Genomic DNA, 72,089 nt, shown 5'->3' on the forward strand with positions numbered 1-72,089 from the left:
AACCCCTAAGAGGCGGCCGAAGCGCCGACAAACATTGAAACAGCAGAGGGGGACCTGCTGGGAACCCCTAAGAGGCGGCCGTAGCGCCGACAAACAATGAAACAGCAGAGGGGGACCTGCTGGGAACCCCTAAGAGGCGGCCGAAGCGCCGACCCACATTGAATCAGCAGAGGGGGACCTGCTGGGAACCCCTAAGAGGCGGCCGAAGCGCCGACCCACATTGAATCAGCAGAGGGGGACCTGCTGGGAACCCCTAAGAGGCGGCCGTAGCGCCGACAAACATTGAAACAGCAGAGGGGGACCTGCTGAGAACCCCTAAGAGGCGGCCGTAGCGCCGACAAACATTGAAACAGCAGAGGGGGACCTGCTGAGAACCCCTAAGAGGCGGCCGAAGCGCCGACAAACATTGAAACAGCAGAGGGGGACCTGCTGAGAACCCCTAAGAGGCGGCCGTAGCGCCGACAAACATTGAAACAGCAGAGGGGGACCTGCTGAGAACCCCTAAGAGGCGGCCGAAGCGCCGACAAACATTGAAACAGCAGAGGGGGACCTGCTGAGAACCCCTAAGAGGCGGCCGAAGCGCCGACAAACATTGAAACAGCAGAGGGGGACCTGCTGAGAACCCCTAAGAGGCGGCCGAAGCGCCGACAAACATTGAAACAGCAGAGGGGGACCTGCTGAGAACCCCTAAGAGGCGGCCGAAGCGCCGACAAACATTGAAACAGCAGAGGGGGACCTGCTGAGAACCCCTAAGAGGCGGCCGTAGCGCCGACAAACATTGAAACAGCAGAGGGGGACCTGCTGAGAACCCCTAAGAGGCGGCCGAAGCGCCGACAAACATTGAAACAGCAGAGGGGGACCTGCTGAGAACCCCTAAGAGGCGGCCGAAGCGCCGACAAACATTGAAACAGCAGAGGGGGACCTGCTGAGAACCCCTAAGAGGCGGCCGAAGCGCCGACAAACATTGAAACAGCAGAGGGGGACCTGCTGAGAACCCCTAAGAGGCGGCCGTAGCGCCGACAAACATTGAAACAGCAGAGGGGGACCTGCTGAGAACCCCTAAGAGGCGGCCGTAGCGCCGACAAACATTGAAACAGCAGAGGGGGACCTGCTGAGAACCCCTAAGAGGCGGCCGAAGCGCCGACAAACATTGAAACAGCAGAGGGGGACCTGCTGAGAACCCCTAAGAGGCGGCCGAAGCGCCGACAAACATTGAAACAGCAGAGGGGGACCTGCTGAGAACCCCTAAGAGGCGGCCGAAGCGCCGACAAACATTGAAACAGCAGAGGGGGACCTGCTGAGAACCCCTAAGAGGCGGCCGAAGCGCCGACTAACATTGAAACAGCAGAGGGGGACCTGCTGAGAACCCCTAAGAGGCGGCCGAAGCGCCGACTAACATTGAAACAGCAGAGGGGGACCTGCTGAGAACCCCTAAGAGGCGGCCGAAGTGCCGACAAACATTGAAACAGCAGAGGGGGACCTGCTGAGAACCCCTAAGAGGCGGCCGAAGCGCCGACAAACATTGAAACAGCAGAGGGGGACCTGCTGGGAACCCCTAAGAGGCGGCCGTAGCGCCGACAAACAATGAAACAGCAGAGGGGGACCTGCTGGGAACCCCTAAGAGGCGGCCGAAGCGCCGACCCACATTGAATCAGCAGAGGGGGACCTGCTGGGAACCCCTAAGAGGCGGCCGAAGCGCCGACCCACATTGAATCAGCAGAGGGGGACCTGCTGGGAACCCCTAAGAGGCGGCCGAAGCACCGACCCACATTGAAACAGCAGAGGGGGACCTGCTGGGAACCCCTAAGAGGCGGCCGAAGCGCCGACACACATTGAAACAGCAGACCTGCTGAGAATAGAGGCCAAAATATGATAATTCTGTCAATGTCCCAATATTTATGCACCTGACTGTATATTACAAAATTCTCCGGTGTACATCCCTTTGTCCCAATTTAAGATGATTACCAGCTGTATAACTTCATTTATTTGGGGAAATAATGCTCAACGTATAGCTTATAAGACACTGTCGACCTCGAGGGGAAGGTGGACTAGCGTTGCCTGATTTATATCTTTACTACCTAGCAGCTCAGATGTCCCAGATGAGGGAGTGGGTTACTCCGGTGGATCGGGGAGATCTTCCCTTGGCTCTCCTTGCAAAAGCAGGCCTGAAGCTTTCCCCCTTACAATTTTTGTTGGCTTGTACACCTCTCTCACGGTGTCCACCATTGCTGCAACAGGCTCGTAGAGTGTGGCTGGCCGGGAGAAGCTATTGGGGGAGACTCCAATTGATCTATGTTCCCCACTTTGGGATAATCTCTCTATTTCTGAGGTCAGGGGATTACAGGGTAGAGAGGCTTCGAGGTCATATGAAGTGGTAGCTATTGGGCAGCTGTACCAAGATGGGGTTCTTTATTCATTTACGTATTTGTCCTCCAAATATGGTCTCCCAGCTCACTTCTTTTATAGATACCTCCAGATTCAACATGCTCTCTGTGCAGTGGAGGGATGCAGTTCCTAACTTTAGTGAAGCCCCAAAGCGCCTATTGGTGCGTACTCTGCCCTCTAGTAGAACAGTTTCGGTAGGCTATTCCTTACTTTTGTCTTCTGGGGGAGGAGGGAGTTTGGCTGGCCTTAGAGCCCGTTGGGACAATGATCTGGGTACTGTCTGATGATGACTGGAAGATTGTTATCGGGTCTCCTCAGGTGGCTACGGCATATACAATATTTCAGCAGATACAATTGTATATTCTGCAAAGGGTTCATTGGACCCCACTTACACTTTTTGAGTTTGGAGGTTCTGCCGTGGACTCCTGTCCCAAGCGCCTTGCTCCGTCTGCTGATTTCTGGCATCTCCTCTGGTCATGCCCCTGTATTGCTTTGTTTTGGACTAGTGTGGTTACTGGTGTGCGAGATACGGGTATTCATGTACCTCTATTAAATCCACGTATCTGTTTATTTGGCCTGGACTTGGAGGATTCACTCTCTGGTTCCCATAAATTATATGTCAATAACCTTTTAATTGTGGCAAGGGTTTGTATTCCCCTCATGTGGATGGCCCCTGATCCGCCCACCTTTGCATCCTGGGTCGCCTTGGTTAATTTTACAACATCCCATGAACGCTATTTGTATCAGAAACGTGGCTGTCCGAGTAAATTTAATAAAGTCTGGTCTTTGTGGCAGAGATCCCGTCACGCCCTCTCTAATTAATAGTGATTATGATTTATTAGTTTTTGTGTTTGGAGTGCCTCGTCAGCCGTTTATTTATAAGTGCTTTTCACACAGTATTTTTGTAAGTCATACATGCAAGAGTGATAATGTAAAAATTGAGTGATTGTAATTGTTCACCCTCTGCTTTAAAGTATGTACTATAGAAATATTATTTAGATGTTTGCCGGAATGTCAGATACTCTGCTACTGTACTGATTTGTATGTAATGCTGTACAATACTGATCGTTTATTTCTTTATTATATGTACTTTGTTTTTCTTTTCTATTGATAAAAGAAAATTTATTAAAAATATTTGTTTAAAAAAAAAAGCACATTGAGGCAAGAAAATCCCTCAAGTATTTCCCAGAAGGTACAAAAACTTGTACCTTCTCACTGAACCATCCCTGCAACTGTGTTTATTTTATTAAAGACAGATGCATGCATCATGGATCTCCCCGTGTCTATTTTTTTTTTAACAAATGACGCAGCTCGAACGCATGATGCACCGCATACTGAAAAGCACAGCACGATCAGCATACGACGGAAATATGGGCTGCACATCTGATCATACGATACATTTTAAGAGTAGCGGGAGCGCGCATCGCATCGTATCCTACCTTAAAAAGTACACGATTTCCACACGATTCATCGTACGACGTGTCGCATATCGGCCAATCGGCTTGAAATCGCACTAGAGTATGGCCAGCTTTACATTAAGGATGACCTATGAGTAATCTCCTGTACACACAGTACGATAACATGTCAGATTTCAATGATAACGATCCTATCGTTATTGTTAAAATCTGACAGTTTCTGGGCCCTGCTAACGACCATACGATGGACGATGCGCGTCCACATATGTTAGTTGACGACGAACTACCGTCGTCTGTGCAAGCAGGCAGACCTGGCCGATATCGACCAGGTAAGCCTGTTTACTATAGGGACCAGTGATTGTTGATCGGGGGTCATTATAGTAGTGGAGGGTCTGCTGCATGTGCTGGATGCCCGACCCAGCACATGCAGAACATTCAGACGATCGTCTGATCGTTATCTGATCGTTGCTGTCGTACCGTGTGTACGCGGCATAGCAATTAGAATGTAACACAATGTAACATTGTATATCCTCAAAATCTAAACATATAGGCCCTCATTCAGAGGCGGTCGGAGGATGCAAGCGGTCGTTCAGAAACTGGATGGCCACTTGCATCCTGACCGGCCGCCTGTTTCGGTCGTTAGGCTGTGGGTTTACACCCACAGCTCTAATGACCGCTAGGGTAATGACCATCGGGGCTTACGACGAGACCCTAGGGTAGGGTCTCACTTGTCATAAGCCCCGGAGAGCTTCTGGCTCTGTCAGAGCCGGAAGCTCTCCACTGACATCACTAGTAGACCGTACGGCCGCCTCTGAATGAAGCCCATAATCTCTGCCAGTATATAAAATATTCAGTTTAAAGGCATTTGGTGTATTCTTTCATCAGGACAATATATGCCCACGAACTGTGTTATGCACTACATAAGGAAAAGAAAAACAATTATTATAGTTCATGCTACCAGACTCTTACAAGCTGAATAGGCTACCTATTACAATAGGTTTATTCCTATTAGTGTGTACTAAGTGCAGGGGCGGATTGGAAAACTAAAGTGACCCTGGAAAATTTTCATAAAGTGGCACACGTTGGCTAACAGTGATAGCAACCAGCACTATTCACTACTTGCATGGACGGGCCTACACCAAGTAGAGCCAGGGGGTGAAATGTCTGAAGGAAAAAAAATTAACTATTTTTTGTGTGTACTAAATAAAAATACACCTTAATTGTATTGTGGTTTCTCTGCAACGGGGGAACCTCTGAAGAATAGATCCTTCTTGGACTGGCAGTGTCGGTATTCACTATCCATGCAGGTGTTCAAATGGTGCGGAAGCCGCCCGATTGCCTAGGAATAAAGCCAACATCATCATCATGCAATAGCGATTCAACCAGATAATCCCACAATAACAGAAGTTTTGGGGCAGGGCAAAATGTGAGTTTCTCTGATCTAACAATTTTATATTAATAAAATATATTTGCTAATTTGGTGCCATTTGTATATATGGTTTTAAGAATTGATGTTTTAATGAAGATTATTGACCCGCCGGCCTTTTTTTCTAATCCTACCAGCGGTCCGGGATGCGGTCATAATACCGACTGTGGGTATTCCGCTGGTCAGAATGCCGGCGCCGGAATCCCAACACCTGACAGAATCTCGGCGCTGGAATCCCAAAGGTAAGTAGTGGCATTGGGGGAGGGTTAGGGGTTGGTTTAGGCGCTAGGGGGAGGGTTAGGTTTAGGGTGCGGGGGTGGGAGGGGGAGGTATAGGGGTAGGGAAAGGGGGGGTTAGGATACAGACCAACCGATGTCGGTATCCTAACCCTGTCGGGATGCCGGCGTTGGGATTTTGTCCGCCGGGATCCGTGCCCAACCAAGTGGTCCTAATGATCGGGTGGGGCGGAGAGAGAGAGTGATATATGGGAGGGACACTGGGCTAGAAGAAGGGACAGTGAGATGGGGGTGCACCTGTCTAGACGGGAATGAAGGGCAGTGAGATTGGGGGTGGGAAGGGGGAACACTGGACTCAATGGGGTGGGCACTGTTACTGGGCTGGCTGGGTTTTTTTAAGAGGTGGAGCAGTGATTGGGGAGATGGTTGTGGAGGGAAAGGGGAGACAATGGGATTGGGGACGGTGAAGGGGTCAGTGAGATGGTGGGGGTTTGAGAGACACTTGGCTGAAGGGGGGTGGAGACACAGGGAAGGGAGTACTTACCTGGGTTGTTGAGCATGCCTGGTCCCCGCAAACTCACTGGAGCAGCATCCGTAGCCACAGCAGCCTCCAGAGCACCTCAGCTGGGATTTGGGAGGCAGGAGCTGAGGTCCAGGAGCAGAGTTGAGAGTGGAGTGGCATGGCATGGTGTGGCGGTCAGGAGAGCCGCACCGGGCCATGGGGAAGGGGTGTGGCCTAACTGCGGGAGGCATGGCCACACCCCCTTAGAGAAAAAAACAACACAGTTTTGCAGCGCCACGGAGGTGGGCTTTGTGAGACCCGGCACATAGCCAGTGGAGGGGGGTGCAATCAGTATGATTGCTCTCCCCACAGGCACTGGAGACTGCTGTGGCTGCTGCTTTAATGTAAGAGGGAGGGGGAGGCAGCACCGGGCCCCTCCATCAAGGCAGGGGTCGGGTAATTAGTACCCGCTCCCCCCCCTCTCGGGAGCACTGGTGGCATTGTGGCCCGGTGGGGTGGGACTGCCGAGCCGTCAGTCTAAGGCAGCTGTCTGAACAGAGGCTGCTGAATTCATTGGAGGCAGGCCTCTCTCCAGCTAAGGAACATGATATGAGGGCGGGCCTCCTCCCGATCAGTGCTGACCGAAACACTGGACCTCAATCAGAGCCGCTCGCAAAATGCGAGTGTTCGCTCTGAATGAGGGAGGCCGCTACTTTTTTATGAGCCGGCCTCCTGGCCGCTCGCTGGGCTGTGGGTGACCACCACAGCTCTAGCGAGCAACCAGGTTGATGGTCGCGATGATCAAGACCCTACCTTGTATACAGCCTGGCTACACCCCTTCATCATACCCTCCCAGCCTAGAGTCACCTTGTATACAGCCTGGCTACACCCCTTCATCCTACCCTCCCAGCATAGAGTCACCTTGTATACAGCCTGGCTACACACCTTCACCATACCCTCCCAGCATAGTCACCTTGTATACAGCCTGGCTACACCCGCTTGAGAGATATGGTAAGAACTTACCCTTGTTATCTCTCTTTCTTCGAAGTCCACAGGGTTGACCTTTAGGTATAGCTGGATCTGGATCCACGGGCACCACACAGTTAAAAGTTTTAGCTCTCAGGATGCACTTGGTCCATCCTCCTTTTTACCCCGCCCCCGAGCCACAGGCACCTCAGTTGATAAGTAGCCAAGGCCGGCGGAGGAACAACAGAAAGAAGGAAGACTGGAACACACAAGAACCATACTCACAGAAAGTGAGATGGAAAACCAGTGACCAGTAACACAGCCCATATGAAGCCAGGTGCGTCAAGGCGGGTGCCCTGTGGACCCTATGGACTTCGAAGAAAGAGAGATAACAAGGGTAAGTGCTTACCATATCTCTCATTTTCTTTTTCAGGGTCCATAGGGGGTCCACAGGGTTGACCTTGGGGATGTCCCAAAGCAGTCCAATTAAGGATGGAGACGCTCCTGCGCTGAGAGTAGAATCCAGTGCCCAAAGGAAGCATCCTGAGAGGCGAAGGTGTCAAAAGCATAGAACCTCAGGAAGGTCTGGATGGAAGACCACATAGCCGCCTTACACAGCTGACAGCCGAGGCACCACGGCGAGCTGCCCACGAGGAGCCCACAGACCGAGTAGAATGAGCCTTAACAGAAACTGGAACAGGCAGGCCCGTCTGTGTATAAGCCTCAGAGATAGCCAAACGAAGCCATCTAGCCAAAGTGTGTTTGTTTTCTGGCCATTCCCTCTTGTGAAATCCAAAGAGTACGAATAAGGAATCAGATTTCCGAAGGGAACCGGTCCGGTCCCATACATTTTGAGAGCACGGACCACATCCAAGGAGGCCTCACCAGCTGTGAGGTCTGGTGACTGAAAGGCCGGTACAACAATTTCCTGATTAATATGGAAATTAGAAACAACTTTAGGTAGAAAACCAAGATGAGTGTGAAGCACCGCCCTGTCCTGGTGAAATATCAGAAAGGGAGGACGACAGGAAAGCGCCCCCAATTCTTATACCCTCCTGGCCAAAGCAATTGCTAGGAGAAAGAGTCTTATGGAGCGTACACACGGTCAGATTTGTCAGACTTGTCAGATTTGTCAGATGAACGACTGAACGATTAAACGATTTGAACGATTTGGACGATTTGACCAAAGTTTTGAACGATTTGAACGATTGAACGATTTTTGACTGCATTAAAATGAATGGAATCGTCCAAGTCTGACTGCAAACCAATCAGATGTCAGATATCGTTATCTGACAAACGGGAACGCGCATCGTTGATCGTCCATCGTTCAGGCATGTCAGATATGAACGATTTTCCTTCAGATATGAACGACTGAACGATTTTTAAATCGTTATCGTCCATATCTGAAGAAAAAATCTGATCGTGTGTATGCACCATTAGTCGTCAACCACTTGAATTCCACCGACTCTAGTGGTTCAAATGGAGGGCCCAAAGAACTACTGCAAAATCCCAAGGAGCCACTGGGGGGACAAAGGGAGGTTGAATCCATAAGACACCTTGGAGGAAGGTGTGGATATCCGTTAGCGGAGCAAGTCTACGTTGGAACCATACTGACAGAGCAGAGACAAGCACTTTCAATGAGACCAGGGTCCAATCCAGCTTGAAGGAAGGCCAGGACTCTGGAAATCCAAAACACCTGGAGGTCGTAACCTCTGGGACGAAACCATTGGAAATACCTATGCCACACTCTGTGATAGATCTTAGCAGAAGCTGGCTTACGTGCTCTAAGCATCGTGTTGATGACAGAGCTAGAGAATCCTTTGGACCTTAGGAGGGATGTCCCAAGAGCCATGCTGTCAAAGACAGACGACCCAGGTCCGGGTAAAGGCAAGGACCTTGAGACAGCAGGTCCGGTCGTTGAGGCAGCAGGAACTGTGTTGATGGAGAGACTCCAAAGATATGAGTACCAATGACGCCTGGGTCAAGCTGGAGCCACTAGCCGGACAGTGCCTCCGTCTTGTCTGAAATTGCGAAGAACTTGAGGAAGAAGAGAGACTGGAGGGAATAGGTACGCAAACTGGAAGGTCCACTTCACTGATAATGCGTCTACAAAGGTTGCCTCGGCATCTCTTGTTCTGGACCCGTACACTGGCAGTTTGTGACTGTGCCGGGAGGCTATGAGGTCCACCTTTGGGAGGCCCCATCTGTTCACTAGGAGTTGAAATGCCACTTGGTGAAGAGACCATTCCCCGGAATACACGTCGTGACGGCTGAGGAAGTCTGCTTTCCAATTGAGAACTCCCGGAAGAAACCCAGCAGAGATGGCTGGAAGGTGACCCTCAGCCCACGTTTGAATGTGTGACACTCCTGTCATTGCTGCCCGACTTTGAGTGCCTCCTTGTGAGTGATGTAAGCCACTGTTGTGGCATTGTCGGACTGAACCTGTACAGGTTTTCCGTGAAGTATGTGCTGGGCTAGTTTGAGGGCCCAGTAGACACCTCGAAGTTCCAATATGTTGATTGGCAGGGTTGATTGGACTGATGTCCAACGGCCCTGAAAGGAATGCGGACTGGTCACTGCGCCCCAGCCCCGGAGACTAGAGTCCGTTGTTAGGATTACCCAGTCCGGGATCCAAAAGGGGCGAACCCTTGATTAGAATAGATGTCTGTAGTCACCAAGATAGAGACAGAAGCACCTCCGGAGAGAGCACCATCGTTTGAGCTTTGATCCGATGTCTTAACCTGTTCCATCTGGAGAGAACTAGCCTCTGCAAAGGCCTGTAATGGAACTGAGCATATTCCACCATGTCGAAGGTGGACAACATGGATCCCAGAACTTGCATTGCTGAGTAGATCGACACTCGGTGATTGTGAAGACATCTGTGCACTCGTACTCGAAGTGTGGAGATCTTGTCTGATTTCAGAAAGATTCTCTGATCCTGAGAATCCAGCAGGGCCTCCAGATGAATCATTCTATGTGAGGGATTCAGGGAGGCCCTTATTTCCAGATGATTAACCAACTGTGCTTGTGAAGGAAAGCAATGATTAGCTATAGATGGCTTTTTAAGCCCCTCTGGGGATTCTGCTAATAGCAGGAAGTCGCCCAGATATGGTAGCAGTCGGACACCCTGACCATGCAGGTGGGCTGCTATGACAGCCATAATTTTTGGAAACACCTATGGAGCTGTGGACAGTTCAAAGGGCAGAAAACTGGAGATATCGGTAATGAGAGGGCGCTATAGGTACATGTATGTACTCGTCCTGAATATCCAGCGATACCATAAAGTCTCCCAGCTCCATAGCTAGGATGATGGAGCATATGGTTTCCACCCTGAACCTTAGCACCCTTAGGGATTTGTTCAGGGATTTGAGGATAAGCCGATGAGACCTATTCGGCTTCTGAACCAAAAAGAGTAGAATTATATTCAGTCCCTCGCTGAGATAGCAGGACTGGCACAATTACCCCTGCTTGCAGCAAGTACTGTATGGCCTTCTGGATTTGTATAAAAACTGGTGGGGAGGCAGTCTGAGAAAGTAGAGGGCATACCCATGAGAGACCACTTCTCTCATGGTCTCCAAGCATCCGTGGTGGTTTGACACCAATACTGGGCGAACTGAAGAAGTCGGCCTCCTTCTCTGGGAACCCCTAGAGGGAGGCCCGTCCCACCAGGCTAAGGGGTTTATCCTCGGGTTTTGAAGCAGGGCGTCTGCTTGGTTCTGGTTTTGGGGAGCCCTCGTGGAAGCCAAATGCCTAGAAAAAGATTTCCTTTAGGCTTTCCTTGAAGAGGAAAGGACTTAAAAAGATTTAGAGCCTGATTCAGACCCGCTCGCGAGCGCATAGCACTCACAAGCGGGTCGATGTTTGGCCCCTGCGCATGACGGGTGCTCCGTCGCTACGGGTCTGGTACCAATACAGGTCGGCTGTTGATTATAATTGACAGCTCGCCCTGTTTTGGAGGTGGGCAGGGGGGGTTGGCTTGACAAACGGAGGCGTTCCAAAGGGAACACCTGCCGTTTGTAGGCAGCCCTACTGACATCACCAGTGATGTCAGTAGGTGGACTTCCTGCTCTATTAGAGCAGGAAGTCCACTGGGACTTGCGATGGACGAGACCCTACCTCAAGGGTCTCGTCACAAGCCCGATGGTCGCGACCATCACCTGGCCGCTCGCAAAAGCTGTGGGTGGTCACCCACAGCTATACGAGCGGCCAGGAGGCCAACACACACAAATAAAAGAAAAAGGCCCTGATTCAGAGCGAGCACTCTGAAAGAGCGTCCGGCTCTGAATCAGGGCCATAGTCCGAGGCCTTGTAGTAGAGGTAGCTGAAGGCAGAAATGCCGCTTTTGATACTACCAACGTGGTTACGATATTTGTCAATGGGTCAAACAAGATCTCCCCATTATAGGGTAATCCTTCAAGGCCTTTCCTGGAATCCACATCTGCCTTCCATGATCACAGCCACAGGGTACGGCAGGCAGACAAAGAGGCGGCCGAAACTGTGGAGGTTAGGAGACTGGCATCTAAGGTTGCTTCACCAATATAGGAAGCTGCATCTCGAATGTGAGCAACAAAAGACATCTGATTCCTAGAAGCTTCTGAGGGAAAAGTGTTTTCAAGTGCGTCAGCCCAGCTCTCTATAGGTTTAGCTACCCATGTGATAGCCATGGGTGGGCGGGCAACAGTCCCTTAAAGAGAGCATATCGATTTCAGGCAATCTTCCACCTTCCTATGTAGTTCAAGGAAGTAATTGTAGGAATAGGCAACGTATTTTAATTAAACACGTAACATGGGAATCCACAGGGGGTGTTTCTGACTTTGCACAATGAGCCACAGAAAAAGGGTAACATGAAGTTAGCTATTTTTGTGGTTGAAACCTCTTACCAGACCGATTGCCAGGCTGCAGCCATGTGTTCAGCTAGCTGATCCGATATAGGGAAATCTGCTGAAGTCCCTTTCTGCCATTTAAACAGCGGGTGCTTGGATTTAGGGGCTGGCTCGTCATCTTCTATTAATAAGATGGATCTGACAGCTCGCACCAAAGCAGGAATATTATTTTTGACCGACTCTCATTCTCCTCCAGAAGGGAGTCAGGTTTAAAGAGATCAGCATCTTTTACCTCATCGGATGATACCTCAGAATCTGAAAGTTGCGTGGACTGTGACGATACCACAGGACGCTTAAAGGGGTTACTGGGAAGGGGCTTCTTACCCTGCAACATGGACTGAAAGCCATTAGATGTAGCCACCAGACTCTGCACCGAGTTAGAAAGTACATCTACCCATGGTGGCAGTACAGGGGGCTTGTATCGCCTGAACCTGTTGAGGCAACCCCAAAGGGGACATTACTGCCTGCTGTGATAACCCCATAGGGGGAATTACAGCCAGATCCGCTATGCGGTCCGCAATAGTGGCTAGTACCTTGGAGAAAATTAAGCTCAGGAGGGCCCTAGCACCGGCTCTGTCTGATGGGCCAGGTGGAGTATAATACTTACTACATAGCCCATCTTGTATGAAATCCTCCTCACTTAAGCCTGCAGCACATAACTTGCAAGATAGCAGTATGTGAGCAGATGCCTGTTGTTACTCTTGCCTTTGCTAAACATAGCTGCAGAGTAAATTGCACACAATATGGCACTGGGTATAATGCAACCTCTGTGTTATTGTAGGATACTAGTAGCAATGCAAAATACTGGTCTTGTCTTATGCTTGGCTAAGCAGCATGAGCCCACAGCCCAAATATGGCACAGTGCAACGAACTCCTGTATGTGACAAACCTCACAAATACTTAGTTCTATAGAAGTGAGGCATTGGAAACCCCCTGAATACACCTGTATGTTAGGGTAATAGTCAGAGAAAAGATAAGGATAAATTCCATCCCATCATGGTACCATAATAATCTATGGTATTTAGTGTTCCCTCTAGCTCCGGCGGCAGGCAGGGCGCCGGAGCTAGAGAGGGCAATGTTGTGCGCGCGACGAAGGCGCGCGCGTCCGAAAAGGGGGCGTGGTTACGAAAAGGGGGCGTGTCTATAAGACGCGTCCCCTTTTCGTCATACTTGGGGGCGTGCCCGGCGCTTACGGACATGCCGGGCAGTCCCCAAGCGCTGCAGAAAGGGAGAATAGACGTCGGGCGCATGCGCCCGGCGTCTATTCTCCGGCGGTGACCGGGTCACCGCATGTTTGTCCACCCGCGGGACACTGCGTCCCGCGGGTGAGAACGGCTCCCGCAGGCTGTTAGGGCAGGGTGCTTTTTGCCCTCCTCCTGGAGGGCAGGGTGCTTTTTGCCCTCCAGAAGGAGGGCAGGGCGCCGCGCCCCGCTAAAACAGCCTAGCGGGAACGCTAGGTATTCTAATGGTGCATACACACGGTCAGATGTGTCAAATGAACAATTAAACGATTTTACCAATGATTTGAACGATTTCTGACTGCATTAAAATGAATGGAATCGTCCAAATCTGACTGCAAAGACATCAGATGTCAGATATCGTTATCTGACAAGCGGGAACGCGCATCGTTCATCTGACCAACATGTCAGATATGTCAGATTTTCCTTCAGATATGAACGATTTTTAAAATCGTTATTGTACAGATCTGAAGGAAGATCTGACTGTGTGTATGCACCTTAACCCTATATTAGTCTTCTTTTGCATCCTGAAGATAGTGCATTAAAGCACTGAAACGAACTGTGAGTGGAGTGGTTCTTTATGGATGAGTGCTGCACCTATGACATACTTATTGGATTTTATGTGAAGGCACCGTCTGCAGTTAAAGGTTTGGTATTTGAAGCGCCAGACCACGATATATATAAAGATACAGTCAAATCCTGCATACTCAATAATCAAATGAATGATGGGTGCTCAGTCATAGGTGATAAATGAAAAAGTCCGGTATGCACTAAAAACAAGTAGTGTGTGTTATTGTTTAACTGTGATTTGCCCCGTGATGAATATGCCAGTGGCCACCGAAGCAGCCGTCGGGCTATCTATATATCATGATCAATTGCTGTTGTATCGGCTCCAGGCAGATGAAGTCCGTTAAGTATTAACTGCTATTTTCTGCATGTAGCACTTTGATTTGTGACTGAAGAATTATACTGGAGGCTGTTTTATGAGCATGCATTATATATAAATTACATTTTGGCATAGTTATTTGAAGTGCTGTTTTTTTTCAGTGCATACCGGCACTCTCTCTAATTCTATACTTCACCCCGCTGCTCTCATTATGTCATGTCTCCAACATGAGGATGTATGCAGGTATTGACTGCGGCACTCAGGGTTTCTCAAAAGAATAAAACAGCAGCCTTTGGTATGTCAACGTTTCAATGTTTAAACCAACATTTTCATCAGAAATAAAGAATAAGTGTGTATTCACCATTTATATGTGCTCCCCTTCACCATGCTCAGCCTCCTGCCGGGGGTCCTGTCAATAGGATAGAGCAGCCATAAAGAAAAATATAATATCAAAAAGTATAGTATGTAGTATACACCATATGAGGAAAGCAACACATATTCATGTCACTATCATTGATGTCAATGAGGGAATAGTCCCAGAAGAAACATATTGGCCAGAAGTATGTATGGGGACCGAACCAGGAGACTGCATCCATAGGCACCTCTCTCTGGTCTGCAACCCAGCCGTCCAAGCCAGTCTAACTGTCACAGAAAACATGAGTACGAAATACTTACATTTAGGCCCCAAGGAGCGACAACATCGAGTTTAAAATTCACTGTGCCTCCCGTCTAAGCAGCATCTTGCCCAGATCACCCCTATGTTTAAGTGGAGGGATGTGGTCTATCATTCTGTATTTTAGCGATGTAAGGGGATGATTATATTCTAGAAAGTGGCTTGCCACCGGTTGTTCACTAACACCAGTGCTGCCCGGATGGCTGATCTGTGGACCGCCATCCTTTCCTTTAATTTTCCTGTCCGGTCATAAAATAATAATAATAATAATAATAAAATACATAAAATACATAAAATAGAAATATAAAATTATTATTAACATAACATTGTGCTTAGCTGCCATCCTTTAGATGAATGAAGTGGTGCTGTACACACCTGTATTTCTATGGTCTGCACCACTTCTGATGGCAGACACCAGCCATGGGGAGGTGGAATATGCACACATGATGAGGTAGCAGAGGTACTAGATGGGGAAAGAAGCATAGGGACAAATGGAGATGGTTGCAGAGGTACAGATGACAAAGGGGGCAGAGACATAGCAGGGGGAAGTATCAGAGGCACAGATAGAGGAGGACAGAAGGAAAATGTGGCAAAGGATGGGAAACAGGAATGAGGCATACCTGGAAGGGGAGGGGCAGAGGCACAGCATATAACGGTGGCAGAGGCACACATTGGTGGCGGTTTAGGGGAACACGTGGGGTGGGTAGGTGGAGAGGCACAGGTGAGGAACGTCTGAGTGCCTCTATTTAGCCCAGCGAGGGGAAGCAGGGGGCGGAGGAGAAAGGAGGAGCTGTGGGGGACCTTGGGGTGGGGCATCATGCAGAGTAGTCGGGAGAGGAAAGTGAAACTCAGCCGGACAGTGAGACTAAAGTTCCCTGCAAGAGTGGGGGAGGAGAGCACACACCACCAATGCCCCCATCTAAAATCTGGCTGGGTCTAATGATCAAAACTGAGGGGCCACTGGTGCTAACGATCCCAGCCCAAGCGGCTTCTGACTCACAGACAGAGACATGTGGCTGTGAGCGAGAGGCAGGCTGCAGCTGCGATCATCAGCACCAGCAGCCCATCTGTCAGATCTGTGCCCTGGCGCTTCCTTTACGGGAGTGTTTAGATCCCCTTCAATATATGTACTTGGAAGTAGCGTTCCCGCTAGGCTGTTTTAGCGGGGCGCGGCGCCCTGCCCTCCTTCTGGAAGGCAAAAAGCGCCCTGCCCTCCAGAAGGAGGGCAAAAAGCGCCCTGCCCTAACAGCCTGCCGGAGCCGTCTTCACCCGCGGGTCGCAGTGTCCCGCGGGTGAAGAAATTTGCGGTGACCCGGTCACCGCCGGAGAATAGACGCCGGGCGTATGCGCCCAGCATCTATTCTCTCTGTCTGCAGGGCTTGGGGGCTGCCCGGCGTGTCCGTAAGTGCCGGGCACGCCCCCAAGAGTGACGAAAAGGGGACGCATCTTATAGACACGCCCCCTTTTTGATGACCACGCCCCCTTCTCGCTCCGGCCCTGCGTCACGCCGGAGCTAGAGTGAACACTATGGAAGTGACGTGGATTGAGTGCAGTAAGGAATGACATTGGACAGTAACTAATGTCAGGGTACAAATAATGAAAGGGATCTATCCACTACCCTTTCTTTATACCCCTCAGCTCCATCTGCCGCCCAGCTCATCTGTCAGCGTGGCCTCCCAGCACAACCGGCTGACTGACGTATGCTGCGTATACGCGCAGCAATTTAAATGAACGATTTGAACAATAACGATATCGTTCATATCGTTATCGATCATTTTTTGCCTACCAACGATCAGCGATGTGCGGGCACGTATGGACGATAGCGATACCGTCCATCGGCCATGCATGCTGGCCAACCTGCTCGATATCGAGCAGGTTACTATAGGGACCTCGCTATAGTCATTGGTGTGCTGGATGATCGATATCGATCATCCAGTACACCAGGACGATCAGCCAGCGATATCGTTATCGCTGGCTGATCGGTCCGTGTGTACGGAGCTTTGTAGAGCACTTTCCGGCCCACTTAGCTCCGCCCACCTCATTTGTCAGCCCGCCCCTCAGCCCCGCAGGATGACTGCAGACTGTAATATATGCCTGGCCTCACACTTTAGCCTGCCGTGTGTAATTTAATGTGGTCCGGCCCCACTGCAGGCTGCCTCGGCTCACCGGGAATCTTCCTGCTGACTCCAACAGCCAATCCACCCCTGGCAGAAGACACGCAAATGCAGAAGGTCAATGCAGCGATCTTTAGCATCTGTGAGATATGGCAGCAAAAGACCCACCAGAGTGCCCATTAACACTACGACACCAGACACAGCGCCTCACCTGGGCTCTTGACGTACAGTCAGGTGAATAAATATTGGGACATTGACAGAATTTTCATATTTTGGCCTCTATTCACCACCACAATGGCTTTGAAATGAAACAAACAAGATGTGCTTTAACTGCAGACTTTCAGATTTAATTTGAGGGTAATTACATCCAAATCAGGTGAATGGTGTAGGAATTACAACGGTTCTATATGTGCCTCCCACTTTTTAAGGGGACAAAAGTAATGGGACAAACTAAACAATCCTAAATCTAACTTTCACTTTTAATACTTTGTTGCAAATCCTTTGCAGGCAATTACTGCCTGAAGTCTGGAACGCATAGACATCACCAGACGATGGGTTTCATCCCTGGTGATGGTCTGTCAGGCCTCTACTGCAAATGTCTTCAGTTCCTGCTTGTTCTTGGGGCATTTTACCTTCAGTTTTGTCTTCATCAAGTGAAATGCATGCTCAATCGGATTCAGGTCAGGGGATTGACTTGGCCATTGCATAACATTCCACTTTTTAGCCTTAAAAAACTCTTTGGTTGCTTTTGCAGTATGCTTCGGGTCATTGTCCATCTGCACTGTGAAGAGACGTCCAATGAGTTCTGAAGCATTTGACTGAATATGAGCATATAATAATGCCCGAAACACTTCAGAATTCATTCTGCTGCTTTTGGCAGCAGTCACATCATCAATAAATACAAGGGAACCAGTTCCATTGGCAGCCATACATGCCCACGCCATGACACTACCACCACCATGCTTCACTGATGAGGTGGTATGTTTTGGATCATGAGCAGTTCCTTTCCTTCTCCATACTCTTCTCTTCCCATCACTCTGGTACAAGTTGATCTTTGTCTCATCTGTCCATAGGATGTTGTTCCAGAACTGTAATGGCTTTTTTAGATGTTGTTTGGCAAACTCTAATCTGGTCTTCCTGTTTTTGTGGCTCACCAATGGTTTACATCTTGTGGTGAACCCTCTATATTCACACTTGTGAAGTCTTTTCTTGATTGTTGACTTTGACACATATACACCTACCTCCTGGAGAGTGTTCTTGATTTGGCTAACTGTTGTGAAGGGGTTTTTCTTCACCAGGGAAATAATTATTTTGTCATCCACCACAGTTGTTTTCCGTGGTCTTCCGGGTCTTTTGGTGTTGCTGAGCTCTCCGGTGCGTTCTTTCTTTTTAAGAATGTTCTAAACAGTTGATTTGGCCACACCTAATGTTTTTGCTATCTCTCTGATGGGTTTGTTTTGATTTTTCAGCCTAATGATGGCTTGCTTCACTGATAGTGACAGCTCTTTGGATCTCATATTGAGAGTCCACAGCAACTGATTCCAAATGCAAGTGTCACATCTAGATCAACTCCAGACCTTAATTGATAATGAAATAATGAGGGAATAGCCCACACCTGTCTATGAAATAGCTTTTGAGTTGATAGTCCCATTACTTTTGGCCCCTTAAAAAGTGGGAGGCACATATAGAAACCGTTGTAATGCCTACACCGTTCACATGATTTGGATGTAATTACCCTCAAATTAAATCTGAAAGTCTGCAGTTAAAGCACATTTTGTTTGTTTCATTTCAAAGCCATTGTGGTGGTGAATAGAGGCCAAAATATGAAAATTCTGTCAATGTCCCAATATTTATCCACCTGACTGTAGCTAATTTGACACTGGAGTACTGGCAACATGTGGCGTGGTCCGGTGAGTCACGGTTCCAGTTGTTTCGGGCTGATAGTAGGGTTCAGATATGGCGCAAACAACATGAGGCCATGGACCCCAGTTGTCAACAAGGTACCGTCTAGGTTGGTGGTGGTTTCATAATGATGTGGGGTGTGTTCATCTAGCATGGGTTGGGGCCACCTGAAAATGTCACTGACGTTAACCTCTACGTTGCATAGCTTTATGACCATCTGCAGCCCTTCATGGATTTCATGCACCCCCACAATGATGGAATATTCCAGCAGGATAATGCACCGTGTCATCGGTCCCAAGTCGTCTAGTATTGGTTCGAGGAGCATTCTGGAGAGATTTGACAAATGGTGTGGCCACCATGTTCTCCCAACATGAAATCAAATCTAGCATTTATGGGACGTGGTGGAGAGGTTCATTCCTGCATCTACAAATATCAGGGAGTTGTGGGAAGCTATCCAGACAGCATGGGTCACATCTCTCCAGAAGTCTTCCGTCCACTTGTGAAATCGATGTCATGTCGAGTTGCTGCACTTCACCAGTCTAGAGGGCTTTCTACACGATACTAGGCATCTATCCCATGAGTTTTAGCACTTTTTGTCAGCAGGGATTTATTACAGACATTGCTGCTGCAAGGGAGATCTGTCTCAGGAGATGTCAGATGCTGTTAGCTCTGTCACATGTAATCTAGCAATTCTAACAGTAGGAAAGACCAGACAGAGGCTCCCAGACTAAGCATATGTACATAAGGTAAACTTTCTAAGGCTGCACAATAGAGCTGGCCCTAGCCAATTTGGTGCCCTAGGCAAAATTTTTACTGGTCTCCCTATCAAATAATCCCACCACCAATCTAAGGCCCCTATTTATCAATGAAGTATAACCCCTTTAGCGCTTGCTAAAGGGGTTATGCCATCTTTTCTAGAGAAAACAGTTATAATCAAAGATTACCGCTGTTTGTCATTATAGCTCTCGCTATCTTTTATATATACACACATTTACATATATACATATACAATATATATATATATATATATATATTAGTAACAAAAGTCAGGTGGCACTCAGAGTCTCAGTAAATCCATGGTTGCATGGTTGTACAGTGGGGTAAGTGCATATTGTTTTATGTGTTTATATGCCTTGTTGTATGTGTTTCACTTTGTTATGTTGTCCTGAGGAAGGGGTGGATCACCTCGAAACGTCGACCATTGACCATTAAATCCCTCTGGTGAGGGTATTGGATTTACTGAGACTCTGAGTGCCGCCTGACTTTTGTTACTATTACATTTTGGGGGTGCTGTCCTCCTTGGAGGGCACCAGAGCAAGTATTGGGCTTCTTGCCCTATGACACGGATAGTGGGAGTGCCGGTGCGCAGTATTGTATGTATGTATGTATGTATATACTATACGGACAGAGGTCGGCGCCACAAAATATAAACGGCAAGGGTGCACATCCAGAGACCAAAGCTGACCCCAAACGCAGAGAAGCGCAGCACTCCATGAACTTCAAGGAAATGACCACAGCACAATGCATAATTTTACGAACATTAAGCGCCGTATTCAATCAGAGGCGAAATCGGCCGTTTTCGCCTTCGTTTGCGAATCGGCCGATTTGTGAAAAACTGCGAAAAACTGACATTTTTCACCTAAAAACTGGAGAAACCTTTTCTCCAGCCTAGGGCAGGCGAAAAAATTTACAAAATCCCTATTTTTGGGTAAAAATGTGGGGATTTCTTACAGAACCCTTTGGACAGCCCCCCTAATGATAATTTAGCGAAAACATATTTCGTAAATTGCGTACTTTGTCAAAAATCAGGCGCTGAAATTTCAGTCTAAATTTTTTTTCCCCGTAAAAAATGTGTTTAACGTATCGGGTCTGGTATTTCGGAGGGCCATAAGGTTGCGCCAAGTGTTTTAAACATCGCACGTGGCTGGCGCAGGTGGTTCTTTAAAACCACTAAAAAACCACCTGTGCCGGCAACGTACGATGTTTAAAACACTTGGCGCATCTTTATGTCCCTTCAAAATACCAGTCCCAATACATTAAATGCATTTTTCACAAAAAATAAATAAATTTCAGCTGTCATTTTTCGCCAAAGCACGCAATTTATGTAAAAATGTTTTGCCAAAGTATCATTGGGGGGGCTGTCCAAAGGGCTCTGTAAGAAATCCCCACATTTTTACACAAAAATAGGGATTTTGCCCATTTTCCACCTTTTTAAAAATGAAGGAAAGTTTTCTCCATTTTTACATGATGGCGATAATATCGCCGAAAAATCGGGTGATTGAATACGGCCCTATGCCTTGTGCCGTGGTTATTTCCTTGAAGTCCACAGAGTGCTGCAATTACTTCATTTGAGATAGATGAGAGAGAGATCTCTATCTATATATATATATATATATATATATATCTATTTGAGATACATTATATATATATATATATAGATATATATATATAATATGCAAATGGCCCGGCACTCTGCAAACCCTAGTCAGGGTATATACCTTGCTCCAGGTGCCCTCAGAGGGTAGAGATCACTCCCCTCAATGAAGTCGACAATGGATCAGCGGCACTCAGGAGTCTTTAAAAGTTAGTGAAGAAAAGGTGTCTTTATTTCGACGTTTCGGGGTCAAGTGACCCCGTCTTCAGGAACACACACAGGTTCCTTTTCTTCACTAACTTTTAAAGACTCCTGAGTGCCGCTGATCCATTGTCAACATATATATATATTATAAATATCTATAGATATATATCTATATATATCCCCAAAAAAACAAAGATATCATAGATATGTTTGTTTGTGTGTGTGTATATCTATCTATATATAGATAGATATAAATACACACACACATATCTATGACATTGTTGTTTTTTTGGGGGATATATATATATATATATATATATATATGACAGCTCAGCCCCCCTCTCTGCCAACATTGCCTGCCTACGCAGGTTACACTTACTTTTTGATGCAGGTAATGCTGCTGGGCAAGGGCTGGGCGCTGGGCAATGCGGGTGGAGCGCCGGCGGTTAGTCTGGGAGCAGAGCCGTGAGGTCACACATGGCTCTGCTCCGCAAAGGCACATGGGAAGAGTGGCCGTGACTGGGCATGCGCAGCATACCCTCCGCAGCCATCTCCTCTCCTACTGCAGCCAATAGCCAGAATGAGCTTCTATGCAGACGCTCATTCTTCTGACCTGGCTCACAGTCAGTCACCTGACTGGCTGACTACCGTACTGTAGTGCCCGATCGGAGCTGCAACGGGAGGGGAGGGGGTGAGGCAGCGTCGCGAAGGGTGTGGGGGCAGCATCAGAGCCCTGGAATGCCTCCCCGCCCCAAGGCGTTTCAGTCGCCCTAGGCATTTGCTTAGTATGCCTAGGGCCGGCTCAGTATTTGTGGGAAGGTACATAAAGCAGTTCATATTCTCTGTAGAGCAATCACAGTAAAATGCACTGACAGGTAGCCACTAGCCAGGGCAGGAGGAGACATCATCTGCAGGTTATGAGGAGACAGGCGCTAACACACACAGGACGCTGCATGGCATCTGACGTCACACCACTGTGCCAGTGCTCTGATTGGCTAGTGAGTGTCATCACGTGATGCGGTAGTAGCAGGGAAGGAGACAGGCGTCTCCGTTGTTATGGTGACCAGGCGCAGGTATGGCGGAGAAGAAGAAGTTTAGTGGAGCTCCCTTCGGCAGCCAGGAGGCCAGGTACAAATGTCCAGCCCAGGACGCACAGGCTGCGGGAATATAATGCTTTTGGGACAGTGGGAAACTAAAGCAAACAGAGACATAACAGCACACCTTGGTGTATGAGAAGGTCTATAATGTTACAGCCTAAAGGTGCATACACACTAGACGATATGCTCCCTGAGCGATATCGTCTAGTGTGTCCCCGGCAGGCTGTGCTCAATGTCGTTCATGACATTGAGCACAGCCGCTGAACGATATCATTAGCGATATCGTTCAGCGCCGGGCTCTCTCACCCATTCCCTGACATGCAGCAACCTGACGAGGTCGTCAGGTTGGCCTGCATGTCAGCCCGATGAACGAGGATGACGAACGACCCGCGGGAACGCGCGTCGTCGTCATCGTTCATCTTTTTTGTGTTAAACATGGACGATAAAGTGGACGACTGAACGATAACGATATCGTTATCGTTCAGTCGTCCACTTTAATCGCCCAGTGTGTACGCACCTTAACTTTCTTTAATGTATCGTTAAGTCAGGGGCGTATCTACATCCAGCGCTATCACACACACACAGCAGCTGGCTGGTTAGTTCTTCTATCATGTATGTGAAACAATGTAGCTGCAGCATGACAGGACACGCTGTCCTGGAGCTGAGCAGCCTAAGCCCGTCCTCCCTCCTCCCTGACTGCTCTGTGTATCGTGTGTGTACTGCTGCTGCGGGGATCACTGATTTAGAGCAGACAGGCAAGAGGCAGCGTCTGCTCTTAGTCACAGGCAGCAGCTTCTATAGCACAAATCCTCCTCCCCAACGCATAAAATTGGCTGGCAGCAAAGTGTTAAACACATAAATTACATACAGTACTTGAAGTTGTCTCTGTCTCTGTCCTCTCTGTCACCCGTCCACTACACCCCACGCTGATTGGATAAGGTCCAATGGTGGGGGTGGGACAAACTTTAAATGACAGGCTACTGGACAAATGATTGCCTGTATAGTGGTGAGTGGACTTGTGCTGTGTGTACACAGGAAGGGAAGTAGAAAGGAATTATGCGTTCCACCTGCACATGGATTCTACTTCCCTATGCTGAGTCTGCATGCTGCATCTGGTTAGACAAGCAACCTGCCAGCCAGGGAGCCCAGCAGCCAGCACCAGCCAGGGAGCCCAGCAGCCCGCTTACCAGTGACAGGGCCCAGCAGTCTTCCAGCCCACCAGAGACCTGCCAGCAATCTGCAACCCAAGTAAGTGGAGTGGGTAGCCCCTGATAGCTTTGTCCTTATAGGGCGGTATTCAATTGTTACGCCCCTCGCAGCCCCAGCGGGTTGCGAGCTGAAATGTGCGAAGTGACCTGTTTGGGCACCCAAACATCACTTTTCGCGGTCGCGCCCAGCACTTTGGTCGGGGGAAGCTGCTTTACACGGCTAAACCTGAACACTTTGGGCGCGATCAGCGCGAAAAACTGCAACAATTGAAAAGCGCCCTGCGATCTCCTGTCACTTTAGACGGGAGATTGGGAGCACTATAACAATTGAATACCACCCATAGTGTAGTAAGGGGGATGAGCAGGAGGGGTAACTGGGTAAGAAGTTTGTGCAGTAGTTAATTTCCTGTGTGCCTGTTATTCATAGCAGCCCCAGATAGCTTCATAAAGAGTTTTTTAGTTCTTTTAAAACTGATTAATTTTGTTTTTATTTGCAAATATTTAAGTTATAATTAGAAAGTATAATTATTCCTATAAAAAGGAGGGGAGCGGGAGGGGGGGCGCAGGTCCTTTACTTTGCCAGGGGTGCTCGGACCCCTAGATACACCCCTGCGTTAAGTAGATGGCTGAAATGAGCCCAAGGTATTTTAAAGGGGAGATAGACAATCATTTATAAAGAATAATAATGCCTACAATAGATAATATGGACAAATAATGTTTAGTAATTGAGTCCAAAATGTGGCAAAATATATGCAATAATGAGAATGTGACAACAGTGGGAATCACATAGATTATAATTGAAATGGCACCAGAATAATAGCAGCATCAATTATAGTAATAGAAGTTGCTTTCAAGTAGAGAACTGTTCTATAATGCCCAGATGTCTCCTGATAAAAAAAAGGTTTACACGGTACAATATTGGTGTAAGTCATTCATGTATAAGCAGCGCAAGAAATAAAGGATAATACTCTGTATTAAGTAAACACACCCCTATTTGCACTTTGGGCCTGATTCGTTACTGATCGCAACTGCGATTATGCACGAAGACGGCCGATTGTTGCGTTTGCATTGCAGTGCGCAAATGTCACTGCGATCGGACTGCGATCGCAGTGACTACACAGGCCTATAACAGAGTGAGTGTTTGGGAGTGGTGATTGGGGGGGTGGTCGGCAAAACTCAAACATGCCAGTGCATTTGAACGCCATTACAGTGGCGTGCATAAATGCCACTTCGATGGCATATGCAGCTTGGGATCTCACTGTGTGCGATGAGGTTAGCAAATTCTGACCTTGTGCAAGTGTGCGTGAGGGTCTGATGGTACTCGTTGCTACCGATGATTATGCAGATTTGCAAAGTATTATGGATGTGAGTAAGGAGAAGTGGTCATCCTTATTTTAGGCTGCGATGGCACTGAGATTGCAAACATTAGCATATTTTCGCTGTGCAATCCGTAATGAATCAGGCTCTTTGACCCTCCACACTGTTCCAATAGTTTGGCATTTTGACATTACACAATGACAAAGTCCATTTATACTGAACTCTACCAATAATGATGTAAATTTGCCTTGATGACCTTGAAAAGACACTTTGAAAATTTTTAGGTGAAATGCCAGTTTCATGTTTGGTAAACAGCGAATCGAATTTTAAATGGAAATATAATTTTTTATGTTGTTGATAAATGTGCACTATTTCCCTAGAGTCTATGTTTCTAAAGCATCATATACGGTTCTTTTACCAAAATAAAATGGGCAGACTAGATGGGCCAAGTGGTTCCTATCTGCCGTCAAATCCTATAGTGTATTTTAGCTAGTGGCAGGATTAGCAGTATGAAAGCTCCCACCCATGTTAATACATTTAAACGTGCAGTTGCAGATATGTTATGCAACTTAAAATTAGAACTAAATGTTTATAGAAAAATAAAGTGAAATTAAACCAACTTAGAAAAATATTTTTTTACCATGAAATGCTCTAGTGCTGTCCTTCTGTTGAGATCTTCCTGTCAGGTGTCATACAACAGGGCACAAAAAGCATTTTAAAAAATATATTTTTTTGGAATAACCGAAAAACTGAAATATGGTCTGGTAATTGATGTATATAATACTGCACCAACACTCATGAAGGGATACACCATAGTCTCCAGCTGAACTCTAACTTCGCACTATAGGGGCTTTATTTACGTAGTGGCAGGTTTTATAAGCTGACACTTCCAGGGCCGGCGCTTCCATTAGGCAGCTTTAGGCAGCTGCCTAAGAGCGTCGGGACCTGATGGGCGGCCCGCTGAGGCTGTCTTGGAGAGAGGGCATTGCCTTCCCTCTCTTAGAAGCCACTATTGCAGGCTGAGACCCGGTGAATCCCAGTGGCGGCGCCCATTACACCCGCTCCCTCCCACCCAACCGCGGAGAAGACAAACTAAACAGACACACATAGAGGGGAATTCAATTAGAGGCGAAAAGCCATATTCACCTGTTTTTTTGTGAAAAATTTGCCTAAAAAAAAATTCGCCAAATTCAATTCCAGGACAATTTCGCCTAAGTGGAAACAATTCTCCAAAAATGATTCTCCAATCAATAGCTGGTGAAAAGAAATGCAAAATCTTTATTTTGGGGTGTAAACGTGGTGAAAAAACTCTGACCCCTTGGGACAGCCCACCAAAGGACAAATCTGCAAAAAAAACAGAAACAAAAACCTAAGAACACCCCAAAAAAGACATGTCAGTTTTGGGGTGAGAATTTAAAAAGTGGGGGGATAAACATTAAAAGTATCGAAATAGACTTCTTGGGGGTCCCCAAGTATGGGTCAGGGGTTTTTGGGATTGCAGGTGCAATCTGGACGGAGCTCAGGTGTGCATGGCGCCCGTTTAGTGGTGAGTAGTTATGATATAAATATGTCTGTTTGTTTGAATTGTGTTATTCTGCTGTCCTGAGGAAGGGGTGCAAGACCCCGAAACGTCGACCTATGATTGATTAAAAGTCCCTCGGATGAGGGTTTCACGAGTCTTATCCAGTCTCCGAGTGCTGCCTATTTTTTTTGTACAGTGTATATATATATATATATATGTGTATGTATGTAAAAATGCGATGTCTGTCAGAAAACAGCTACAGGCGGCACTCCACGGTCTTTATAAATGAAGAAAAGTGACTTTATTCGCCAACGTTTCAAGACCTGGGCGGTCTTGTCATCAGGGTGCAAAAGTGTGACAAATAAGGAAGCTTACCTTAAATAGCGGTGTATTAACAATGGTGTCCATGAACATCCTCAATCCTGAATATTCAAAATATTCTCCAGTACAAACAGGAATTAGATAATCAACTTTTGGACACTGCAGTATATGAAAAATTAACATATGACCCTACTTTAATATATAAGTCGGAACTGGATTCCACTTTACACACGGCGGTACTTAATCAGCATCTAAGTTCTAATCTGCTAAACAACTGGTGCAACCATTTCCAAGAGTCCCGGTGATTTATACAGTCCGCCCCCCCCCCCCCCCCGCAGTAGAGAGAGACTTAACAAGAATAAAAAAAAAAAACACTTACCTGAAAATCCCGCTCCTGGTCCCGCCGCTGTCCGCTCCTCCGGCCGCTTTCATGGGAGAGACGTCGTCATGACGACTTGTCTCCCATCACCCACTGCGGGAGCCGGAAGATGGCTCCCGCAGTGGGAGCAGCAGCAGCCGCTGAGAGTCTGACAGACTCTCAGCCGCTGCTGATTACACCAAACACGCAGCAGCCGGCTCCGGCGGCTGTGTGTTTGGCAGTGTGTAGCGCTGACCGAACTCCGTCCGGTCAGCGCTACACTTGACTCGGGTATAAGCCGAGGGGGTACTTTTTCAGCACATTTTTTGTGCTGAAAAACTCGGCTTATACTCGAGTATATACGGTAGATCACCTGTGCTCAAGCATGGATATCCTTAAAACATGGACTGTATGGCGGAGTTTGGGAACCTCTATCATATGGTCAGGAAGCAATTAGTTACTTATGTAGAATCAGTCATGGTTTGCGGTCACTGGGCCTGATTCATTACGGATCGCAAATCGGCCGATGGTACGTACTTCGTATGCATTGCAGTGCGCGTACGTGAGTTAGCATTGCGATCGATACAAAGCCATCACAGACTGAAGGACAGGAGGGTGTTTGGGGGTGGTGATGGAGGAGTGGCTGGAGAAACGTTGGCGTGCCTGTCCGTTTGAACGCCGTTGCATGGACGTGCATAAATTGTCCACTGCGACGGCATACACAGCTTGAGTACTCACTGCGTGCAACGAGCAATTTATGAGTAAGGTCATACCTGCTGTAATTGTGCGTGAGGGGCCGATGTTACTCGATGTTCCCGATGTATACACAGCACTGCAAGGTATTACGGATGTGACATAGCGGTAGTGGGCGTCTTTATGTTGGCTGTGCGACGGCATTGCGATAGCATTCATTAGCATATTGTTTCAGCACACCTGTGTGCGTAATCGCAGCCGCGATTGCAATAGTTATCCGTAGTGAATCAGGCCCCACTGTTCTTTAATGTTTACACACTTTTTAGCCACGAACCAATGAGTGAACAACAAATACATTTTTTTACATAAATAGTTACATTTAGATTTTCTATCTTATCCCATAGATTTGATGTATCTGCGGTTTATCCTGAATTTAAGAAACCTGGTTCCTACACACAAGTACCTTACTGCAAGAGGGCAACTTCAGAGACAGTGAGTACATATATGATACACCACTGGCTAAGAAACTCTAAAGAACATATTTCATAAAATATTAGGAGGGGAACATGCAGTAGCCAATGGCAACTACATAAATTAATTTGTGTCTCTAGAGTCCTGTAAAGTGATATCTGGTTGGTTGCTGTGGATTGAAACAGTTCATGCTCATTGCACCATGTTATTAAATAAGATCTAGTTGATGAAGTTGATTTTAGATTCAAGAAAGTTTATGAAAGATGTACAGTTCAAGGCTACATCCGAATAACAATAATGTCCTTTTAGAGGTCACAGGACACCACTTACCCCCTCTGTCCCTCATCTACCTAAGCCTCTGTTGATTGCAGGGCTGTATTTTATAGGGTAAGACTGGTTTTCTCTATATGTTTTTCTTGAGAAAGAAAACATTTTTCACGTTTTTTCTTATTTTTAAGTAAGAATGTGAATGTTGGACATAAATTGTATCTGTAAAAAGACTGTGATTTAATCCAGGCAAGACGTTTAGGGCCTGGAACCTATAATCCCTATAATCCTTTCGTTCTGGAGCGAGTTGCATCTACGCCTGGATGGAAAAGAGCAGAAGAAACAGAACGGCTGACTGTGATGCCACATGTCCTGTACAAGGAAACATGGGAGAGGAACCGTTTGCTGGTGAGGTGAAGCTGTAATTTACACTCTGGGAAACATGAATCAATTTTCTGAAACGTTTGTATGCTTGATAACTTTAGAAGCAAAACATGGGGCCGGGTCGATACAACATAAAGTCATTTCTGGAGCTAATGGAAAAGAAACCTGCCAGCGTGCGAGGACTGTGTAACACTAAAGATGTGCGATTCAAGGACGAATTAAAGGTAGAGCATGTTAAACAGTGATAGAGGAGTTCTAGGAATATGCACAATGATCCTCTACACATTGTGGGTCAGCCAAACTGTAGGCTAGTTCTAGGTACACACTGTGCATTTATGGGACCGATTAACCAATTCCCAGCCTAGTGCTGCCGGCGAACGGTCACAGTAATATAAGCATGCCCTGGCAGCGCCCCCTCTGTTTTACACGGTAGCTTGACCCGACGCTGGCGAAGCAAAGTATTTCCATTTTTGCATGTCCCCGTTGTCGGGTACAGTGTAACGCAATCTGAATAAATTACAGTAAGCTGCCATCTCCATAGAGATTTATAGGGGCGGGGGTAAGCCTCACAAACTGATTTCACTGGTGCTAATCTGTTAATAATGTAATAAAAGCACAGAAAAGCCCTTTGGTGAAAACACCAGAGAAAGGACTTTTCTCATCTTAATAAATAGACACCTGAATCAGTTCTGTACCCCCTTCCTGGCAGTGTGTGAATGATGTCACATGCAGATGAATGTTTGCTATGTGATCTATTTTGTTCATGATTCCTGTTTCTGTCCTCCACACAGAATTGTAACCCAGGACCTGGAACTTACGGCAAAGCAGGGAATCCACACACTCATAGAAGAGAGGGCTTCAGAGTCTGCCAGCTCCAAGGGTATAATGGACAGCGAAACGACTAAATGTGGCTCAGCAAGCAGCAATGTAAGTGATTATGGGATGAGAGGGGCCGTGTGTCATTGCTTTCCTAATGCACTGCTCATATTTCAGGAATGTGTGCCGGGACCAGGAACCTACAACCTAAAATGCTCCATAGATGAAACCTTGAAGCACGTTGTGGGTAAAAGAGGACCTTATGACCTATTCACCGGGCCAAGATCACAGCACATCCTGTACGGACACTTTGCTACACCTGTAAGTATGCTACAAAGTGGAACGCTTCCATTAGAGGTCATTGAATGGAAGATGCTGACCACATATAGTATGTACATGTATAAAACTGAATATAAGAAATTAGGGAACCAGTATATGACGAACGGTACAGGAGGTATACAATAGTATATGCCTGTACTTTTTTATTTTCAATTATTATATAAATGGTATACTTCTCTTTAAGTATTGTTTGTGATTTATGGCTACCATGTAATGATCACAATATTCCCTTGTTTAAAAAAATAAGAAAAAGCAATCTTCTCTGTTCTGTGGCCAACTTGGAAATCCAGAAGACTCTGGGCCTGATCAGAGATGGGTGATAATGCACAGACTGCGACTCTGCATGCAGCGGCTGTGCAATAATATGCTTATGCCACAGGTGGCGTCTAGTTTAAAATGACGCCTACTGTATGCATTGCAGATCCAAGGGGTGCAGCATCGGCTCACTCTGTGGGAACATCTGCCATCTGAGTAACCCTGTGTTGCAAGACGCAGACACTGGCCACGGCGTGCCTCAAAAACGGGGCCGACACATCTGTTTTCAAGACCACCCAGTCCCCAAACTGCCGCAGCTTGTCATTCATGTTGTGGCTTAGGGGGCACTGCTAGCGATCTCTCAGAACGAGATCTGCACATGCACAGATCTCACACCATTGGGTTTGCGTACATCTCTGAATAAGGCAGATCTGACCATCAGGAGGTGAGGTTGAATAACTGCACCCTATACAATACAATACAGTACAATAAAATACAGCCACCCACAAGATTTTATGACCTCTTGATCAAAGACACTGCAGGGGTGGTAAATGAATAAATTGTATGTGGAAATTGCCAGATTTGGCCAACTTTATCTGGAGAAACTTGTAACATTGTAGGTCAAATTGGTGTTATTATTGTCCCACTTGGTGCAGTTATGGGTGGAATGTCTATAATTGTTTTCGATTAGGGAACTAATACAGAAAACATTTGAATTTATTTATTTAAAATATATTTATGCAGCAGGCTCCATAGGGTATCCACAGGGTTACCTTGGGTTATAGTCCTGGCTTGGCCATCGGGCACCACACAGTTAACTTTGTGCTCCCAGCATGCACTGGGCCCCCCTCCTATAACCCCGCCCCCAGGCCAAGGCACCTCAGTTTCAGTTGGTACCCGGCCATAGTCGGGTCACTGCATGGGGGCTGCTGGCAAAAACAGCCCCGAAGTTAAGAAGACTGCAAGTGCGGCTAGTGGGGACAGTCCAGCGGAAGCCCCCACTACCCCCACCTACACCCCTGCTGGCGCTGAGCCACCGGTACTGAACCAGGGAACTCGGCAGGCTTTTCTGGGGGTCCCAGCTAGCAGGACTGTGGTCAGGTGCACAGGGAGCAACAAGGTAAGCACAGGGGGCGTCTGCGGACGGAGCCCACTGTGGCACAGTCCAGTGTCCTCAGGGCTGGGGGCTACCTGAGGGGTGCAGTTAGTGGAGCCAGGTACTCATCCTGCACTACCACTAGACCACCAGGGATATGGGGCTGGAGCATTAAGGAAGCGCTCCAGCATCCTGAGGGTTAATGGCCTGCCAGAGAGGGTGCTTTTCCGGTTTTAGACTATGGGAAAGACCCCTCTCTCACTGCACCAGCTGCCTTTCTACTGAGGCTTGGCGCGCTGGTGCTTGGGATCCTTCCCCACGGCTCCGCCTACAGAACGCACGGTGGCCATCTTGGATGCACAGCAACGCTGAGTAGGAATGTGGAGCCTGGGTCCCCCACCATCCTACCTCTCCTACAGCTTAATGTTTGGTCAGGTAGCGCTATTCCCACTTCAGACTTAGCATCTGAGTGGTTGATGATAGCGCTGTTCGTGCAGGCAAGCGCCGGCTCTGACGTGCGCACGCGTGAGACCCGGCTAGCGACGGGCGCTCCGTTGCTCCGGGTCTTGCACCAAAACGGGGCGGCTATCAATTTTGATCGACAGCTCGCACCATTTTGGAGGCGTGGCGGGGGGGTGGCTTCACAAACTGAGGCGTTCCCAAGCGAACGCCTGCCGTTTGTGGGTGGCCCCACTGACATCACCAGTGATGTCAGTGGGAGAGCTTCCGGCTCTATTAGAGCCGGAAGCTCTCTGAGGCTTGCGTCCACAAGACCCTACCACAAGCCCCGATGGTCGCGATGGCCTGGCCGGTCGCAATAGCTGTGGGTGGTCACCCACAGCTATGCGAGTTGCCTGGAGGCCGCACAAAAAGAAAACCGCCCTGAATCAGAGCGAGCGCTCTTTCAGAGCATCCGTCTCTGAATCAGGCCCTCGGTCCGCCACAGTACAGAACTTAACGGACGTTTTGCAGGTGCCCGCTCTACGGCCTGCTGAGAGACCATTAGTAGCGCCACTGTTACCACATTATGACGATGATGATGTCAGATGAAGGGGAGCTCCCGGAATCTGACTCTGAACGACCCACTTAAGCGGTTGAGTATAAGTGCAGGATTTATGTATCCGGGCTAATTAAAGCTTTCCGCAGGGTTATGGAGGATGACTGTCTCCCTGAGACTGCATCGTCTTACGCATACTTTAAAAGGTAAGGCGTCAGTTTTTCCTCTCTGGTCAGCTGGTGGACCATAGGGAGGAAGCGTGGAAATTCCCAGGCAGAATGTTTCAGCCCCAAAAGAGACTCATATTCTTATCCCTTTGCAGAGGATTACTTCACTAAGTGGGACACCCCTCCTCAGGTGGATTCCCATGTGACACGCCTGATTAAGAGTGCAATCTTACCCATGCCGTCTATGTCCTCATTTAAGGACGTTTCGGACCGCAAGGTAGAGATTTACTTAACATCCATTTACTCTTTGGCCGGGGGATCCGCCAGACTGCTCATGGCGGTCTGTTGGGTGGCTTGGGCCATGGAAAAATGGGCTGATGCTTTTTAATCGTCATTCTCCTCTGATGCTTCTGAGGAGCAGACGGTGCTGGTAGTATCCGTGATTCTGCTACTTATATTAGCGAAGCAGCGTTGGATGTTAGCCTGCTTACTTCCAGGATTTCAGCAGCAGCAGTTTCGGCTTGCCGATCGTGGTGGTTACGTTCTTAGATTCCACGTCTGCATTCAAAGAAGGGCCTGGAAGGCTTGCCGTTTAATGGTCTGGTCCTCTTCGGCCCAGACCTGGATAAAATTGTAAGTACATTGGCAGCTGCAAAGTCTGCATGTCTGCCATCGCCTCAGGCTCCGTCTAGGACTGCTACTTAGGCTGAAAAGACGATCGTCCTCAAGGTAAGCAGAAGGTGCAGTCTTTTCCCAGGCCATCAGGAGCCACCAGGAAGACACCCTAGTCCAAGAAGCGACCTTGGAGTGCTAGACGCCTTGTCACCAAGCCTAGGGCAAACTCTCAGCATGAGTTGGGCCTCCCCTTGGGGAACCCCAGGGTGGGAGGCCGACTTCTTTGGTTTGCCCAGCACTGGTGGATGATTATCACAGACACCTGGGTCAGAGAAGTGGTTTCTCACGGGTACGCCCTCTCCTTCAACAGAAGGCCTCCCCATCAGTTTTGTTTCCTACACTCCGGAGGTAGGCCTTCATTCCACAAAGGCTCTGGAAATCCAGAAAGTGGTAAGTTCTATGCTCCAAGACGGGGTCATAGTTCTAGTCCCCCCGTCCCTCAGGGGGATGGGTTCTTATTCCAATCTCTTTTTGGTACCAAAACCGAACGGTTCTGTCCGTCCTATTCTCAACTTCAAGGCTCTCAACAAGTCTCTGAGGGTCCCTCGGTTCAGTATGGAGACTCGACGTTCCATTATATTAGCTATGGAACCTGGGGATTTCATGGTGTCCCTGAATATTCAGGATGCCTACCTGCATATCCCCATTGCTACGGCTCCTCAGAGGTTTCTCAGATTTGCTGTATTGGATCACCATTACCAGTTTCAACCGCTGCCGTTTGTTCTTTCCGCGGCTCCGCAGGTGTTCACCAAGGTAATGGCGGTCATGGCGGCTCGCCTGCGGTTACAGGGGGTTCGCCTGTTACCTTTCATGGACAACCTGCTTTTCCTAGCAGGGTCTCCGGAGGTACTTCGCAATCATCTGCAACTGACAATATCGGTGTTGCATACTCACGGCTGATCGATTGGAAAAAGTCCTCACTGATGCCATCTCAGAGGATGATGCATCTGGGAGCACTGTTGGACTCTCAGCAGCAGAGAATCTTCTTTACAGAGGAGAAGATCTCAGCCCTACATACCAGGTTACGTTCCTGTCTCCAGGGTCGCCAGGTGTTCATTCACTTGGCATTGAGATTACTGATTTCCATGGTGTCGACATTCGACATGGTGGAATATGCCCAGTTTCGTTCAAGACCTCTACAGAGGCTGATCCTCTTCAGATGGGATGGATCACATGGTCGGATTAAGGATTCTGCCTTTGAACCTCTATACACCCCTGCCTATACCTTCTGATATCCTGCCTATAAACCTCTAAGGACGACGCTATTTTGCGTACGCAGTTATACAGTAAATAAAGACTCCAGACCTAGAACCTGTGGTTCCAAAGCACAAAATATTATTCAAGCAAAAGTACAGTCAGTTACACGCTAGTTATAAGTACAAATTTAGCGCAAAGGAATTATACAGACCCAAGTACAGTTATACATACGCAGCGCTCTGGACCAGATGTAGGCATCAGCAAGAAACCCCTCGTCAATCAGCATTCAGCACGAAGACTCGAAACCCAGGGTCAGAGCACACATATTTATACCCTCCAGAAATAGACAACACAATAGAGAAGTTTGTTGCTAATACCATTGGTCCTAAAGGAGAGGGCATATGTTACAAGGCATTTAACAGGTTGGTTCAAATATACACAGTCCAGCCTCTAACAACTGGTGGTCTCTGGTTTCCCACCTCATGCAAATCCTAATGGTTGGTCATATAATGTTCATTTTGTTGCTTGAAGTCTCTGCGGTCCATAAGTTGAGAATGCCTGTTGCGATCTCTACATCGATGTTACCGGAATACTGTTGAGAGAGTATGCATCAGTACAATACCAAACATGGCTTACTTATCACATATAAAACCTTAGTTACAAAATAATCTTTATTTCATAGCAATTATAGTAAATGTGCATACTTGAATCTTATACCTTTTAAAGCTTTTGGAACCTTGTATGTGAATATGTAATGTGTGAGTATGTGGGGTTTGATGTAAAGACGGTAGTTAGGTTTATCTGATTTGGGGCAGATGTGCACGCATGCAGCTAATAAACAGCGTTCGCATGCAGGATATTGTGCATTCGCTACTGAGCGTCATGTTAGCAGCTTAACTGTGCATAATGTGTGGTGTTCATGCATGAGATTCCATACGGCAGTGTTCATTCCAGGAGTACTCAACTCTGAAGCGGACTTCCTCAGTCGACACGATGTACATCCAGGGAAGTGGTCACTTCACCAGGAGGTCTTCCAACTCCTGGTGGACAAATGGGGTTTTCCAGAGATAGATCTCATGGCCTCCAGATACAAATGCAAGCTAAGAGTGTACGGGTCCAGAACAAGAGACGCAGAGGCTCTCCTGGTAGACGCTCTGTCGGTTCGGTGGACCTTCCAGTTTGCGTACCTGTTTCTTCCTTTCTCCCTTCTTCCTCGGGTATTGAAGAAGTTCAAGCAAGAGGGAGGCATGATCCTGCTGGTGGCTCCAGTGTGGTCGGACGTCACTGGTACTCAGATCTTCAGAGTCTCTCCATAGACGCTCTGTTGCTGTTTCCTCAACGTCCGGACCTGTTGTCTCAGGGTCCTTGTGTTTACACGGATTTGAGTCGTCTGTCTTTGACGGCGTGGGTCTTGAGACATCCATGCTTCGGAAACCTGCTTCTGCCAGGATTTACCACAGGGTATGGCATACCTTCTTTGAATGGTGTCGCCCCAGGGGGTACGATTCCCAGGTATTTCGGATATCCAGGGTTCTGGCTTTTCTCCAGGCAGGATTAGATAAGGGTCTTCGTCTAGCCTCATTGAAAGTACATGTTTCCGCACTGTCTGTGTGGTTTCAGTGGAGGATTGCTCCACTCTCGGATGTTCGCACCTTTTATGCAGGGTGCTCTTCGCATACAGCCTCCCTTTGTGCCTACTGTGGCTCCTTGGGAATTGACCTCCATTTGAACTACTGGGCTCAGTGGATCTCAAATGGCTCACAGCTAAGACTGTGTTTCTCCTGGCTATTGCTTCCGCCAGGAGGGTGTCAGATTTGGGGGCTCTTTCTGGTTTTTCACAGCAGCAGGGCAGTGCTTCGGACTTGCCTTGGGTTCCTGCCTAAGGTGGTCTATAGTTTCCACATTAATGGGGAAATTGTAGTGCCGGCCTTTAACTCACAAGACCTTGTGGTACGAGCTCTACGGTTTTACCATACCAGTTCCCTTAGGAAGTCGGACACTTTGTTCGTCCTCTATGGTTTCCATAAGAAGGGTTGGCCGGCCAACAAGCAAGCGTTGGCCAGGTGGATTCGCATGGCGATTTCTGAGGCTTACAGTCATGAGGGCATTCCTGTTCCGCCCTCTGTTACTGCTCATTCTATGAGGTCTGTGGGTCCATCATGGGCAGCTCCTTTCTGCACAGGAGCGCCCCCACCGTTGAGGATACTGCTTTGGGAACTCCCAAGGTATCCCTGTGGATACCCTATGGAGCCTGCTGCAGAAAATAAGAGAGATGGTAAGAACTTACCTTTGTTATCACTATTTCTGCAAGGTCCATAGGGTTCCACAAGGAGCCCACCCTGTCGCCCTGTGCTTCATATGGGTCTGGTTCTGGTCACCGATTTTCCGTCTCCCTGTTGTGAGAATGTGATTCTTGTGTATTCCAGACTTCCTTCTCTCTTTTTCTCTCCTCCTATGGCCTTGGCTTATTACTGAATTGAGGTGCCTTGGCCTGGGGGAGGGGGACCCAGTGCATACTGGGAGCACAAAGTTAACTGTGTGGTGCCCGATGGCCAAGCCATGACTATAACCCAAGGTATCCCTGTGGAACCCTATGGACCTTGCAGAAATAGAGATATCAAAGGTAAGTTCTTACCATATCTCTTATTTTATATTATTTATATATATAATAATCTCACAAGTTTCACACTATGGGGCCGATGAGGGGTTGAATGTAAGTTGGATGCAGTTATACGCTACTGTGCGCACAGGAAACTAATGTGGTTGATCACCTGTTTGCAGAGCTGTACGCATTTATTTATTTACATTTAGAATATATAATGCTACGCTTTACAAAGAACAATTCAGTCCTTCACTGCCCCAATGGTTCTTACAATCTATGGTCCGTATCCCATGAACATACATACACACTAGGGTCCTTTTTTATCAGAAGTCAGTAAATCTACGCTATGTTTTTTGGAGTCTGGGAGGAAACTGGGAGAGCCGAAGGCCTTGGTCAGGAACTGAACTCCTGATCTTGGAACTGTGAGTCTGCAATGCTAACCACTATACCAACTGTGCTGTCCCATCTGTTCAGCCCACTGTCCCTATGCATTTGCTCGCTTTCATAGACACCATTGTTATGAATGCACCAGTCTGATAACAGCCATATCGCTGTGTACACACTACTCTGCATAGCACGCAATTCTGTTGATAGGCCTGCGAAGCGGTCATGCGACTGAGTTGCATAGGACTCAGCTATGGAGCATACACAGCACAAAAACACTCAGAAGCCAATTGCAAAACAAAGTTACGTTCAAATCTGCATCGGCCCTTACATTGGGTTTCCTGTTCTTTGGAGAACTGGACACAAACTGCCTCATCTTTTTTGCATTTACTTTATAAGCATAGATACTGTTTTACATACCATGCCTACCTATAAGATTAGTGCTTTGAGTGGACATCAGGGACATGAATATCCACAGGATTTTTTTTTTATGCAAAACTCGGCCTTTCTGCTATCAGTGCTGCTACGCCAATCATGTGCACAAAATTCTACTAGGGTCGACCAACAACGGCTCTGTTATCCATGGCTAATGGTTTCAAACCATCAGTAAGAAACCATCAATGATTGAGCCATCAATGGTTTAACTCTGCGCATGCGCTGAACACAGCCGGCATTAGCCATTTGGATTTTGCCATTGATGTTCACCATTGGTGGCCTCCGATTGACGGTAAAACTAGTTATGATCGACATCAGACCATCGATGGTTGCCAATCATCAATGGTCGATGGCCAACCCTAAATTCTGCTTCTAGTATTCCTGATTCAATACAGATGGAGGTTAAAAATATGACTGAATGTGCTAATAGAAGTGTATGAAATATATTCACAGTGCACATGATATAGCTTCAGAACATCACGTGCTAGACTCAACCCACCTACATTCTCCCAAAAAGGCAAAAACAAGTGGCCAGAATATGGTGGTTATTCTGTGTGTGTATTTATGTCTGTTTCATTATATCCCTAGGAATGTTATCAGACAGAGCTAGGATACTTTGATGCAAAGTCATTCATTGAAGATCTTGAAAATGATCAAAAAAAGAAACATGGCAAGTTTGGAACAATTCATCGCTTTCCAAAAACTCCAACGGACAGGATATTCTACAGCTCGCTTGCCCACTGTCCCCGGCCACTTGTCAGTATTCAGGATTTGATTATCCAGTACAAACCATTTGCAGGATGTCTGCTTCAAAATCTAGCCTGTATTACCATGGAAACTTGGATGGGTGTGAATGTATACAAATGCACCCTTTATGCAAATGTACACAACTATGGATGGGCCATATAATATGTTTCCATTACTTAATTGCATATTAAGACTTAGCATGATAAAATAGTATTTTGACTCCTGGCTGTAACAAGTGTTTTGTGCACTAACATTCCTGTAAGCTCAGAATTTGGGTTTAGTTGGCTGAATCCCATGGATCTAAATGAATCCCAAATGTTTGAGTTGCTGTTAAGGTCCATCCAAGTCTCCAACAGAATCCTGAATTTGATACATTCCTTAATACAAAATGTATGTACTGTACATATAGAACACAGCTTTCCAGAGCTGGTTATTTAAAAGGACTGCACATACAGTATGTTAAAGATGGAAGGAACTGAGGGGCTAAATAAGGCATTGGAACTGCTGTGCTGGTGTCTATTGGGCAGCATGAATCGTGCAGAAATGATATATTGGGGAAGCTTATACTTGGCCATCCCACTCTTGCGTCTCATATATAATTATAGTAGCCCACTGATGCTGGCTGGTGATCACGTACTTTCATGCAAGTGCTACACCACATATGCTACATAAAGGTAAATGAAGACACTAGGGGATATATTTAATAAAGTGAGAATTTTTAGAGGTGGATATGTTGCCCATAGCAACCAATCAGATTCTACTTAACATTTAACTAGAATCTAATAGTTAGAATCCGATTGGTTGCTATGGGCAACATCTCCACTTCTAAAAACTCACTTGAGTAAATGTACCCATTGAGCCCTATTATGAGTATGTTCCAATGCCGATATTCTCGCATTGGTCAATGTTTTTTCAACTTTGCATGCGTTTAAATTTCAGCTTGAGCGTCCCACAGTATGTGGGTACAAAGTCGCAGGACCCAATGATACCTTTGCATGGAATCAGAAATGTATTGGGCATTCCTGAACGGTAACTGGGAGGTGGCTCTTCTGACACAGGAAGATGCATCTTATGGGTGTGTTATGGGAGTTTTGCGGGTGTGTCGCAGGAGGGGTTTTGGAATCAGATGCTTAATTGCGTGCATTGGAGGCCACACTCTGACGGAGAATCTGCACCTAGCAGTGACGCACCAAGCAGTAATGTAGCACCTACAGATGCACAAAGTGGCTGTCTCAGTCCTTGCACATTCCTGCGCACGGCTGTACACCAAGTGCTTATTGTAGAATTAGCATAAAGTCACAGGTGAGACTGTGACAGAAGAGCGCAAACACGTACGCCACTTTGTCTGGCTCAGAATCAGTCCCTAGAGGGAGCAATAAAGTGCACATGGTTAGTGGGGTGATCTGTGTCAGTCCTCCTAGTGACTAGCTTCCAGTATCAATACTAATGACACCTAGGCAATAACATCTGCAATGTTTATGTACGCGCAGCAAGAGTTCTTACAGGAAGTGTCTGTGCGGCCTGTTATGCCTGTGTTATACTAATATACTGTGTGTCACTGCATCTTGATCTATTGTTTTTCATGATAGCATTCCCCAGGTCCTGGTTCCTATGATGTAAAATCAGTGTTCGCTTCTGTGAGGCAGTCCTCGGTTCCCTTCCTGACCTCTGCTAAGCGATTTGACAGAAAGTCATGCAGAGTCCTCTTTGGAAGTAATGTAAGTTTATTGTGCATAGAATATAGATGTTCTTTTTATTTCTGCATTACTGGTGCTGACTCGGCCTAAGTTAGCTCTTCCTAAGATTTTGGGTTGCTCTGCACAAACTTACACAGTAACTCCCTGAGATCTATGGGTATTTCGCACTCACATTTACAGCAAGCTTTTTATTTTTTTGCTTTATAGTATAAAAATAGTTTCAAATACTTTTAGCATTTTCCTTCTGTTCGCCACGTTTATGAATATGGACCCTGAATTAGTACTGTCTTCAAATTGAAAGCTTATGTCTTAGACAGAGTATTAGAACCTCCGGATTATCCAGTCCCCTTGTTTCTCACATTCAGTTAATCTACTGTACTTGTCACATTGCAGAACCCAGTCGGCGTTGGTCGATACGATATCAACAAACCCACAAGTGGCAAAACTTACCGATCCGCATTTCTCTCAAAAACCGCACGCTCTTTCTCTGATCGGGAAAAAGAAAAAGCTTTCAAGTGAGTTACAATTTGGTTCTTTTGCATTCAATGGTTAACATACCCTAGTACAGTGGTTCCCAAACTTTGTTTGGTACATGGTCCCCTTAGGTCCTCAGCATTTTTTTCACAGCATCCCTAGGCCAGGGGGGAGCTATTTACTAAGATCAAGTGCATTCCAATCAGCTCCTAACTGCTGTGTTTGAAAAATGACAGCTAGGAGCTGGTTGATTGGTACTTTAGCTTTGTCCACTTTATCTCCATCTAAAGCTTAGTAAATAGACTCCTCCATTAGCTTCGAGGTTCTGTTGGAACCTTGTGCACTAATACAATGTGGGTCCTATGACGGGAATTCCTAACACGTTTTTTCTTGCACCCCATAGAGGTGCAAGCAAGAGTAAGCTAGACTTTTCATCAGTAATAACCTGCTGTGTGCACAGTTGGAACTTCATACTTAAATGAATCTCCCCCCAAAAAAACATAGGGGGAATAGCTGGGATGAGGGACAATGGGAGATATACCCACAAAGGATTGACAGAGAAACAGGTACATATTACATTTTGGAGATAGAGAGGGACAGATAGGGACACAGAGAGGGAGCAGAGATGCACACAGAGGATGTGACAAACTTGGGTGGGTGGACCAAAGTCAGGGCTGGACTGGTGAAGAAGAGACAACAATGAATTCTCCCATCAGGACAGGAATCTGTGCAGAGCGCTCATTCACCCTTGTTGTATTGGCAGCAAATATTTGGTGCTCATTAACCTCTTCTCACTTTGCTGCACAGAGAAGGAGGGAGGAGAAATGAGAAGACAGATGGGGCTGTACAGCACAGCCACACACAAGTAGTGCAGCCTGTGTAATTGGCTGCACTCTGACGTTCTAAGGCTAACAGGTAGCACATGGCCCAGCCTACAAATATGGTGGCCCAAGTAATTTATTTGCACCCCAGGTACCACAGAACCCAGTTTGGGAACCACATCCTTAGTATAATATATACTAACATGTGATTAGCAACCAGTGGGCTCACTGAGGCTAAAGAGCTCTAGATGCTGCCTTTAATTTATTCAAACTGTACTAGAAAAACTGATTGGTTGCTGAGTTACAGCAACTTTTGTGTTCTGTTATCTGTGCATCAGTCTCAGAAATGTCCCCCTCAGTAGTGTATTGTTTATACATCCTCTTAACATGTAAGTTGTGCCCTACAAGAAGATGGACTTGAATTCTCATTCTGACGGCCATTATATTTTCTAATTCCACTGTTTGTTGTTCTAGGGAACGGATCCAGAGATCACACAGTACTTTGCCTGTTCAGCCATTAGTAGCACCGGCTAATGGTCCTCTACTACTACATGAGAGAGAGGATGAGGCTTACCGGACATCATTTTGGCTGAGAACTTGAAATGATGGATAATCTAATGTTTTATGTGTTAAGAGGAACTGTGGGAATTAATCATTAACATCTTAATGCAAAAATCTGTCTATTGCTATTAATTGCACACGTTACTCATTTTCATCAGGATAATTGTTATATATAGTGGTCTGTTTCTTATATGTTCCAGGAGATATTCAATAGTTATTACCTCTTGTTATTTTATGAAGCACTCCCAGGTTTTCCAACAGCTCAATTCATAACACTGTCCTTCAGTGTAATTGAGGGATTCAGCATGGATGGGTAAATGAATTAGAGTCCTATGAGGGAGTAGTCACTGCTGTTATCTTTCAATAATAATTGTTGGCAATGATATCCCCCTCCGATTAAATAACTTCACCATTGACACTATAACAGATTTATATTCAACTCATAGGGTGCTACCGCTAATAACTACAACATGATCATGTTCAATGAAATGAGAAAGGAAGTTATACTATGGTGGTGTACATAAGTAACCCACTAATTATATACTGCAATACAAATTTTAATGATATATTAAATAATAATATACTAAAAGCCCAACAAACAAGAAAAAGAGGTAAACAAAGGAAAGCCATAGTAAGTTTTTCAGCGAATAGAACTCACAGTATTATGCTTTAACACACTAGAAGGATCCAATTTTAAAACCACACTTTATATACATGAGTGCCTCCAACTTGAAGTATAAATGAATGACAGCACAGTAGAAGCAGATCTCACTACTTGTACTTATGTGGATGACAAAGGAAACGAATCTGAGGAATCTCCTAGTGGTGCAGGACATAACCCTGCTCTCTGGTAGGAAGATGTGCACTACTATGGTTGGAGAGAACAAAGATTTTATGCAGGGCTATATTTTATTGTTGTAAATGTGAGTGTTTTTTATGTGAAAAATGTATCTGTAAAAGGCAGAATACCAGATCTGTTGTTTCCCTTCATTTTCCACCACAATCGCAACCAGAACCAGAACCAAACCCACCACTTATTAAATGTACCCCATGGTCTATAGAGGAGATAGTTCTCCTACACAAACTACAGGGTCAATGCAGAGTTGAACGCAACTCTACCGCAGATGCTCCCTCTTTACGTGCATGGAAAAGGATGCGTATGTTCGCCTGGAAGCAGAGCTGTACGCATCTGTGCTCTGCCCTGCCCACTATCCATATGCGTAGCTTATTACTTATCAACATCAGCTCACACGTGCACCAGCCTATACTTGGGGTAAAAGAATTGTCTGAATTAGCTGTATTTACGCTTCCATCCAACTTTGTATAGCCTGCAATTATGCACTGTAAGGAAATGCAAATATTCATACCACATAAATTGATATACAATTAATTAAAAAGGAGGACTTATGACTGTTAGAGGGAAATGAATCAGACCCTCTAAAGTAGGGGTGGGCAATAAGCGGCCCCCCAGCTGTTGTAGAACTACAAATGCCAGCATGCCCTACTAAAACTGTTACAATGCATGCTGGGATTTGTAGTTTAACAACAGCTGGAGGGCCGCTTTTTTGCCAACCCCTGCTCTAAAAAGAGTGGACAAGTGAAGTTGCCCATAGCAACCAATCAGCTCCGAGGTAGCATTTATCTAGTATATTCTATAAAATGATAGGTAGAAGCTGAGTGGTTGCTAAGCCCAACTTATCCACTCTTTAGAATGTTTGATACATCACCCCCCAAGTCATCTACTATAGCATACACTACACACATCACATCTCACACACAGAGTTGTGGAGGCTTACGCTACTTCTCACAAGGTTGCCTTATAATTACATCTTTCTCACTTTCCTGTACCTCTGTTCAATTCTTTTGTATTTTTTTCCCTAGTATTTAAAGCTCTAATATAGGTGGCGTGATCCTGCAAGTCATATTGTAGGACATCAGAGCACCCATGAAAGTGTTACAGGAGCACAGAAGAGAGATATATGTGGAATCTTTAATAACTAAATGTGCGAAAACAAGAGATATGGTAAGAACTTACCTTTGTTATCTCTGTTTCTACGAAGTCCATAGGGTCCACAGGGTTGACCTTGGGGTATAGCTGGATCTGGATCCACGGGCACCACGCAGTTAAAGCTTTGCTGCTCCCAGGATGCACTTGGGTCCGTCCTCCTCTATACCCCGCCCCGGCCACAGGCACCTCAGTTGGTAAGCAGCTAAGGCCGGAGGAGGAGACTAAACAGAGAGAAGGAAGACTGGAACACACAAGAAACCATACTCACAGAAATGGGAGACGGAAAACCGGTGACCAGCCACACAGCCCATTTGAAGCCAGGTGCGTCAGGGCGGGCGCCCTGTGGACCCTATGGACTTCGTAGAAACAGAGATAACAAAGGTAAGTTCTTACCATATCTCTTGTTTTCTACTTCAGGGTCCACAGGGTTGACCTTGGGGATGTCCCAAAGCAGTTCAACTAAGGGCGGGGACGCTCCTGTGCTGAAAGGAGTACCCGGCGCCCAAAGGATGCATCCTGAGAGGCGAAGGTGACAAACGCATAAAACCTCAAAAACGTCTGAATTGTAGACCAAGTAGCCGCCTTACACAGCTGAACAGCGGAGGCGCCACGTCTAGCAGCCCAAGAGGGACCCACAGAACGAGTGGAATGAGCCTTAACAGAGGCTGGCACAGGTAAACCCTCCTGCGCATAAGCCTCACAAATAACTGAACGAAGCCAACGGGCTAACGTTTGCTTGTTGGCAGGCCAACCCCTCTTGTGAAAACCGAAGAGGACAAACAAAGAATCCGACTTCCTAACCGAAGCAGTCCGGTCCACATAGATTCTAAGTGCCCGGACCACATCCAAGGAAGCCTCACCAGCAGAAAGATCAGGTGACTGAAAAGCTGGCACAACAAGTTCCTGATTAATGTGGAACTTTGAAACCACTTTGGGCAAAAACTCAGGACGCGTGCGGAGCACTGCCCTGTCCTGGTGAAAAATCAGAAAAGGAGGGCGACAGGAAAGCGCCCCCAATTCTGAAACCCTCCTGGCCGAAGCAATCGCCAGGAGAAAAATGGTCTTAAACGTCAGCCACTTGAGCTCCACCGACTCAAGCGGCTCAAAAGGAGGACCCTGCAAGACCCTCAGTACCACCGTCAAGTCCCACGGAGCCACCGGAGGCACGAAGGGAGGCTGGATCCTGAGAACACCTTGGAAAAAGGTGTAAACATCTGGCAGTGTAGCAATCCGTCGCTGAAACCACACGGACAAAGCAGACACATGAACCTTCAGAGAGGCCAGGCGTAAGCCGAGGTCCAAACCCGATTGAAGAAATTCCAAGATTCTGGAAACCCGGAACACCTGCGGATCATAGTTTCTGGATTCACACCACTGAAAATAAGTGCGCCACACCCTGTGGTAAATCCGCGCGGAGGCAGGCTTGCGTGCCCTAAGCATGGTACCAATCACTGAACTGGAGAAACCCCTAGACCTCAAGACGGCTGTCTCAAGAGCCACGCCGTCAAAGACAGCCGACCCAGATCCGGGTAAAGGCAGGGCCCCTGAGACAACAGGTCCCGACGCTGAGGAAGAAGGTACGGAGCGTCGATGGAGAGGCACCTCAGATCGGAGTACCAAGGACGTCTGGGCCACGCCGGAGCCACCAGCACGAGCGTGCCGCCGTCCTGCTTGAATTTCCGCAGAACCCGAGGAAGTAAGGATATCGGAGGAAACAGATACGCCAGGTGAAACGTCCATTTCACCGACAGAGCGTCTACCAGACAGGCGCCTGCGTCTCTTGTCCTTGACCCGTAAACGGGCAACTTGTGATTGTGACGGGAGGCCATCAAGTCCAGCTCTGGCAGCCCCCACCTGTCCACGAGTAGCTGAAACACCTCTGGGTGAAGCGACCATTCCCCGGGATGCACATCGTGACGGCTGAGGAAGTCCGCCTCCCAATTGAGGACTCCGGGAATGAAGATTGCCGAGATCACTGGAACGTGACAATCCGCCCAAGCAAGAATGCGAGACACCTCCGACATTGCTGCCCGACTGCGAGTTCCCCCTTGGTGGTTGATGTACGCCACCGTGGTAGCGTTGTCGGACTGCACCTGAACCGCCCTTCCGTGAAGAGCGGGGCCGGACGACTGCAGGGCCCTGTACACAGCCCGCAGTTCCAGGATGTTGATGGGGAGAAGTGCTTCTTCCGCGGACCAACGACCCTGAAGCGATAATGAGCCGGTCACTGCCCCCCAACCCCGAAGACTGGCATCCGTCGTGAGCAGGACCCAGTCCGGGATCCAAAAGGGGCGCCCCTCGACCAGATGCACCGTCTGAAGCCACCAAGCCAAAGACTGCCGAACCTCCGCGGACAACACCAGCATCTGAGAGCGGATCCGGTGAGGTAACCCGTTCCATTCCGATAGAATCAGCGCCTGCAGGGGCCGGGAATGGAACTGGGCAAATTCCACCATGTCGAATGTCGACACCATGGACCCCAGAACTCTCATAGCTGAATGGACCGACAGGCGGCAACTGCTCAGGCAACTGTGTATCCGCAGCTGCAGGGAGGAGACCTTCTCTGGAGTCAGGAAAATCCGCTGCTGACGAGAATCCAGCAGGGCTCCCAAATGAACCATACGCTGTGATGGAATCAGGGAGGACTTCTTCCAGTTTATCAACCACCCGTGTGCTTGAAGACAAGCAATGGTCAGGTGGAGATGTCGAAGAAGCACCTCCGGGGAGCTCGCCAGCAGCAGAAGATCGTCCAGGTACGGCAACAGACGTAGACCCTGACCCCGAAGGTGGGCAGCCATAACCGCCATCACCTTGGTGAACACCCTCGGAGCCGTGGAAAGGCCAAAAGGCAACGCCCGAAATTGGTAGTGATGGTTCAGGATAGCAAACCTCAGATACCGCTGATGTGCCGGTGCTATGGGCACATGGAGATAGGCGTCCTGGATATCGAGGGAGACCATATAATCCCCGGGTTCCATCGCCAGAATGATGGAACGTAACGTTTCCATCCTGAACCTGGGAACTCTGAGGTATCTGTTCAGAGACTTCAAATTCAGGATAGGGCGATGAGAACCATTGGGTTTCTGTACCAGAAACAGTAGAATAGTACCCCGTCCCGCACTGAGACTGAGGAATGGGAACAATGACCCCTGCTTGTAGCAAGGATTCTATAGCTACCTGAATCTGACCAGCTTTGGTCTTGTCCAGAGAAGGACTCGTACAGAAAAACTGGTGGGGCGGCCTGAACCGAAAAGACAGGGCGTACCCCTGAGAGACTACTTCTCGAACCCAGGCATCCGTGGTGGTATTGTGCCAACACTGGGCGAATTGGAGAAGTCGGCCTCCCACTCTGGGGTCCCCCAGAGAGAGGCCCGTCCCATCAGGCAGCAGGCTTATCCTCCTGCTTGGAAAAGGGCGTCGAGCACTCCATACTTGCTTCTTGGGCTTGGGTGCGGCCTTGGTCGCCGAATGTCTCGGGAAGGACTGGCCCTTGGCCTTACCCTGAACCCGAAAGGACCGAAAGGCAGAGCTCCTCACTTTAGCCGGCGCAGAGGCCGAAGGGAGAAAAGCCGACTTGGACTTAGCCAAAGTATCCACTATTCTGTCCAAGTCCGGACCAAATAGTAAATCACCATTAAAAGGCAAGGCCTCCAGACCCTTTTTTGAATCTGCATCAGCCCTCCAGGACCTCAGCCACAGGGAGCGCCGAGCAGATACCGCTGCAGCCGACACCCTAGAAGTGAGCAGGCTGGCATACAAAGACGCTTCCCCAATATAGGAAGCTGCATCCCGCATCTGTCCCACTAACGCTCTCTGGATATCCGGAGCCTCATCAGGAAAGGTATCCTCCAAGGCATTGGCCCATGCCTCAATGGCTTTAGCCACCCAGGAGATAGCCATGGACGGGCGAGCCACCGCCCCGGAAAGAGAATAAATGGACTTTAAACAAGTCTCCACCTTCCTGTCCGTGGGATCCTTCAAAGAGGAGATAGACGGCAATGGCAACGTCGCGCTTTTGATCAAGCGGGTAACGTGGGAATCCACCGCCGGCGGAGTTTCCCATTTCCTGCAATGAGCTTCAGGAAAAGGATAGTTCGCCGCCAACCTCTTCTGTGGATGGAACCTCTTACTAGGTAATTGCCAGGCCGCCGCCATATGATCCGATAATTGATCAGACAGGGGGAACACAGTTGCGGTCACCTTGGCCTTTTTAAAATTAGGAAACTTCGACCTAGGAGCCGGCGCATCATCCTCAACATGTAGGATAGCCCGCACCGCCCTAACTAAGGCTGGAACATTAATGGAAGACTTAGCTTCCACCTCCTGCCCCATGACATCAGAGTCAGAGTCCTCATGGATTTCTCCATCATCTGAGGACACTTCCGAGTCCGACAACTGCGCAGCTAGTGAACTCACAACCGGACGTTTAGACACCCTTGGTGGCACATCACCTTGCAACATGGACTGAAACGCCGAGGATGAAGCCGCCAGGCTCTGTACGGAGCTGGATAGAACATCCACCCAAGGCGGAGGCTGCAAAGGCACTACAGACTGACACGACCCTGGGGAAGACTGCACATACACAGGCAGTCCCGAGTAAGGACCCACAGTCTGGGCCCCGGGGGAAGACCGCAACATTTGTGGAACCCTCGGGGAATGGGGGATGGTGGGCTGCGGTAACGCCCTAGAAGGGACCGCTGATGGGACCGATAACCGGTCCGCAATAGACGCCAGCACCTGTGAAAACATCGCCCAAGGAGGGTCCTGTGATACAGGGGGGTTGGAGGGGCCCGGTACCAGCTGGCACCGCCCGCACAGACCATCCTGAGATAAGTCCTCCCCATCAACTCCAGCAGCACAGCGTCTGCAGGAAAATAACACAGGAGCCACAGAGCGCTCAGTCTCCTCAGACATGATACCGTAAATCACAAGAAACAGGTATCACCAGAGGAATTACGGTTTTAACACCCGCGCACTCACCAGTATGCGACACAACAGCCCAGATATGGTACTGTGTAGCACACAACAGTATGTGACTGACCCCACAAATACGTGTTTTATATAAGTGAGGGTCTCAGAAAAACGCCCTTCCCCCACACACCTGCCGGGCTCGTAGGAGAAGGAAAGGGATAGGTATAAGCTGACAGTAAAGGAGAATAAGTCACAGACAGGCAGCACTAGCAATAGTCACATACAATGCAGAAAAGTTATACTCACTGCACCTTCCGCTACAATCAACCGCCCAGATTCAGTGTCTGGGCGGGCTATAGCGCTGTGTACACTGTCCTTTAGCAGGGGAGAGGTACACAGGGGGACCGGTCCACTTGATACCGCCTGGGAGTCTGCGATGTGCCAGTAAAGATGGCCGCCGGAGACCTCAGAGGAGGAGTGGCCGTAAGATAAGAGCAGCTCAGCGACGCCAGACTCCTAGTTGAAAGGCGCGCTGAGCTGAGGGGAGGAGCCGCTAGACAGGGAAGGCTGCCTCCCCTGGCTAGCAATTAACCCCCGGGTTGCCGGTCCCGCTACCAGCCTGATACCCTGGTGGTCTAGCGGACACGCGGGGTATTCCTCAATTGAGGGGGAGCCCGCCGCCGCCGCTAGCGCCTCCGGTCTGTCCCCAGAGACCGGAGGCTCCTGACTGCATTGAAGTATCCGCGGGCCGCCGCACGCGGCGACCCGCGGCTTACCTGATCCCCGTCGCGTCCGGCAGCAGTCAAGGGAGTCCCCAGAGCCCGGCTAGTACAGGCTCTGGGGTCCCGCCGCGATCCCCAGAGCTGTACTGGCGTCGCGGCGCCAGCGGGGAGAAGGAGCGGCAGCGTAGACGTCCTAAAGGACAGTCTGATGCTGCCGCTCTAACAGTGTAAAAAAAGAAGAAAAAAATAAAAAATTTCTCTTTTAAAATAAAGCTTAGGGGCTGCTCCTGCAGCCCCACTGCGACAGGTGACCCGACTCCGGCCGGGCACCAACTAAAACTGAGGTGCCTGTGGCCGGGGCGGGGTATAGAGGAGGACGGACCCAAGTGCATCCTGGGAGCAGCAAAGCTTTAACTGCGTGGTGCCCGTGGATCCAGATCCAGCTATACCCCAAGGTCAACCCTGTGGACCCCCTATGGACCCTGAAGTAGAAAGTTGTAATATTCTGTTAAAAGGACTTACAGTTTGATGTGGTCTTTGATGGAACCAAGTAAACACCTGCTGTCACAGCACCAGCAATATACCCACTTTCTACTAGTAGTTTGTGCTGGCTCACATGGGGGATGGGTCTAGTGAATACCCCAGTATAGAACAGGGCCACCCTAAGGACATAATTTGCTTTGTTGTGAGCTATGCACATTCTGTGGCCCCCTGGCTCCTCCAGGCAGCAACTGAGAAGTTTGGGCCGAGGTGACAATAGAATCATGAGACATGTTGTTAGGGATAGGCCGGGGGTCAGGAGCTGGCAGCACAGCACTGGGAATCAGTACACAAACCAAAGGTCAGTCATTAGCAAGTGTAGGGTTCAAAGTTGTACGCTAATCTGATGTTCACGCAATTGAGCGATTATCGATGATCTACGCATGCGTCACAGCCACAATGAGCACACGTGGCGATTGAATTGCGATTACGGTGCAGTGATTTGCAAGTGATGGACAGGAAGCGAACATTTTGTGGGAGGTAACTGGGAGTGTCAACTAAAATGGAGGTATGTTCCGGGCGGTTCTCCAGCTGTGTCTGTGATCCAGTACGCAGATAACATGGCTCTGGTGGACATTCTGATTGGCCAAAGACTCACTCAGGGAGTCGATGTTTGCATTATCTGTGTCCGATGCAGCGAATGTGCACGCAATTGCGGCAGGTGTGATGGCTCAGGTGGGCATCTCAGTACAAGTCCCGGCCGCTGTGCCATTAGCATATTCTCACAAATCCTCAACTGTGAAAATCTCATCTGTGGCAGCAATAGCGCACAGCTCTGAGTCAGCATTCATTCATAGATCTCCGGGGAGCCAATACATGGAGTAATGACCGGTAATCATCAGAGACGAGATGGAATACAGCGAGACCTGCAGGAATGCCAGGCTTGGTACTGTCAATAAGAGAGAGGTTATTTCATTTAATAAATAAAATTATCCACCATCCATGCGCTTTACCGTCGCAAAACGGCATATAGCATCCGCCTGCATCGTAAATCTCTTCTTCCACCAGATAGAGATGAGAGGATACTTGTGATGTGGGCACTCCTGTAACTGCCTGATATCACATCGCATAGAACTGAGGGCCTGATTCAGATCTGGTCGCAAGCGCTGAGCGCTCGCAACGGGGTCGATGGTGGCCCACAGCGCATGCGCACAACGGAGCCAGCTCCGTCGTGCGCATGCGCGAGACCCGGCTAGTGACAGGCACTCCGTCGCTAAGGGTCTTGCAACAAAGGGGGCGAGCTGTCAATGTTGAGTGACAGCTCGCCCCCTTTGGTGGGCGGGCCGGGGGGGTGGCTGCCCAAACGGAGGCGTTCCCATGAGAACGCCTGTCGTTTGGGGGCAGCCCCACTGACATCACTTGTGATGTCAGTGGAGAGATTCCGTCTCTGTTAGAGCCGAAATCTCTCTGGGGCTTGCGGCCACGAGACCCTACCACAAGGGTCTCATCGCAAGCCCGATGGTCGCGATGGTCTTGACCATCGCGACCCTCATCATGGCCGTTCGCTGTAGCTGTGGGTGGTCACCCACAGCTATGCGAGCGGCCAGGAGGCCGTTCTAAAAAAAAAAAAAAACCCCGGCCCTGATTCAGAGCGAGCGCTTTCAGAGCGACCGGGTCTGAATCAGGCCCTGAATTCCCCCCAAATTACTTCCCAGAAGTTAAACACCACAGCTCTAGAGCAAAGCAAAGATAATTAGCAGTTTAATCTCACTTTAAGATGATGAGCAACTGCATGGAAAGTCATATGGAAAGACTGAGCTGTACGCAGATAACAGGCAGATATAGATGTAGATGCGAGAAGATCACCCAATTAAATGTTTCTCTCACTGCACAATGAGAGATTCTATAATTATGGAAGTTACTAAACATAACAAACAGAGGTAACGGGCCTTACTCCGAGGTGGAGGCAGGAAGGTAGCGGCTGTAGGGTAATGCTGCGGCGGATGTGTGTTTTATAGAGAAGCTCACCGGCTGCAACGCGAATCCATGGCCGCACCATTGGACCTGCAGTGGGTCCATGGCTGCCAGTGTCACGGGCATGACCGCTGCCGTGAGCCCCCACCCCACAGTCATCGCCCAAGAGCCCCACTGCAATTGCATGGATCTTTATGCAATATTGATCTGCGATCCCTACTGGTAACCATCAGGACACACGTGTAGTGCTTCTCGGACGCATGCGCAATTGTGCCCAATGCTTTGCTCTGAATCGGGCCCACGGAATGATTTGTACAGGCAGATGCTGTAAGTATATTGGTGTACGAGCATTGCTCATATGCATTTCATAAATAGTCATAGGTGGCTACACACAACTCAATATTTATTATGACATAATAAAATATAGAGAAACAAACAAAGCACTTGATTAAACCATTATGCTTGTTGGCACTTCCCAATACACAAACATTACCATTATTTGGTTTCACATTTCTGAAAAAAAAAAACTCACATTCAGCCCCGGATAGAAATTCGGTCTTCATTTCCCAAACTTGTGTTCCGTTTTGGACCTCTTATCACAATTATTATGTCTGAATTACATGGGTCCTAAAAATCTGTGGCGTTGGACAACAATAGGTTACTCTGGGACTGCCAAGGTGTAATTGCACAAGGTTGTACAAGGTGCAGCTTCTAAAGAGTCTTTGCGTCAGTGATGGCACAATATTAGGCTCAGAGCCCCTACAAGCGGCTGGGAAAAGGCTTGTAGTATGGGTTTTTGTATACAGTCCATTTCTGTAGCTTATGTCTTTTGCCATCAATGACGTGCGGCTTTACAGATTTTATTATACACCTCTGGAAAAGCGTTTTTGCAGTTCAGTTTCTCTCGCAGCTTCTGATACAAAGAAGAGTCAAACATCTCCCAGAATTCATCACGGCTCATGTAACAGTCTGCATACAGCATTTGGAAGCTGAACAGAGAAAGAAATAATTATCATTTGGAGGCAAATAAACAACTACAGGATGTAAATATGCATTTGGTCTGCTTGTATATGCGCACCAATGGCCTGTGTCAGAAACGGATGGAAATCATACAGTTGCCGCGTCTTTGTACTCAGCAGCTGTGTGATAATAGACTAATGCCACAGGAGGCGTCTTCTGTAAATAGACGTCACCTGTAGGCTTCTCTGATTCGCTGATGCATCCGAGGACGTTACCTGTTGCCACCCCCAAATGCCAGCAGCAAGTCAATCATGCTGCAGCATGTGGGGCACTGCAAGCAACATCACAGCCCCAGATCTGCGCATGCGTAGTGCGGTCTCTGCGCAGATCTAAAAACATCAGAGATGTATGTAAACGGGTTTCCGTACATCTCATGAATCAGACCCCAAGTAAATTAATGTTGCAACATCAGTTAAAGCACCAGTTAAAGCAACCACAGGAGGGTTATAATAAACAAATCACACTCTATGCTTCCGGCAGCTGTACAACAGATGCTACAGCAATTAGGGGCCTATTCATCATCGGAGGCCGCATGGCCCCTGATGATTAAGTATTGATCTCGCTGCAAGGGATACTTAAGTATCCAACTCGCAGCGGGGAAAACTTAATTCATCATTTCTTCGGTGCGGGGACAACTGCTCTGAAAGGCAACTGCCCCCTCGGTTAGTATCGCAACTAGAGAAGTAGGTGCATTACTTACCTCCTCCACGTTGGCGCGGCTACGCATGTGAAAAGGTAGCGAGAAGGCGGCAGAGGGATCCGCTTGGATCCCTCTTCGCATCCCCGGAACTCCTTCCCATAGGAACCCATATGAAGGAGCGGGGGATCAGAAAACTAGCGCCATCTGAACATGGCGCTTGTTCTTGCAAGCAAGCTCCAAAAAGTTTTCGGAGTTTGCTGAATATCAGGTGGCCCATTTGGGACCCCTAATGATGAATGGCCCGGTAACTAAAATATGCGGAAACTAGCTTTTCCACATGATTACCGGGCCATTTATCGATGATGAATAGGCCCCAAAATTCTATCCATTTCCTCAATAGGCAGATCAGTGATTAAGGGTAAAATAGTGTAGTATTGCACATTTGTACTGGAATAATATAGTTTTTTGTGATACTGACCAAATAAGTCCAGGCAAATAATACAGGTAAAGTAACTGCCCAATGAGGCTACAACTGGAATTTATATCGGTAACTTACCCATGAGCATCTCTGACAAACATTTCTAACTGGCGCATTGAAGCCTTGGCATCAAAGTGCTTTGTCTTGGGTTCCCCATATGCTCCAATATCTACATAGGCTCAGCCTCATTGCCCTTGGGATGTACCATGCCTGGCTGACTTGGTAATATGAATGGACAAAGCCAAAGTGGGTAAACCTGTAATAAAGAAAAGAACATATGCCTCAAAATGTAATATACAGTTACAGAGCAGAAAGATAAATGTGCTGCAACCTGGGACTCAGGAGTCCTGACAAAAGCCCAAGAACCACGGTTTATTACCCAAGATTTACATGATTTAAAACCCAACAAAGGGGCTGATACAGGGTTAGGAACAAAGCAAAAAAAGGAATTTGAGCCTTGGAAAACCACATTGCACTGCAGACAGGGCAGATTTAGGGCCTGATTCAGAGCCGGTCGCTATTTGCGGTCGTTCGTTCAACAAAAAGGGGTGGCTATTCAAATGAACCGTTCGCTCTTTGCGGTCTGTTCACGCCTCTATGTCTGAACGAGCGAACAAAACTTGCGGTTGTAATTTTGAAAGAGACGCCCCCTGGCCGCTCGCATCATACGTCATGTCTGCTATTTATTAGATTAATCGAGTACATCGACCAGCGTATGAACTGCTTGCTATTCTTGTGGCTGGTGTTTGCTACCACAAATTTGCGAGCAGTTCTGGCTATAAAATAACCCAGTGACGTGGTCAATGACGCTCCAGTATTAATTATGCACACCCTTAAAACACCCGTTTTGACCTTTAAGCACGCCTGCGTTCGGATCTCCACTCCCCGTTTTCAAGCACCTTCCCCTGTTACCACCCACAAACGCCTCCTCCTGTCACTCATTAGCAGGCATTCGCTATTTAGCGAACAAACGATTTTCAGCCGCACTGACTGGTTTGCGCATGCGTATAACGATCCGTACGCATGCGCAGTTGGGCAAACATCGCTCGGAGCGAACGACCGGCCGCTTACGAGCGGCTCTGAATCAGGCCCTTAATCTGCAGAGAGATTTAGGGGTAAAATGTACTAAAGGTCGATTTTAATTCTAAATCAATCAAGATTGATTTTAGGGGCTAAATCACACATCTACTAACACTGAAAAATGTATATAAAAAATTGTCTGTTAGTAAATATGTGATTTAGTCTCTGAAACACAACATCGATATTGATCGATTTTTTTAATAGATTAAAAACGACCATAAGTAACTTTGGGGGTCATTCAGACCCGTTCGCGAGCAAAGGACGCTCGCAAACGAGTCGATGTTGCCCCACTGCGCATGCGCACGATGGAGGGAGCTCCGTCGTGCGCATGCGCGAGACCCGGAGAGCAACGGGCTCTCCATCGCTCCGGGTCTCGCACCAAAGGGGGCGTGCTGTCGATGTTGATTGACAGCACGCCCCCTTTGGTGGGCGTGCTGGGGGCGTGGCTGCCAGATGGAGGCGTTCCCATGGGAACGCCTACCGTCTGAAGCCGGCCCCACTGACATCACTAGTGATGTCAGTGGAAGCGATTTTGGCTCTGATAGAGCCAAAATCACTCCAGGGCTTGCGGCAGCGAGACCCTACTGCAGGGTCTCTGTCGCAAGCCCGATGGTCGCGATGGTCTTGACCATCGCGACCATCATCATGGACGCTCGCATAAGCTGTGGGTGGTAACCCACAGCTATGCGAGCGTCCATGAGGATGCTCCTAAAACAGGTAGGAGGGCCCTGATTCAGAGCGTTCAGCTCTGAACTAGGCCCTTTATCCCCTAGTTGGGAAGAGCACGTGCTAGCTCAAATTTAAATTCCAGTGTAAAAACAAAATTGCTCCTGGACATAGCTGCATCAAGCTCAACTCATAGGGCCTGATTGATCACGAATCGCAATTGCAACCACGTGCGCAGATTGGTCGATGGGGCGTACTGCACTTGCGTATGAAACGCCGTGTGCGTGATAGCATTGTGATCGCACAGTGATCACCCACGCAGAAAGAAAGCCATCGCAGAGTGAGTGATGGAGGTCAGTGTTTGGGGGTGGTGACGTGGGAGTGGTCGGAGAAACGCAGGCGTGCCAGTCCTTTTGAACGCCGTTGCATGGGCGTGCATAAATTAGCCACTGCGAAAGCATACGCAACTTGAGTACTCACTGCGTGCAATGCGGATAGCAATTTCCGAGTAAGGTCAGACCTGCTGTAATTGTGCGTGAGGGGCCGATGTTACTCGATGTTCCCAATGTAGACACAGGACTGCAAGGTATTACAGATGTGAGATAGTGGTAGTGGGCATCTCTATGCTGGCTGTACGACGGCTTTGCGATTGCATTCATTAGCATATTTTCACAGCAGACGTGTGTGTAATCGCAATAGCGATCCGTAGGGAATCAGGCCCTTAGTCTAGAATTCTTGACACTAAAGCCAGGTACACATTACCCGACCCGCCAATGCGACACCTGATGGTACGATTGGAACGATATACCGGGCAGTTCGTACACACTGCACTATCCGGTGTCCCACCGACCGATACATTGTTCACCCTCTTGGCTTCGGCAGATGGCTCGCTCCATCTGCCATACATGCACGGTCAACGGAATGACCCCCATGTCGCTGTGCAGGGGTGCGCATAGTGCATACACGCTACACGATCCAGATGATATGTCCGTCCAATTCGCCATATCCTCCGAGAAATCGTCTAGTGTGTACCCAGCATTAGGGGTATATTTGCTAAAAGTTGATTTTAATTGATTTCGAAAATCACTCAAAATAGATTACCATCGATGTTGTGTGTGGGGCTAAATCACACATTTACTAATACTTAAAAACACAATAAAAATGTTGATGGATTTTGAATGATTTTCAATCGATTAAATATGATCTTCAGTAAATATACCACTAACACTGACTACAACTGAAATGAAATACAAACAGGATATACTGTATGTAGAAATATTGCACCAAAGATCCATCAACATGATAAGCTCTCACTAATATCTAAGTATATCACATTTAAAAGAGTTAGCAACAAATCAGGCTACAAATAAACACAGCAGCATTTGAGTCTTGCACACATGACGTGTTCAATAGTAGGAGTTATAGAAGCAGTTTCGGACTGGTCGGGGACCTTGCACTTTACAGATGCATGTGCCTACTATCTATAACCAGTCTCCCAGTGCTTCTTCCTCCCAATTGTCCTGCCACATCAGCCTGCATATGGACCGGACCAATGGTAACTACCCAATGAGGATGGTCTCCTGTTTGTTTCTTACCTACTCAGGGAAGGGTTTTGTCCTTTTACTCTGACAACTAGAAAGCCTAAATCATTTTAGTGATCTACAGGATTGTCTTGAGCCTTAATCCTTGCTTGATGCAGATAATGGCTGTGACAAATGTCAGAGTAAACTACCTGCAGATTAATCAGGACTTTGTCCTGCCTGTATCCTCCTGCAGTCCTGGATAGCAACCCAGGGCAACCTGCCTTCCTACTATAGATAAGGGAATGATTTAGCAGAGAGTCTTCTCCAACAGCTAACAGGCTACAGAGTGTGGCTCTATTGGGGCCTAGTAGACAGGGCAAGCAGAACTCCCAGCGAAAATTGGACGTGTGTTTAAAAGGTGGAGGTAATTCCATCTCTGGGTGGTGGGGTGCAAGTTCCACCACTGTCCACATTAGGGGTGTCGCACACAATTTTTTTTTCTTTCTGGAAAGGGTTCAGACTCTGGGATCCGATATATTTCAGGTTTTCAGTGCATGAGGGTTGTCAAAACCCAGGTTTCAGCTGACCTCCAATGTCCATTCCTTACTAGCCTCACTTTCTCACAAAATATTAAGTATTCCTTCCTGTGGTAGCAGGAGGGGCACCATCTGTCTACAGGTGAGCCATTACCAACAGTGGCGTAACGAGGCCAGGGTGAGCGGGGCACGTGCCCTGGGTGCCATGACAGGCCCGGAAGAGAGGAGCGCCGCCGGCCAGGGCAATGTAGAGTGTGTAGATGTGCTACACACTGGGATCGAGTGTGTGATTCCAGCACCAGCAGTCCAGTGAGAGGTGTCCCCAGTGGGACACATCAGTGGCCGGCGCTGGGACAGTGGACCTGATTCAGCGGGCGATCACAGCTGTGAACGCTAATTGGCAAGCATTTGGCTAATGCTTGCCAAAGCACCGCCGACATAAAGACTCCCACTGCTGCTATCTCACATCCGTCCACTGTCGGTCTTCTGTATAAACATCGGTACCATTGATGCACATCGACCACTCACGCAGCATTTACAGCTGGTCTGACCTGATGCAGACACTGCAAGTGTCTTAGCACACAGTGGGCTCTCAAGCTGCATATGCAATCGCCGTGGCTGATTTAGCAGAAGAATGCAGCAGAGGACTGGAGAGTGGGAAAGTAAAAGAGCTAACGAAGCTCTCCACTGCAGCCTCTCCCGCCAGAGAGGTAAGCCTTCTATGAGGCCTTCCCGTCATTAACCCCTCCCTAGACCACCAGGTTGTCGGGCACTAGACCCGTGGTTGTAATCAGGCCTTAGGTCTGTGGCACTGATTAGTGGGCATCAGGCCCATGCTCCTGTAAGTGACCTTGGGCAATAGGACCAGGCCACAAATTTTTTTGGAGGGGGCGCCATTTTTCGATTTGCACTGGGCGCCTAAACTCCTCGAACACCCCTGATTACCAATTCCTAACTGGTAGGGAATAATCATGGAAGACTGTTTCAAGGATTGTGGGACATAACGTTTTGGGGCAAGAAAAGCATCCAAATCAGATCCAGTAGTCTGAACATTTACAAAAAAATTTTTTTGCAAAACAATAAAAAAAAAGGACACAGAGGAAATCATTTATCAATAACAAAAATGTATTTTTTTTGAAGCTTGCCATATTCTCTGTACATTGCAGTAATAATTGTTTAGAACTCACATTAATCTCCTTGTGGAAAGCAGTGATGGATTTTTGTAGGCATTTCATGGGAACAAGCATATCCTGAACCACGTGGTGCTGCTCATACAGCCTTCGGATGGTCTCGCCCTGGGTGAGCTTTAATAAGGAGATTTTTGGAGGAACCATCCAACCAAACAGGTACCGGAACACTGGGTGATTACCAAAAGGAATTATGGCCCTGATTCAGAGCCGGACGCTCTGACCAGAGCGCTCGCTCTGAATCAGGGCCCACCTCCATAATTATGGAGCGTCCTCCTGGACGCTCGCATAGCTGTGGGTCACCACCCACAGCCTATACAAGCGTGCAGGATGATGGTTGCGATGGTCTTGACCATCGTGACCATCGCCAGTGCGACCAGAAGCCTGTGGTTGAGTTTCTCAACCGCAAGGCCAGGAGTGATTTTGGCTCTATCAGAGCCAAAATCACTCCCACTGACATCACTAGTGATGTCAGTGGGGCCGGCTTCTGACGGTAGGCGTCCCCTTGGGAACGCCTCCGTCTGGCAGGCATGCCCCTGGCACACCCAACAAAGGGGGCGTGCTGTCAATCAACATCGACAGCACGCCCCCTTTGATCAGACACTACGAGCGAAGGAAAGTCCTTCGCTCGTCGCGTCTCACGCATGCGCACAATGGAGCTCCCTCCGTCGTGCGCATGCGCAGTGCACACCATCGACCCACTTGCGAGCGGACAGCCACTCGCGAGTGGGTCTGAATCAGGCCCTATGTCCTAAAACAAAGGGAGAACAAAAAGAAAAGTTTATTACAAATTTTTTGACACACGGTTAATAAATAATTTATTAATAAACGATAAGCTCTTAATACTTCTGTAACGTTTTGGAACAGGCGATGTTTATCGACATGATATTACAAATCTAGTCCTACTAGCAGCACTGGTACAATCCTATCTTTCTAGAGCACTTGTGCACTGGCGGAGCTGGACACCTACCTGCAACTCCCAGAAGATACTCCGTGTGTGTCTGTGATAGTAATGCCGTAGGGGGATGTACTCTGTTCCACTTCGGTTACTCTTCAAATAAGACTTAACATGTTGGAAAAACCAAGGTTTCCAATAATTTCCAATATTATTGATCTTTAAAATGAAATAAAAAAAAGTTAAGGATTAGGTTTGGGTCAAAAAATAAGACAATTTATAAAAGAATATTAGATATGGGAAATCCCTAAGCAAAACATTACAATATGCTGGTATTACACCTCTCCAATGTTGAAGTAGACAGGACCCGATTCAGAATTAAATGTGAGTCAGTTTCACAGACAGATCTTACAATTTTTAGCAACAGGAGCTGAAATGTATCTATAGGTGATTCTGGGCCATGCAAATCTCAGTCACGTTTTACTAGAGGTTGAATGGGTGTAACTGGGTAGCAATTGGGCATTCGCATGTAGACGAGGTTTACAGAGGGGCGTGTCGTTGGCGTATATGCAGAATTGTGATCTAAGCAGTGTTGAGCATTTGCAGAGGTCCATCTGATAGCAGACGGATCTTTTACACCATTTATAGGACTGACGCTGATAGTGATGACGGCTACGTTCACGGTAGGATGGATAGGTGCAGTCGTATAGATGCGCCCAACTCTGAATATGGGACAAGATCCGGATTTATCTCCGGGCACACAATGCAGCTGCACTTGCAACCAACTAACATTAACTCTAAAACAAGTCCACAGTGAGTACATTTAACAAGTACATAATGGTAACCCATTCATAGTCATTGGATCTCACAAATAGTCATTGTAAAGCAATTCTATAAGCGGCTTTAAATTGTCAGAATACCCTTTAATAATTGTAATGCTCTCTCTGCATTGACATGTAGGATTTACTAAGAAAGCAGAGGCAGAAACTTGGGGGTAGATTTACTAAAACTTCTAAAAAGTGCAGGTGTTGCCTGTAGCAACCAATTAAGAGTGTAGCTATCATTTAACTAGTACATTGTTGGTTTTTCTGCGCCTATGCTATTATTAACCTCAATAACCTTAATTTCCACTCATTTCCAGTCTATTCTGAACACCTCATATCTCACAATAGTGTTTTTATGTCCAAAAGGTTGCACCGAGGTAGCTGGATGACTATGCTAAGCGACACGAGTGGGCGGCACAAACACATAGTTCATCTAGGAGTGACACTGCAGTGGCAGACAGGATGGCAGTTTGAAAAACTAGGCCCCAAACAGTACATAATGCAAAGAAAAAAAAGAGGTGCAAGATGGAATTGCCCTTGGGCCCTCCCACCCACCCTTATGTTGTATAAACAGGACATGCATACTTTAACAAACCAATCATTTCAGCGCCAGGGTCTGCCACAAGACTGTGGCTGAAATGATTGGTTCGTTTGGGCCCCCACAAAACAAGCTGGCAATTAATCTGTCCCTGCACAAACTGGCTCTACGGAGGCAAGATGTCGTCCTCATCCTCCTCATCCACCGATTCCTCACCCTCTTCAGTGTTGTGTACATCCTCATCCTCACAGAGTATTAATTCGTCCCCGCTGGAATCCACAACCACAGGTCCCTCTGTACGTTCTGGAGGCTGGTCTCCCTGGAAGAGTTGATAATTCATTTTATGAACATCTTCTTCTCCACATTTTGTGGAAGCAACCTCCTACGCCTTTCGCTGACAATGTTCCCGGCTGCACTAAACACTCTTTCGGAGTACACACTGGAGGGGGGGCAACTCAGGTAAAATAGAGCCAGTTTGTACAGGGACCTCCAAATTGCCTCTTTTTCCTGCCAGTACAGGTACAGGACTGACATGCCTACTTGGATGCTGTCACCGATGTAATCCTTTAACAGACAGACACAATTCACAAAGACAGAAAAAAAAGAATTTTTTATTTTTTGTGGAGTGCACTTTGAGGGTTACACCACCCTTTAAGAAATGAGCCAGCCAGCCCTTTACTTATGGGACACAGGCGCACGCTTGGCGCTGCTCCTTTGTTGATGCACGTGCAACCACAGTGCACACAATTCACAAACACAGAAAAAAATGTTTTATTTTGTTTGGAGTGTACTTTGGGGGTTACAGCACCCTTTAACGGTCAAGCCAGCCGGCCCTTTACTTATGACACAGGCGCACGCTTGGCACTACTTTGTTGATGCACGTGCAGCTACTGCGCACACAATTCACAAACACAGAAAATATTTTTTTATTTTGCTTGGAGTGTACTTTGGGGGTTACAGCACCCTTTAACGGTCAAGCCAGCCGGCCCTTTACTTATGACACAGGCGCACGCTTGGCACTACTTTGTTGATGCACGTGCAGCTACTGCGCACACAATTCACAAACACAGAAAATATTTTTTTATTTTGTTTGGAGTGTACTTTGGGGGTTACAGAACCCTTTAACGGTCAAGCCAGCCGGCCCTTTACTTATGACACAGGCGCACGCTTGGCACTACTTTGTTGATGCACGTGCGGCTACTGCGCACACAATTCACAAACACAGAAAATATTTTTTTATTTTGTTTGGAGTGTACTTTGGGGGTTACAGCACCCTTTAACGGTCAAGCCAGCCGGCCCTTTACTTATGACACAGGCGCACGCTTGGCACTACTTTGTTGATGCACGTGCAGCTACTGCGCACACAATTCACAAACACAGAAAATATTTTTTTATTTTGTTTGGAGTGTACTTTGGGGGTTACAGAACCCTTTAACGGTCAAGCCAGCCGGCCCTTTACTTATGACACAGGCGCACGCTTGGCACTACTTTGTTGATGCACGTGCGGCTACTGCGCACACAATTCACAAACACAGAAAATATTTTTTTATTTTGTTTGGAGTGTACTTTGGGGGTTACAGCACCCTTTAACGGTCAAGCCAGCCGGCCCTTTACTTATGACACAGGCGCACGCTTGGCACTACTTTGTTGATGCACGTGCAGCTACTGCGCACACAATTCACAAACACAGAAAATTTTTATTTTTTTTGCACTTGGGGGGAGCACCCCTGATGGACAGAGCACCCCCTGGACAACACTACAGCACCCCTTTAGGACTGGGACTCTGCACAGGACTTTGGAGTGGACACAGCCCCTATGGACAACTGACTGCACAACACAGTCCAGCCAGCCCCTATGGACTTTGGAGGAGTGGACACAGCCCCTATGGACAACAGCAGCACAGCACAACACAGCCAGCCCCTATGGACTTTGGAGGAGTGGACACAGCCCCTATGGACAACAGCAGCACAGCACAACACAGCCAGCCCCTATGGACTTTGGAGGAGTGGACACAGCCCCTATGGACAACAGCAGCACAGCGCAGCACAGCACAACACTACACTGCACTATACTACACTACACTACACAGCCCAGCCAGCCCTAACTCCCACCCTCCCTCTTGACTATCCACAGCCGAGTGAGAAAATGGCGCCGACGCGGGTACCTTATATAGGATCCAAAACCCGCAAGACCCGGAAGGCGGGACGATGACGTATTGCCTCGATTTCAGATCTGAGTCAGGCGGGAAAAGTCGAGTCTGACTCGGATCGGGAGGGGTTCGGATTTCAGAAATCCGAACCCGCTCACCCCTAATATATATATATATATATATATATATATATATATACACACAGCCACATATAAATGGAGATAACCATATATATATATATATATATATATATATATATATATATATATATATACACACACACATAGCCACATATATACACAGATAACCATATATATATATATATATATATACACACAGCCACATTTATACCAACACTGAAATATAAGGAACATATGTGCTATTATTACCTTGTTATGGTACCACGTTATCCCTGAGCCGGGTGCTCTCCTGTGATGTACTTAACAACTACCTCCACAGCCTGCACTCTGCCTGTCTCCACCTCAGCACTCTCCCCAATCAGTTCCCTCTTACAGTCTCACTAATAGCTCGATCCCCACAGCTCCTGGACCTCACCTAACAGAGAGGAAGGAAAGGGGGGGTGGGGGTGTATTCAGCATGCGGGACTCGGGAGCCGGGCATGCTATCCTGATGGGAGATGGTCCTCGGGAAAATGGCTGCCACTCCTTAACTCTTGCACACACACCTGTTACTATACATATTCACACTCTAGTGCCCAGACCTCCCCCTAGTGCCTGCTTCAGCGTGACATGACCAGCTGCTGGATTCTATGGGGATGCGGAGCGCTGTCCAGCGGCAGCGGAGTCTGTGCTGCTAGGAGGTGACTTCTAGGGTGGGGCGATCGCCACAATCGACCCCCCCCCTGGATCCGCCAGTGAGCCATGCTGCAGCACAGATGGTTAAATCAAATTAACTGGGATACTAATTAAGTCACCTGTGCTCAAGTATGGCTATCATTAAAACCAGGACTGTTAGTGTGCCTTGAGGACCGTGGTTGGGAACCCCTGGCTTAGTGAATAGACCCCCTTGTGCCAAACCACCACTGCTTCCACCGCCTATATTCCCAGCCCAGGGCTAAAACTGATCTCGACAGGACTTGGACATTGCGGTAGTAGACGGGGCTGACAAAGTGTTCTGCTGCTGCCTGCATGTAAATCACGCCATCTATTCAGCACCTAAATTAGACCCAAACAGAGCAGACGAAGATGGGTACCAGGCCAATCTCAGGCAGAACTGGCTAATACGCTAGATTGTAAGCTCTCATGAGCAGGGCCCTCTCTACCCTCTGTCTCAGTTCTGCTCCTTCTTTAGCTGCCTCATATGTTGTGGTTCTGCTGTAGGATTTTTTTTTTTTAATGTATGATTTGTTAAACCGACCGTCCGTCACTGAGAAGTTTTGTGTCTCCTTACAAATAACGGATAACCTACGGAAAAAAGGGGGAGAAGGACAAGCGCCTGATAGTGTAATATACAGTATTAAGTAACAATTAGTCCAAATTAGGTATTCCGATGTATATGCGTGCCCAGGGGCGTTTTAAGAGAGGAGGGGGCCCGTGTGCACTCCTCGTGCGGGGCCCCCTCCTCTCTCCCTGGTGGCTGGCAGCCGACTGACGCGGCTGGCCAGCCACTGGAGCATTAGTAGACTCCGGGCACTAGAGTGTGCCCGGAGTCTACTGCGCATGCGCAGAACACCGGAAAAATGGCCGCGGTGGCCATTTTTACGGTGTTCAGAGCAGCAGTGACACCCGATGTGGGACCTCGGACAGGTAAGTTTAAAAAAAAATGTGGGTGCAGTGTGTGCGGTGCGGGGCCCCCCTGGACCCGGGGGCCCTTGTGCCCCGCACACACTGCACCCATTATAGATACGCCACTGTGCATGCCATGTATACACTTGTCAGTTAAGCATATAAAGCAAATCTAATGCTGCCCATCCACTAGGCGATTAAACCTAGTGATGGATCGATAACGACGGTCGTTATCGCTCTGTCGCTTGGTAATCGCCTGCAAATCGGGCAGTAAAATGTTAAAACGACCAGCGATACGCACGCCCGCTGGTCGTTTTTAACATCAGTCATCGCCCGAACATGACGGTCAATCTGACGACCGCCATCATGTTGCCAAGTTCGGGGACAATTGATCTGCATACACTGAATGTTCAGTGTATGCACTTCACCCCGCGGGAGACGACGACGACGTCGTAATCGTGCCGTCATCCCCGCATCGTGTAGTGGATGGACAGCATTAAACAATCAGCTTCAGGGCTTCCCACCAGGGAACAACTTCAGATACCTCCTTCCGCTTAGATATACGTTCGTCACCAATGATATCACAGGAACGATTTATGGATATCTGACGCGTATACTGCTGTACTGCCAGTTGCAGACGGTCTGTCTTCGCTCTTCAAATAAAGACTGCCTGCGGTGCCAGCTCTCTTATTTTCTCCTATCCCACAATTCTCCTTCTGGTTGTTACTGATAGGCAGAGGGAGGTTGGATCTCATCTCCTCATCTCACAGCAACAACAAAATGGCTGCTGTGGAGGATAACCTACAACTGAATGGACAGATGTTCCTCTGACGTTCCGGCCAATGATATGGCTATATTCTGGACAGATAACTTGCTAAGCCTGAATTTAGGAATCAGCGTTTGCACTGCTCTATAAGAAACCAAAAAGGCAATTGCAACTTGCACCAGTTAAAAGCCAATGGCCGATCAGTTAGTAAAAGTGCACGCAAAAGTACCGTATGCCATCGAGCCATGGGGTCTGATTCTGAGCCGCACTCCACGCCGATGTTCCCGGAGTACAGTGATTTTCTGCTACTGTGCATACGCAAAAAAAACCCCTAAGAACTCTTACAGTGCATGCGTTCCACTGTGTGTACTCAGAGAGGGGCAGATGACACGGAGAAGCAAGGTATCAGAATTGTACTGGAAATTTGCTGGGCGGTGACTGTGAGGCGGCTATTCACAGACACGGAGATGGTCCATCTTGTGGGCGTGTTATGGGAGTGTCAGGGGCGTGCCACTGAACTGATTGCACACACAGATGCTTAATCGCTCACATTGGCGGCCATTGGTGTGGATTAACAGATAGACAGTAAAAAGGTCGACAGTGTCTAGATAGACACCAGATGTTAGACAGTCAATAGGTCGACACTAAATGTCGACATGTAAGAAGGTCGACATGTACAAATCAGCGACAAAAATTGTCACCACATGATTTTTTTATATTTATTTTAGCCATAATCTTCACCCTAACCCTCCCTCCTGGTGCTTAACCCTAACCGTCAGGGTAGGTGCCTGAGCCTAACAGTCCCTTCTAGTGCCTAATGGTGCATACACACTGTCAGATTTTTCTTTATTTAAAAAATCGTTCAATCGCTCATATCTGAAGGAAAATCTGACATATCTAAAAATAGAAAGTATGGTGGTCGCTCAAATCAGCTTAATGATATTGCCCAGGTGCTTGTAAAGGGCGGGGTTTACACTGAACCAGAGAAAAAAAAGGGATATTCCCTCCAGCACACTGCAGCAATATTGGCAAAAATACTTGAATCCTACATGATAACAGAAGTCAGAGGTATTAGTTGCATACATTTGCGTGAGGTCACTGGTACCTAGTGAATTAGGCTGCAGTCTAGCAGACGGCTTTCACTTTGAGATATTCCGTTTGACATTAGCTGAACAAGAATATAACACCAGAGCACAAATACATAATATTATTTTTTATTATTATTATTAATAATGAATATCCTGCAAGTAAACATGTCCGCTAACTAACGAGTGACATGCAATCAGGAAGCCTGATTAGAGAAGATAATTACTGGTTTCTGAATATCAATGCTACTCTTTGGGAAATATTAATTGAATAAGTCATGGTTTACTTAAAAGTAAGCGCCATCTGGTGACGCCTCGAAAACGCTTAGTCACAAAAAAATGAATAGATGTGAGCGATTTGTCTGAGTAAATAAAGCAATATAATTATACTAATGATTAAGGCTATTAGTAAAATAGCTGCAAACTACAGCAAAACATGATGCACCAAGCTATAAAGCATGCCCATCTGCTCTAATGATTAATTTGGCATTAAACAGAAGGATGAAGTCCACGCTTGCACTCTACGTGAACATAAGGCGTGGACAACATTGCACATCTGGGTCTGGTAGTGGAATGGACATATACAGATTATGGGGGCAACCATGCTGGCTGGACCAGTATGTACCTAATCATTTACTAGGAACCAGTGACATCATAAAGGCACTGCCTAATATTCATGAGGCCTGCCTAATATTCATGAGGCCTGCCTAATATTCATGAGGCCTGCCTAATATTCATGAGGCCTGCCTAATATTCAGTGAACAAGTAGATCAGCATGCAAAATAGCTGCATTTGTCATGAGGTTATGTAACAACTGCACAGCATTCTCATACCCCTTTCAGGCATACACCAAAAACCCGGGTTTTCGCTATATGTGAACAGAAATGACCCGGGTCGAAGTCCTGGGTCCATGACCCTGCTCTGTACCAGGGTTTTCCCGGGTGAACCCCTGGTAGGCTGTAGTGTGAATACATCCAACTCAGGTTTCTAGACCCGGGTTTTAAGAAAACTTCTCATTGGCTGTTCCGTGCACCTGCAGATGACATCAACTGCAGTCACCCGGACCACGACAGGGGAGCAAATTAATTTAAGTGTGTATTATTTTACGTTTAACTTTTTTATGTGAAAATTTTGTCTTTGTATAGACCAAGACTTATATTCATAATTATCTTATATTGTAATGTAAACATTTATTGGTTTTCAATAAAAAAAAAAAACACATTGGAAACAAAGTTTGTGGCCTTTACTCTAAAAATGGTAATTTTTATACTATGTCATTACTGTGAATAAAAAAAATTAAAATAAAAATGTTCCTTTTAAATCCATACCAAATTTCAGGGCAGACCCGGGTTTAGTGTTAATGTATCCGACCCTGGAATTTCCCGGGTTTTGGTGTAGTGTGAATGGGGGTCTCATCGATTTTGTCCCTCACTATTCTACCTTCTCCATCCATCGACTTCAGCTTTGTCCCTCACTATTCTATCTTCTCCATCCATAGACTTCAGCTTTCTGCCTCATTATTCTACCTTCTCCATCCATCGACTTCAGCTTTCTGCCTCATTATTCTACCTTCTCCATCCATTGACTTTGTCCCGCACTATTCTACCTTCTCCATCCATCGACTTCAGCTTTGTCCCTCACTATTCTACCTTCTCCATCCATAGACTTCAGCTTTCTGCCTCATTATTCTTCCCTTTCCTTCATTATAAATCATTATTCTACCTTCTCCATCAATCGACTTTGTCCCTCACTATTCTACCTTCTCCATCCATCGACTTTGTCCCTCACTATTCTACCTTCTCCATCGACAATGTGCCTCACTATTCTATCTTCTCCATCCATCAACTTCAGCTTTCTTCCTCGCTATTCTACCTTCTCCATTCATCGACTTCATCTTTGACCCTCACCATTCTACCTTTTCCATCCATCGACTTCAGCTTTGTCCCTCACTATTCTACCTTCTCCGTCCATCGACTTCAGCTTTGTCCCTCATTATTCTACCTTCTCCATCCATAGACTTCAGCTCTCTGCCTCATTATTCTACCTTCTCCATCCATAGACTTCAGCTTTCTTCCTCATTATTCTACCTTCTCCATCAATCAACTTTGTCCCTCACTATTCTACTTTCTCCATCCACTGACTTTAGCTTTGTCCCTCACTATTCTATCTTCTCCATCCATCGACTTCAGCTTTCCTCCTCGCTATTCTACCTTCTCCATCCATCAACTTTGTCCCTCACTATTCTACCTTCTCCATCAATCGACTTCAGCTTTGTCCCTCACTATTCTACCTTCTCCATCAATCGACTTCAGCTTTGTCCTTCACTATTATTCTACTTTCTCCATCCATCGACTTCATCCTTCACATTTCTACTTTCTCCAACCCATCAACCTTAGTTTTGTCACTTAGGATTTTACCTTCTCCAACCCATCATCATCACCTTTGCCTCTTACGATTCTACCTTCTTCAACCCATAGACTCCATCAACCTTAATTTTGTCCCTCGCGATTCTACCTACTCCAACCCATCAACTTCAACATTGTCCCTCACAATTCTACCTTCTCCAACCCATCAACTTCATCCCTCGCAATTCTTTCTCCATACCAACAACTTCAGTTTTGTTGCTCATGATTCTACTAATTTTTCTGAAAACTTCTAAAACAAATTATAAATAACCAATACTTAAAATAAATTGTTTTTGCAGCAGTCACCTACAAGCAACTGTAGCAGCTATTTTGTCAACCGATACACAAGAACGCCGTTACGGAACCAGCGACACCACTGAGGAACTTCACAGCTATCCCGTATTGTACCTGTAACACTCTTTTGGTAGTGTCTAAAAAGCACCACGCAATGACCCACAGATAGCACTACATGTAAGGAATGAGACTGTGCTTTTGTGCACAAGTTACTCTATGCTATAATCCTATCTTGCTGCGGATCTCACCTTTTCTGCAGGGTCTGTGCTCGCTTTGTCAAACTTTGAGGGTTTAGGAGCCACGATGGATAGCAGCTGAAAGAAACCAAAGTCAAGTAATCGTTATCACGAGATATAGGTCGCTTCCAGGTATTTTCAAATCAGAGGCCCTGCGCATTTTCAAGAAATCACACACTACAATTATCGGGGCGTTTAGTGGATATCGGGTGGGTCGCTCCGATAATTGCATTCTAGGGTGTAGAAGTTAATTTTATTTATTTTAAGTTAAAAAAAAAAAAAGTATCAAAATCTGCACTAATGGTTGTTTTGATGCCATCTAGTGGTCAGTGTTAGAAAATGCCAAGTCCAGACAAGAGATAACAGGCCTGATTCATTACGGATCGCAATATTGCGCACTCATGCATGCAGTTCAACTGCGATAACATGCAAATCCATTGCAATCGCAATGCAAACTCAGCACTATATAAGGACGCCAACTTTACATTGCACACATGCGTAATACTTAGCAGAATAGCGAAACCATCGGTACAATCGAGTACCATCGCAGACTCATGCACATTTGAACAAGCCCTGACCTTACTCAGAAATTGCTAACAACCACGCACACTTTGAGACCATGTATGGTAATGGACAATTTATGCACGCCCCTGCAACGGCGTGCGAACTGGCACACCTGCGTTTCCCTGACCACCACCCCCAGTCACCACCCAGAAACGGTGCTTCCTGTCAGTCTGCGTAGCCTCTGCGATCGCAGTCCCGATCACAAAAGCTAGTTTGCGCACTGCAAAGCATATGCATGCGCGGACGCAACAATCAGGCGACTGCGTGCGTAATCGCCGTTGCGTACGGTAATGAATCAGGCCCAATGTTGGGTTTGTATCATGGAGATGACCAATCCAAGCGCATTCCGTATCTGAAACCCCTAATCCTGGTTTCCCCGGTTAAAATTTTTTAATTCTGTTACCTACACATCTCAATTCATATGTTCAGACAATAGTAGCCGTTTAGCATGTATGGTACACAATACACGTACAGGACCAGAAAGCCGTTTAGCATGTATGGTATACAATACACGTGCAGGACCAGATAGCAGTTTAGCATGTATGGTATACAATACACGTGCAGGCAGAGATAGCAGTTTAGCATGTATGGTATACAATACACGTGCAGGACCAGATAGCTGTTTAACATGTATGGTATACGATACACGTGCAGGATCAGATAGCAGTTTAGCATGTATGGTATACAATACACGTGAAGGACCAGATAGCATTTTAGCAGGTATGGTATACAATACACGTGGAAGACCAGATAGTTTAGCATGTATGGTATACAATACACGTGCAGGACCAGATAGCCATTTAGCATGTATGGTGTACAATACACGTGCAGGACCAGATAGCCATTTAGTATGCATGGTGTACAATACACGTGCAGGACCATATAGCCATTTAGCATGTATGGTATACAATACACTTGCAGGACCAGATAGCAGTTTAGCATGTATGGTATACAATACACGTGCAGGACCAGATAGCAGTTTAGCATGTATGGCATACAATACACTTGCAGGATCAGATAGCCGTTTAGCATGTATGGTGTACAATACACGTGCAGGACCAGATAGCAGTTTAGCATGTATGGCATTCAATACACGTGCAGGACCAGATAGCAGTTTAGCATGTATGGTATACAATACACGTGCAGGACCAGATTTTGGGAGTAGCCTCAGTCACATTCATTTCATCCTTGACCCTTCTCTCACTGGTTGTGAGCCACAGAAAGAGTACAGGGTGGGACACACTCCCACCTATAATGG

At 47.4% G+C, this 72,089-nt stretch overlaps 1 protein-coding gene and 1 long non-coding RNA gene across 2 annotated transcripts; one reads left to right on the forward strand and one right to left on the reverse strand.

The window, feature by feature from the left end:
• Positions 1-28,130: 28,130 nt before the first annotated feature.
• LOC148482062 (ciliary microtubule-associated protein 2-like) lies at positions 28,131-38,533 on the forward strand. Its single transcript, XM_088452591.1, has 6 exons — positions 28,131-28,212; positions 28,708-28,866; positions 28,944-29,066; positions 29,634-29,769; positions 29,836-29,979; positions 38,394-38,533. The coding sequence occupies exons 2-4, from the start codon at positions 28,819-28,821 to the stop codon at positions 29,745-29,747; spliced, it is 285 nt and encodes a 94-aa protein (XP_088308717.1). The 5' UTR covers positions 28,131-28,212; positions 28,708-28,818; the 3' UTR covers positions 29,748-29,769; positions 29,836-29,979; positions 38,394-38,533.
• A 14,358-nt stretch (positions 38,534-52,891) lies between these two features.
• LOC148482063 (uncharacterized) lies at positions 52,892-60,424 on the reverse strand. Its single transcript, XR_015871802.1, has 3 exons — positions 60,301-60,424; positions 54,417-54,594; positions 52,892-53,189 (listed from the first exon to the last, which is right to left on the reverse strand). It is a non-coding gene; the product is annotated as an uncharacterized LOC148482063 (long non-coding RNA).
• Positions 60,425-72,089: the final 11,665 nt, after the last annotated feature.

Source organism: Taudactylus pleione, unplaced genomic scaffold, assembly GCF_031769625.1.
Source record: "Taudactylus pleione unplaced genomic scaffold, aTauple2 ptg000553l, whole genome shotgun sequence".
Classification (NCBI taxonomy): Eukaryota; Metazoa; Chordata; class Amphibia; order Anura; family Myobatrachidae; genus Taudactylus; species Taudactylus pleione.

What these genes read in the sequence shown, in the direction of transcription:
- LOC148482062 (XM_088452591.1), top strand. Translation starts at nt 28,819, where the DNA reads ATGCCACATGTCCTGTACAAGGAAACATGGGAGAGGAACCGTTTGCTG. An exon ending in GGGAGAGGAACCGTTTGCTG is followed by an intron (nt 28,867 to 28,943) that starts GTGAGGTGAAGC and finishes TGATAACTTTAG; the next exon opens with AAGCAAAACATGGGGCCGGG. An exon ending in GATTCAAGGACGAATTAAAG is followed by an intron (nt 29,067 to 29,633) that starts GTAGAGCATGTT and finishes TCCTCCACACAG; the next exon opens with AATTGTAACCCAGGACCTGG.